The 70351-nt window shown below is 43.5% G+C and overlaps 5 protein-coding genes and 2 non-coding genes across 7 annotated transcripts in view; 4 read left to right on the top strand and 3 right to left on the bottom strand.

Moving 5' to 3' along the window:
- The window catches only part of LOC123487354 (mitotic apparatus protein p62-like), a 6769-nt gene extending 150 nt beyond the window's left edge, over positions 1-6619 (bottom strand). Inside the window, exons 1-4 of the mRNA XM_045218585.1 lie at positions 6586-6619; positions 4175-4368; positions 1128-1910; positions 499-559 (exon numbers count right to left, since the gene is read on the bottom strand). Of these exons, the coding sequence (XP_045074520.1) occupies positions 499-559; positions 1128-1910; positions 4175-4352 (1022 nt within the window). The 5' untranslated portion in view covers positions 4353-4368; positions 6586-6619. The remainder of the gene's footprint in view (positions 1-498; positions 560-1127; positions 1911-4174; positions 4369-6585) is intronic.
- A 14148-nt stretch (positions 6620-20767) lies between these two features.
- trnas-uga lies at positions 20768-20842 on the bottom strand. Its single transcript has one exon. It is a non-coding gene; the product is annotated as a tRNA-Ser (tRNA).
- Positions 20843-22801: 1959 nt separating this feature from the next.
- Positions 22802-40672, top strand: LOC121533168 (RAC-gamma serine/threonine-protein kinase). The gene is made up of 14 exons (XM_041838970.2): positions 22802-23133; positions 25486-25903; positions 29615-29740; positions 30294-30405; positions 30764-30911; positions 31055-31186; positions 31512-31577; positions 31864-31932; positions 32376-32498; positions 32718-32846; positions 36956-37170; positions 37825-37912; positions 38291-38393; positions 38765-40672. The coding sequence occupies exons 2-14, from the start codon at positions 25858-25860 to the stop codon at positions 38848-38850; spliced, it is 1443 nt and encodes a 480-aa protein (XP_041694904.2). The 5' UTR covers positions 22802-23133; positions 25486-25857; the 3' UTR covers positions 38851-40672.
- Positions 40673-41580: 908 nt separating this feature from the next.
- On the bottom strand, positions 41581-53758 carry LOC121532544 (tRNA pseudouridine synthase Pus10). The gene is made up of 18 exons (XM_045218586.1): positions 53442-53758; positions 52785-52917; positions 52228-52494; positions 51569-51655; positions 51070-51104; positions 49886-50000; positions 49406-49482; positions 49128-49173; positions 48857-48921; positions 48655-48740; positions 48210-48335; positions 47488-47544; positions 47316-47392; positions 46610-46665; positions 43168-43285; positions 42822-42964; positions 42537-42636; positions 41581-42235 (listed from the first exon to the last, which is right to left on the bottom strand). The coding sequence occupies exons 2-18, from the start codon at positions 52908-52910 to the stop codon at positions 42197-42199; spliced, it is 1620 nt and encodes a 539-aa protein (XP_045074521.1). The 5' UTR covers positions 52911-52917; positions 53442-53758; the 3' UTR covers positions 41581-42196.
- Positions 53759-53870: 112 nt separating this feature from the next.
- Positions 53871-60170, top strand: LOC123487355 (T-complex protein 1 subunit delta). Its single transcript, XM_045218587.1, has 13 exons — positions 53871-54161; positions 54680-54732; positions 54839-54928; positions 55165-55273; positions 55464-55728; positions 56479-56611; positions 56813-56952; positions 57197-57293; positions 57396-57506; positions 57899-58029; positions 59031-59265; positions 59702-59815; positions 59989-60170. Exons 1-13 carry the CDS (start codon positions 54038-54040, stop codon positions 60001-60003), a joined length of 1617 nt encoding a protein of 538 aa, XP_045074522.1. The 5' UTR covers positions 53871-54037; the 3' UTR covers positions 60004-60170.
- LOC123487356 lies at positions 59385-59513 on the top strand. Its single transcript, XR_006659742.1, has one exon. It is a non-coding gene; the product is annotated as a small nucleolar RNA SNORA3/SNORA45 family (small nucleolar RNA).
- A 4720-nt stretch (positions 60171-64890) lies between the features above and the next one.
- LOC121532545 (protein FAM161A) lies at positions 64891-69597 on the top strand (the record flags this gene model as incomplete). Its single annotated transcript, XM_045218584.1, has 6 exons — positions 64891-65049; positions 66520-66788; positions 66954-68192; positions 68514-68681; positions 69153-69252; positions 69440-69597. Coding segments are annotated over exons 1-6 (2093 nt in total), but the record flags the coding sequence as incomplete, so codon positions are not given.
- Between the last annotated feature and the right edge of the window lie 754 nt (positions 69598-70351).

Below are 70351 nucleotides of genomic sequence, written 5' to 3'. Positions count from 1 at the left end.
TGTATTTTTTGCAGTCAATAATACAACTTGCTCGAAAGTTGTACAACGGCTTAAAATACTATTCCTATACAAAAGTAAGCATTTATATTAGTGCATTTTGAAAGTGAAATTTCTATAGAATTAGATTTTTGGTCTCCCGAGTGGCGCAGCGGTCTAAGGCACTGCATCGCAGTGCTACAGGCGTCACTACAGACCCGGGTTCGATCCCGGGCTGTATCACAACCGATCGGGAGTCCCATAGGGCGGCGCACAATTGGCCCAGGTTAGGGGAGGGTTTGGCCAGGGTAGGCCGTCATTGTAAATAAGAATTTGTTCTTAACTGGCTTGCCTAGTTGGATAAATAAAAAGATTGCAGTAACTAGGGTCCAAACAACACCTCATTTGTGATGTCAGAGGGCTGCTTCACTCTAATTCATATTTTATGGATCAAGATCAGTAAGTGTGGCATCAATGTCATTGTCCTCACTATTCACTGGTGTTGGCAGTAGGTAAACTTACATCCAGGCACGAGAATTCACAAAGCAGGCGATGTCATCACTGATGTCATCATCAACAAAGGCTGGAAGGGCAGAGACAGTCATACAGTCAGTATAGTTCCCGTGAATTACATAAGGCCTTTGTGTGCACTTTGCAGGTACAGTATTTTAGCCCTGCACCTTGAAATGGTTCGCCAATGTAGGACTAAACCAAGTGAGTGTGATTACAGAGAAGTGAGAGGTTGATTATGAAACCCACTAGTTCTATTCTCTTGTCTTGTTCATGACACAAGAACAATCCATCCGTTTGTTTGTTCATTCATTCATTTGTGCAGGACAAGGTTGGTCACAAGGCTGGCGTTTAAGCCAGACTTTAGGTCCAAACTGCAAATAACTGGACCAACCAAGTTACAGTGAGAGCAGGAAAGGAATAGAGAGAGATTATATATTTTTAAAACAACAGTACCTGGGAGGTGTGTTGTTGAACACCAAAGTAAGGCATGATCAACAGCCTGACATTCATTCATTCATTCACTCATTTAGGCCTATTCATTATTTCATACATACATGTACTGTACATACATACATACATGCAGGCATTTGTTGACATTCTGCTAAACAGGTTGAGGATGGAAAGATGTTTGTACTCACAGCTGCACTCTGTCTTACAGAGATTGAGCGAGCGAGTGTTGTTGGAGGAGACGCAGGCGAGGCGATTGCTCAGCTGGAAAAGACCGAAAAAGCTGAAGGACCGGGTCTTGAATGGCCTGAACGGCTTGCGCATCGGCTTACGTGGCGGTGGCTTGCGGCTGTGTCCGGGACTTCTGAACTGCTTTGGGACGTGTCTCTTCCGCCTGCTCCCCTCTCCCTCTTTCGGTTGCTCTCTTTCTTGGTCGTCCAGCTCCGCCTCTAACTCTTCCAGGTCCTCCTCGTCCAGCTCATCCTCGTCAACCTCGTCTTCATCACCCTCTTCCTCATAGCCGCCAAACTCTTCATGCTCAGCCGCTTTGCTCTCGTGCGCCTCAACTTTGTCATATTTTTCCTCATCACCAGCGGACTCCTCTGCCTCACGCTTGTCCCTTCCTCTCACAGGCCTCCCTGGTCTCGGTCTCTTCCCCTCAGGCCTCTCTGATCTTGGGCTCACTCCCTCTGTCTTCCCGGTAGGTTTTGGTTTCAGTCCCCCGGGCTTTCCTGTAGGTCTTCGGCTCATTCCCCCAATCTTCCCTATAGGTCTAGGGTTGCCCTCTTCTCCCTCAGAACTAACTCCATCTTCCTTTGACTCAACATCTCTACCTGGACGTTTGCGCCCGAACAGTCTCACGGGTCTCATGCTGATGGGGCGCCTTTTGGGTTTATGCAGGATAGGTTTGCGCAGGACAAGGTTGGTCACAAGGCTGGTGTTTAAGCCAGACTTTAGGTCCAAACTGCAAATAACTGGACCAACCAAGTCACAGTGAGAGCAGGAAGGGAATAGAGAGAGAGAGGGAGATTATATATTTGGAAGTGTTAAAACAACAGCACCTGGAGGTGTGTTGTTGAATACCAAAGGGTTTGACATGATCCTCAGGGTGCCATCATTAAAGGGAAAATTCAGGATTTTACAACTTGATGTTAGATGGTTCCTCACTCAGAAAGTAGTCTATAAAATAAACTGTAATCCAGGTTTTTCTCTTTAAACAGCCACTACAAACTTCAGCTAACCGTAGGCACTGCTAGCTAGAGGCAACCATGCAATGTTATTTTTTTAATGGCCAAATCACCTTTAATCAAATATTGAGTTTATTTCAATTGATTTGGCCATTCCATTTTGTAAATTGCCCCTATCATTCCTTATGATTTTAGCTGAAGTTCACTGAAGTTTGTAGTGTCTCTTTAAAGAAAATGTATCCAGGCCCATAGACTACTAGGGTGAGGAACCATTTAACATATATTATACATTATACATATAACATATACAGTGAGGGAAAAAAGTATTTGATCCCCTGCTGCTTTTGTACGTTTGCCCACTGACAAAGACATGATCAGTCTATAATTTTAATAGTAGGTTTATTTGAACAGTGAGAGACTGAATAACAACAAAAAAATCCAGAAAAACGTATGTCAAAAATGTTATAAATTGATTTGCATTTTAATGAGGGGAATAACTATTTGACCCCTCTGCAAAACATGACTTAGTACTTGGTGTCAAAACCCTTGTTTGCAATCACAGAGGTCAGACGTTTCTTGTAGTTGGCCACCAGGTTTGCACACATCTCGGGAGGGATTTTGTCCCACTCCTCTTTGCATATCTTCTCCAAGTCATTAAGGTTTCGAGGCTGACGTTTGGCAACTCGAACCTTCAGCTCCCTCCACAGATTTTCTATGGGATTAAGGTCTGGAGACTGGCTAGGCCACTCCAGGATGTTAATGTGCTTCTTCTTGAGCCACTCCTTTGTTGCCTTGGCCGTGTGTTTTGGGTCATTGTCATGCTGTAATACCCATCCATGACCCATTTTCAATGCCCTGGCTGAGGGAAGGAGGTTCTCACCCAAGATTTGACGGTACATGGCGCCGTCCATTGTCCCTTTGATGCAGTGAAGTTGTCCTGTCCCCTTAGCAGAAAAACACCCCCAAAGCATAATGTTTCCACCTCCATGTTTGACGGTGGGGATGGTGTTCTTGGGGTCATAGGCAGCATTCCTCCTCCTCCAAATGCGGCGAGTTGAGTTGATGCCAAAGAGCTCCATTTTGGTCTCATCTGACCACAACACTTTCACCCAGTTCTCCTCTGAATTATTCAGATGTTCATTGGCAAACTTCAGATGGGCCTGTATATGTGCTTTCTTGAGCAGGGGGACCTTGCGGGCGCTGCAGGATTTCAGTCCTTCACGGCGTAGCGTGTTACCAATTGTTTTCTTGGTGACTATGGTCCCAGCTGCCTTGAGATCATTGACAAGATCCTCCTGTTTGGTTCTGGGCCGATTCCTTACCGTTCTCATGATCATTGCAACTCCACAAGGTGAGAACTTGCATGGAGCCCCAGGCCGAGGGAGATTGACAGTTCTTTTGTGTTTCTTCCATTTGCGAATAATCGCACCAACTGTTGTCACCTTCTCACCAAGCTGCTTGGCGATGGTCTTGTAGCCCATTCCAGCCTTGTGTACAATCTTGTCCCTGACATCCTTGGAGAGCTCTTTGGTATTGGCCATGGTGGAGAGTTTGGAATCTGATTGATTGATTGCTTCTGTGGACAGGTCTCTTTTATACAGGTAACAAACTGAGATTAGGAGCATTCCCTTTGAGAGTGTTTTCCTAATCTCAGCTCGTTACCTGTATAAAAGACACCTGGGAGCCAGAAATCGTTCTTATTGAGAGGGGGTCAAATACTTATTTCCCTCATTAACATGCAAATACATTTATAACATTTTTGACATGCGTTTTTCTGGATTTTGTTGTTGTTATTCTGTCTCTCACTGTTCAAATAAACCTACCATTAAAATTATAGACTGATCATTTCTTTGTCAGTGGGCAAACGTACAAAATCAGCAGGGGATCAAATACTTTTTTCCCTCACTGTATATATATATTGAACTTCCCCTTTAACTAAATTTGAGACGTTTTTCAGTGACATTGATGTTCTGTGCTATCTCACACCACCTTCAAGTAATCTCTCGAAACTTGCAAAAATGCAATAGGCCTACATATAATTCACAACCCACTTTTGGCCAAGACTTCGTCCAGTTCGGCACCCTTTGCTGCAATTTTCTCAGTCAGATTGAATTGGTCGGCAGCCTCTGCCAGTTTGGTCTTCAGCTCACATTTGGAGAGCAGCCACCCCTCAGACAGGCTGGGAACCAGGGCTGCTACAGCCAACACCACCAGCAGCTCCAGCTTCATGTTGTCTCTGGGTGATCTGTTGAGAATGGTGTGGAAAGATATAGGATAACAAAATACATGATTATCCTACAAAGAGAAGCTGTGAGGCTGCTCTGCACAAAGGGCACAATTGAAGAGTTTCATTCCAAAACGCTATACACCAATTTTTCACATCTGTGTTTTTTTTCCATCGGAAATGATTGCTTATACAGTGCATTCGGAAAGTATTCAGACCCCTTCACTTTTTCCACATTTTGTTATGTTACAGCCTTATTCTAAAATGGATTAAATACATTTTTCCATCAATCTACACACAATATCTCATAATGACAACGCGAAAACAGGCTTTTAGAAATTATATATAAAAAAGACCCTTTGCTATAAAACTCGAAATTGAGCTCAGGTGCATCCTGTTTCCATTGATCATCCTTGAGATGTTCCTACAACTTGATTGGAGTCCACCTGTGGTAAATTCAATTGATTGGACATGATTAGGAAAGGCACACACCTGTCTATATAAAAAGGTCCCACAGTTGACGGTGCATGTCAGAGCAAAAACCAAGCCATGAGGTCGAAGGAATTGTCCAGAGCTCCGAGACAGGATTGTGTCGAGGCACAGATCTGGGGAAGGGTACCAAAACATTTCTGCAGCATTGAAGGACCCGAAGAACAGTGGCCTCCATCATTCTTAAATAGAAGAAGTTTGGAACCACCAAGACTCTTCCTAGAGCTGGCTGCCCAGCCAAACTGAGCAATCAGGGTAGATGGGCAATGGTCAGGGAGGTGACCAAGAACCCAATGGTCGCTCTGACAGAGCTCCAGAGTTGCTCTGTTGAGATGGGAGAACCTTCCAGAAGGACAACCATCACTGCAGCACTCCACCAATCAGGCCTTTATGGTACAGTGGCCAAACGGAAGACATTCCTCAGTAAAAAGGCACATGACAGCCCGCTTGGAGTTTGCCAAAAGGCACCTAAAGGACTCTCAGACAATGAGAAACAAGATTCTCTGGTCTGATGAAACCAAGATTGAACTCATTGGCCTGAATGCCAAGCGTCACGTCTGGAGGAAACCAGGCACCGCTCATCACCTGGCCAATACCATCCCTACGGTGAAGCATGGTGGTGGCAGCATCATGCTGTGGGGATGTTTTTCAGCAGCAGGGACTAGGAGACTAGGATCGAGGGAAAGATGAACGGAGCAAAGTACAGAGAGATCCTTGATGAAAACCTCAGACTGGGGCGAAGGTTCACCCAACTTATTGTGGGAAGCTTGTGGAAGGATACACGAAACGTTTGACCCGAGTTAAACCATTTTAAAGGCAATGCTACCAAATACTAATTGAGTGTATGTAAACTTCTGACCCACTGGGAATGTGATGAAAGAAATAAAAGCTGAAATAAATCTCTCTACTATTATTCTGACATTTCACATTCTTAAAATAAAGTGGTGATCCTAACTGACCTAAAACAGGGAATTCTTACTAGGATTAAATGTCAGGAATTGTGAAACTGAGTTTAAATGTATTTGGCTAATGTGTATGTAAACCTCCGACTTCAACTGTATATTGTGTTTTGCAACAAAACATGATTTGTCTCTCTGAAATGAAACCATCAAGTGATAGATTTCAAACAAATACAATGTCTGTCATTGAACACCATGCCATGATTAGATGGTTAAAAAAAAACATTTCATAAGTTCTTTAAATAATAAAAGCTAATTTACCAACATTTCAGAAAATGGATATATATAATTTTGGAATGAAACTCTTCAATTCAAGTTCATGAGAGGCTTTACATTATTATTGTAGGCAAATACGATGAAACCTGAGCAGGTAATTTAAAGGATTTTTCAACCAAGACGCATGTATGTCTTAAAATGTATTGTCAAGTGTACCTTATAGACTTATATAGTTAATGTGTATTCCCCATAACCAATGTATTTCAAAGCTATCACCGTGAGGGATGAAAAAACATTAACTTTTTTATTTACACTTGTATTTAAATAGAAAAAATATATACAATTCTAAAATGTATATTTATTTATGTATTTACATTTGTATATTTCTGAGCTAGCAAATCTGGTGATGTTGTGAGACCTCCATGTTCAATTATCAAAACACACATTTTCTCAGTACCTCAAATTTCTCAAAGTACCTCTACGACCATAACATTGACTTTTTCACTGAACATTCAACATACAATAATTAAACACAGGTTAAAACAATGAGTCAGTTAAATAAAAATGTCCTTACCAGTCGTTCAGTTCAGGTAAGAGATGAATAGTGTTCAGTGGAAAATAACACAGATGATCGAGCTGTACCTACTCCTCTGTGTCTGACAGACAACACATCAGGGTTTTTATACGGGAAGGATCGGTAGCCGGACGGTTTGTCAGGTGAGCCAATTCTTCACATTTTGTTCTCAGGCCATTGGGTAATAACCCATCACGTCAGCAAAGTACAGTATGTATACAGACACTGTATACAGACACTGTAGATCTTAATTGCAAAGGTGGGAGTGAAGCTTATGGGTTAAAGGGCAAGTATGAGTTAGTATAATGTAGCATGAGAACAATGACATGAAGATAATGCAAACTCTAACCATCACTTTAAACCAGGATTGGGCAATCTGGTCCCCTGCCAGAGCTGGTGTCGGTGCAGGTTTTTGTTGCAGTAATGGGCTACACCTGACAGGATTCTTGTCTAAAGGACCTCAGTGGCAGTCATAATTGACTCCTCATTTTATCATCACTTCCATCTGTGTTTGTGGTTTAGGCTACTAACACTTTGGTCCATCCAAGACCAACTGTGACCTGTTGAAATGGACTTCACTTTATCCCAAAATCAAACATTCCACACCAAATCAAATCAAATCAAATGTTATTGGCCACATGCGCCGAATACAACAGGTGCAGACATTACAGTGAAATGCTTACTTACAGCCCTTAACCAACAGTGCATTTATTTTTTTACAAAAAAGTAAGTGTTGAGAAAAAAAGAGCAGAAGTAAAATAAAATAACAGTAGGGAGGGTATATATACAGGGGGGTACCGGTGCAGAGTCAATGTGCGGGGGCACCGGCTAGTTGAGGTAGTTGAAGTAATATGTACATGTGAGTAGAGTTAAAGTGACTATGCATAAATAATTAACAGAGTAGCAGCAGCGTAAAAGGATGGGGTGGGGGGGCAGTGCAAATAGTCCGGGTAGCCATGATTAGCTGTTCAGGAGTCTTATGGCTTGGGGGTAGAAGCTGGTGAGAAGTCTTTTGGACCTAGACTTGGCACTCCGGTACCGCTTTCCGTGCGGTAGCAGAGAGAACAGTCTATGACTAGGGTGGCTGGAGTCTTTGACAATTTTGAGGGCCTTCCTCTGACACCGCCTGGTATAGAGGTCCTGGATGGCAGGAAGCTTGGCCCCAGTGATGTACTGGGCCGTACGCACTACCCTCTGTAGTGCCTTGCGGTCGGAGGCCAAGCAGTTGCCATACCAGGCGGTGATGCAACCAGTCAGGATGCTCTCGATGGTGCAGCTGTATAATTTTTTGAGGATCTGAGGACCCATGCCAAATCTTTTCAGTCTCCTGAGGGGAATAGGCTTTGTCGTGCCCTCTTCACGACTGTCTTGGTGTGTTTGGACCATGATAGTTCGTTGGTGATGTGGACACCAAGGAACTTGAAGCTCTCAACCTGTTCCACTACAGCCCCGTCGATGAGAATGGGGGTGTGCTCAGTCCTCTTTTTTTTCCTGTAGTCCACAATCATCTCCTTTGTCTTGGTCACGTTGAGGGAGAGGTTGTTATCCTGGCACCACACGGCCAGGTCTCTGACCTCCTCCCCTATAGGCTGTCTCATCGTTGTCGGTGATCAGGCCTACCACTGTTGTGTCGTCGGCAAACTTAATGATGGTGTTGGAGTCGTGCCTGGCCATGCAGTCATGGGTGAACAGGGAGTACAGGAGGGACTGAGCACGCACCCCTGAGGGGCCCCCGTGTTGAGGATCAGTGTGGCAGATGTGTTGTTACCTACCCTTACCACCTGGGGGCGGCCCGTCAGGAAGTCCAGGAACCAGTTGCAGAGGGAGGTGTTTAGTCCCAGGATCCTTAGCTTAGTGATGAGCTTTGAGGGCACTATGGTGTTGAATGCTGAGCTGTAGTCAATGAATAGCATTCTCACGTAGGTGTTCCTCTTGTCCAGGTGGGAAAGGGCAGTGTGGAGTGCAATCATCTGTGGATCTGTTGGGGCGGTATGCAAATTGGAGTGGGTCTAGGGTTTCTGGGATAATGCTGTTGATGTGAGCCATGACCAGCTTTTCAAAGCACTTCATGGCTACAGACGTCAGTGCTACGGGTCGGTAGTCATTTAGGCAGGTTATCTTAGAGTCCTTGGGCACGGGGACTATGGTGGTCTGCTTGAAACATGTTGGTATTACAGACTCAGTCAGGGACATGTTGAAAATGTCAGTGAAGACACTTGCCAGTTGGTCAGCACATGCTCGGAGTACACGTCCTGGTAATCCGTCTGGCCCTGCGGCCTTGTGAATGTTGACCTGCTTGAAAGTCTTACTCACATCGGCTACGGAGAGCGTGATCACATAGTCATCCGGAACAGCTGGTGCTCTCATGCATGCTTCAGTGTTGCTTGCCTCGAAGCAAGCATAGAAGTGGTTTAGCTCGTCTGGAAGTCTTGTGTCACTGGGCAGCTCGCGGCTGTGCTTCCCTTTGTAGTCTGTAATAGTTTTCAAGCCCTGCCACATCCGACGAGCGTCAGAGCCAGTGCAGTACGATTCAATCTTAGTCCTGTATTGACTCTTTGCCTGTTTGATGGTTCGTCGGAGGGCATAGCGGGATTTCTTATAAGCGTCCGGGTTAGAGTCCCGCTCCTTGAAAGCGGCAGCTCTACCCTTTAGCTCAGTGCGGATGTTTCCTGTAATCCATGGCTTCTGGTTGGGGTATGTACGTACGGTCACTGTGGGGACGACATCATCGATGCACTTATTGATGAAGCCAGTGACTGATGTGGTGTATTCCTCAATGCTATCTGAAGAATCCCGGAACATGTTCCAGTCTGTGCTAGCAAAACAGTCCTGTAGCTTAGCATCTGCGTCATCTGACCACTTTTTTATTAACCGAGTCACTGGTGCTTCCTGCTTTAGTTTTTGCTTATAAGCAGGAATCAGGAGGAGATAGTTATGGTCAGATTTGCCAAATGGAGGGCGAGGGAGAGCTTTGTATGCGTCTCTGTGTGTGGAGTAAAGGTGGTCTAGAGTTTTTTTTCCTCTGGTTGCACATTTAACATGCTGGTAGAAATTAGGTAGAACGGATAATTGATCCCATGATAATGTACCACACTAAGGTTAACCGGTTAGCTGGCATTTATTTTTTATTTTAGGCTAGTCATTGTGATCACCTGATTATGTAAATTACTGTGGGGGTAGAGATGAGAACTCAAGATGAAAGATAACAATGTGAAATATGAGCCCCATCCTGCCTACCATTTAACTCACAATTCCTTGAATGGAAACCATAACGAATCAAGCAAGTACTTCAGATTCTGTCATGTTTTCTTTGGTAATGGGTTCTCTATGTGTGTGTGTGTGTGTGTGTGTGTGTGTGTGTGTGTGTGTGTGTGTGTGTGTGTGTGTGTGTTTTGTGTTGGAAACCATAACGAATCAAGCAAGTACTTCAGATGCTGTCATGTTTTCTTTGTCTTTGTGTTTTCTCAACAAAGCGTTGAGAGATTTGGTTCCGTATTCAATAACCAAACACTATGGCCTCCTACACACTCAGGTTGTACAAATTATGTAACTCACTTGAGACAACAGTTGTGATACAGCTGATATTTTTGTGATACAATGGAGAGTTTATGCGATTTCTCAACAACGGTTGTGTCACAAACGCTGTCTCAGATGTGTTGTACAAACTGTGTGTACAGGGCCTATTTTTCAGACAACCCAGGCTCATATCTTCCTATCAGGTTCACCGGGTTTGCGTAATGTCCTGAGCTGTTCAGAGAATTTGGGGATTGTTGCTTGGTAAAAGCACATATGTCATGTTTGCTTGTTGAACAGGTTGGGTGTCCTTTTAAGTTTAAGTCTTTGTTGTTACATGACATTGCATGACATTGCACTTCCTTGTAGTTTAGATATCTTGTTTCACACCAGAATCATCCTTCAAAATAATGATTGGTGCCCTAAACGAGTACCTGAAGAAACTTTGCAACGACAGGAATGTTTCCTTTCGTGACAACTTTGATTTGCTGTGGGAGCAACCAGCATTTTTTTTAAAGAGGCAGGATTCACCCTAACCGCAGGGGTTCCAGGATTATTTCCAGCAACATCGCAAACTGTTTTAGAGATTGACGGACAGGGTCTGGTAGTCCTCCCTGTCAGAATAAGCAACAGAGGACTTGGAAAGCGTATGAACTCCTGTAAAAATGGCACTATGGTTATTGTGAGTAACCTAATTTATGTTCCTCTAAATCTGCCTTCTAGTGAGTTTATACAAACTGTCATCTCCTACCATTCTGATAGACTGGAGACTGTCAGAAAACGTGGTTGTAACGTTATTCATTTGGTTGTTATGCCATTGGTTACCTCGAGACTGATGCCCCAGGGGCAGAGTGGCCCACACATTGAATATGGCACTTTTAAATGTTAGAGCAATCACTAGAAAACCATTCTCGTGAATGACCTCATTACTGAGTGCAAAGTTGATTGCATGTTTCTCACTGAAACACGTCTGTCTTCAGATTGTAGTGCCGCCCTTATTGAAGCCTCCCCCTGGACTACAGCTTTTCATTCTCTATCAGAAAAGGGAAAAAAGGGTGGTGACAGCCTCTCTTTTTTACTAATGCACTCAGCTGTAAGGACATTTCGTTTGGCGACTTTGAGTCTTTTGAGCATCGTGTTACTGTTTAAAAACTGTAATCTACGTAATCCCCAAAAGTTATTATGTAATAACTAGTAATGCTGCATCTTCAAAGAAAGGTTAAAATCTCAACTTTCTGGTAAATATACAGTGAGGGAAAAAAGTATTTTATCCCCTGCTGATTTTGTACGTTTGCCCACTGACAAAGAAATTATCAGTCTATAATTTTAATGGTAGGTTTATTTGACCAGTGAGAGACAGAATAACAATAAAAAAATCCAGAAAAACGCATGTCAAAAATGTTATACATTTATTTGCATTTTAATGAGGGAAATAAGTATTTGACCCCCTCTCAATCAGAAAGATTTCTGGCTCCCAGGTGTCTTTTATACAGGTAACGAGCTGAGATTAGGAGCACACTCTTAAAGGGAGTGCTCCTAATCTCAGCTTGTTACCTGTATAAAAGACACCTGTCCACAGAAGCAATCAATCAATCAGATTCCAAACTCTCCACCATGGCCAAGACCAAAGAGCTCCCCAAGGATGTCAGGGACAAGATTGTAGACCTACACAAGGCTGGAATGGGCTACAAGACCATCGCCAAGCAGCTTGGTGAGAAGGTGACAACAGTTGGTGCGATTATTCGCAAATGGAAGAAACACAAAAGAGCTGTCAATCTCCCTCGGCCTGGCCAAGATCTCGCGATACATGGCCCCATCCATCCTCCCCTCAATGCGGTGCAGTCGTCCTGTCCTCTTTGCAGAAAAGCATCCCCAAAGAATGATGTTTCCACCTCCATGCTTCACGGTTGGGATGGTGTTCTTGGGGTTGTACTCATCCTTCTTCTTCCTCCAAACACGGCGAGTGGAGTTTAGACCAAAAAGCTCTATTTTTGTCTCACATGACCTTCTCCCATTCCTCCTCTGGATCATCCAGATGGTCATTGGAAAACTTCAGACGGGCCTGGACATGCGCTGGCTTGAGCAGGGGGACCTTGCGTGCGCTGCAGGATTTTAATCCATGACGGCGTAGTGTGTTACTAATGGTTTTCGTTGAGACTGTGGTCCCAGCTCTCTTCAGGTCATTGACCAGGTCCTGCCGTGTAGTTCTGGGCTGATCCCTCACCTTCCTCATGATCATTGATGCCCCACGAGGTGAGATCTTGCATGGAGCCCCGGACCGAGGGTGATTGACTGTCATCTTGAACTTCTTCAATTTTCTAATAATTGCGCCAACAGTTGTTGCCTTCTCACCAAGCTGCTTGCCTATTGTCCTGTAGCCCATCCCAGCCTTGTGCAGGTCTACAATTTTATCCCTGATGTCCTTACACAGCTCTCTGGTCTTGGCCATTGTGGAGAGGTTGGAGTCTGTTTGATTGAGTGTGTGGACAGGTGTCTTTTATACAGGTAACAAGTTCAAACAGGTGCAGTTAATACAGGTAATGAGTGGAGAACAGGAGGGCTTCTTAAAGACAAACTAACAGGTCTGTGAGAGCCGGAATTCTTACTGGTTGGTAGGTGATCAAATACAGTGGGGAAAAAAAGTATTTAATCAGCCACCAATTGTGCAAGTTCTCCCACTTAAAAAGATGAGAGAGGCCTGTAATTTTCATCATAGGTACACGTCAACTATGACAGACAAATTGAGAAAGAAAAATTCCTAAAATCACATTGTAGGATTTTTTATGAATTTATTTGCAAATTATGGTGGAAAATAAGTATTTGGTCACCTACAAACAAGCAAGATTTTTGGCTCTCACAGACCTGTAACTTCTTCTTTAAGAGGCTCCTCTGTCCTCCACTCGTTACCTGTATTAATGGCACCTGTTTGAACTTGTTATCAGTATAAAAGACACCTGTCCACAACCTCAAACAGTCACACTCCAAACTCCACTATGGCCAAGATCAAAGAGCTGTCAAAGGACACCAGAAACAACATTGTAGACCTGCACCAGGCTGGGAAGACTGAATCTGCAATAGGTAAGCAGCTTGGTTTGAAGAAATCAACTGTGGGAGCAATTATTAGGAAATGGAAGACATACAAGACCACTGATAATCTCCCTCGATCTGGGGCTCCACGCAAGATCTCACCCCGTGGGGTCAAAATGATCACAAGAACGGTGAGCAAAAATCCCAGAACCACACGGGGGACCTAGTGAATGACCTGCAGAGAGCTGGGACCAAAGTAACAAAGCCTACCATCAGTAACACACTACGCCGCCAGGGACTCAAATCCTGCAGTGCAAGACGTGTCCCCCTGCTTAAGCCAGTACATGTCCAGGCCCGTCTGAAGTTTGCTAGAGTGCATTTGGATGATCCAGAAGAGGATTGGGAGAATGTCATATGGTCAGATTAAACCAAAATAGAACTTTTTGGTAAAAACTCAACTCGTCGTGTTTGGAGGACAAAGAATGCTGAGTTGCATCCAAAGAACACCATACCTACTGTGAAGCATGGGGGTGGAAACATCATGCTTTGGGGCTGTTTTTCTGCAAAGGGACCAGGACGACTGATCCGTGTAAAGGAAAGAATGAATGGGGCCATGTATCGTGAGATTTTGAGTGAAAACCTCCTTCCATCAGCAAGGGCATTGAAGATGAAACGTGGCTGGGTCTTTCAGCATGACAATGATCCCAAACACACCGCCCGGGCAACGAAGGAGTGGCTTCGTAAGAAGCATTTCAAGGTCCTGGTGTGGCCTAGCCAGTCTCCAGATCTCAACCCCATAGAAAATCTTTGGAGGGAGTTGAAAGTCTGTGTTGCCCAGCGACAGCCCCAAAACATCACTGCTCTAGAGGAGATCTGCATGGAGGAATGGGCCAAAATACCAGCAACAGTGTGTGAAAACCTTGTGAAGACTTACAGAAAGCATTTGACCTGTGTCATTGCCAACAAAGGGTATATAACAAAGCATTGAGAAACTTTAGTTATTGACCAAATACTTATTTTCCACCATCATTTGCAAATAAATTCATAAAAAATCCTACAATGTGATTTTCTGGATTTTTTTTCCTCATTTTGTCTGTCATAGTTGACGTGTACCTATGATGAAAATTACAGGCCTCTCTCATCTTTTTAAGTGGGAGAACTTGCACAATTGGTGGCTGACTAAATACTTTTTTTCCCCACTGTATGTCATGCAATAAAATGCAAATTAATTACTTAAAAATCATACAATGTGATTTTCTGGATTTTTGTTTTAGATTCCGTCTCTCACAGTTGAAGTGTACCTATGATAAAAATTACAGACCTCTACATGCTTTGTAATTAGGAAAACCTGCCAAATCGGCAGTGTATCAAATACTTGTTCTCCCCATTGTATATAATACACATTTTAGCATTACTTGAGATTAAATGCTTCTACAGTCGTATCTGATTGCAATGCAATATTTTACAACCAATCATTCAAACAAACACGCATGCAATGCACCATTTTAATTGGTTACTTTTAATGGATGAGTTCAGTTTGATTGTCATGGTGTTGTGAAATGTTCCTATTCACTCGGTCTCCAACCGCAGCTGCATAGGCCCAGGGTCAGAGTACAGGTTAAACTTGGTGTTATCCGGAGCTGAAATAAAACATATTAAACCCATTATTACACATGTAACAACATACTTCTAATGCTGTTTTGGGCCTTTATAAATTATTAGAGTTTAAAGTTAGTAGATTTACTCCGTTTTTTACTTAGTCTTTTTTTATACATACACGTTAGTAAAGTCTATAATGAGAGGCCAAATCTACCAGGGAATCTAGTGATTCCTCACGAAACTAGGACTCTTAAGAAGAGACCTTGATTTGGGGGATTTCCACAAGATTTCATCCATAAAATGGTATTTTGTAGGAAGGATTGTTGACATACTGTAAGGGTTGGTGTGAGGTGTGACCCAGGTGCGGTGCAGGTTAGACAGTAGGCAGATGGTGAAACAAGGAACTTCACTAATGGTCCCGAAGCCAGGATACAAAATAGCGGACTTTACACGAAAAAGAAAGGCGGAGCAAATAAGACTAAAAAAAACAGGCAGACAGCCAAAAATACGAAATACTAACTATGACTGAAATAATAAATAAACAGGGAGAACACGAGAATTTCTATCTCTAATTAATCTTATGCTCTGAATAATTCCCAGAGGGTGTAAAGTTTAATCATGAATTAAACAAAGGTCCACAACCGGCAAGAATGATCTGTATGTTTAATCATGGAGAGCTCTGCTGCCAAAAAACACATATACAGCTTTTATACCACTTCACACAAAGGCACTTTGCTCCGCCCACCTTTAGGAGACCTTTAACCAGTTTCTCAGTCCCCTTCATCCTGGAATGTTTGTCTCAGCAGTTTCTAACTCACCCCCTCTGTTAGTGGGTTTATAATGATAACCCTAACACAGTTCACACAGTCATCATCAGTATTGGGGTTAACAATTTTTATCATAATTCCTCTATCAGAACACTTCTCACGTACCTGTCCATACGTCCCGCGATCAGACACTGATTAGTACTGCGTGGCATAGTGAAACTAGCAGAGAAAATTAAGCAAGGGAACACAGGGAAGTGAGGGCATAACTACACGGGTGAATCAGATAGCCACAGGTGACACCAATAGGAAGATGATTAGTCCCGACTGTGAGTGAGGAGGTGCCTAAGGTTGTCGGAGGATGGCACCTAGTGGGTCGCTACTGGACTGCGAATCCCTCCTGTAACAACATAAACTGAGTATACCAAACGTTAGGAGCACCTTCCTAATATTGAGTGGCACCCCCCTCCCCCCCTTTGCCATCAGAACAGCCTCAATTCGTCGGGGCATGGACTCTACAAGGTGTCAAAAGTGTTCTACAGGGATGCTGGCCCATGTTGACTCCAAGGCTTCCCACAGTTGTGTCAAGTTGGCTGGATGTCCTTTGTGTGGTGGACCATTCTTGATACACATGGGAAACTTTTGGGTGTGAAAACCCCAGCAGCGTTGCAGTTCTTGACACAAACCGGTGCGCCTGGCACCAACTACCATACCCCGTTCAAAGGCACTTAAACAGTTTGTCTTGCCCATCACCCTCTGAATGGCACACATACACAATCCATGTCTCAATTGTCTCAAGGCTTAGAAATCCTTATTTAACATGTCTCCTGCGCTTCATCTACACTGATTGAAGTGGATTTAACAAGTGACAATAATATTTTGTACACTCAGTGCATATTTGACATTTGTATCTAAAAGCATAATTGAGAAATAATGAATAAAAGTTGTTATCTTTATTACATTTTGGCTTTACTCAGGCGTCCTTTAAGACTCCATAATGTTTGTATGTGCTACAAAGCAAACATTGGTGACATATGAAGCTTTATCGCTTGCTCTGTAATATAAGTAGTATTTTGACTTCAATAACATATTTTTTACATTCATTTATGAATATTGAAAAATATTTGGCAAATTTGAACATAACATGAACATAATATACTCTACGGGAGTATCAAAGTTCCAGAGTGGGATCTCTGCTAGTTTTAAATTATGGCCCATTTTATACAGAGAAATTGGCATAGTAGGCAATGTAACCAATCACAGCCCTCCTTTTACTTGTATCATTGCACATCCTGCAAATGACCAGCAGAGGGCGACCATTTTCACATTCACTCTGTTGGTAATGCTTACAAATTGGATCACAACTCAAAAAGTAGCAGAGATCCTACTCTGGAACTTTGATATGCCCGTAGAGTATATTTTGTTCAACAATATATCGAAAAATGTGTCATATCAAAAATGTTATTCTTTCAATATTCATATTTATATTTGTCAATATTCATAAATTAATGTAAAACATGTTTTATTGAAGTCAAAATACTACTCATAATACAGAGCAAGCGGTAAAGTGTCATATGACACCAATATTTGCTTTGTAGCTCACAGATGAAACATTATGGAGTCTTAAGGAGGCCTGGGTAAGGCCAAAATGTCATAAATATGCCAACTTGTATTAATTATTTCTCAATTATGCTTTTAGATACAAATGTCAAATATATGTCAACAATCCTTCCTCCAAACATTTTGTGAAAATTCCCCAAATCGTGGTCTTTTTCTGTCCTGGTTTCTCTATACCAGGGGTAGGCAACCCTGGTCCTGATTTAACCAACCTGGAAGACAAGGTGTGTTGAATTTATAATAATAACATGCCATTTAGCAGACGCTTTTATCCAAAGCGACTTACAGTCATGCGGGCATACATTTTTGTGTTTGGGCAGTCCCGGAGATCGAACCCACTACCTTGGTGTTACAAGCGCTGTGCTCTACCAGCTGAGCTCTACCAGCTGAGCTACAGAGGACCAGATTTAGGCAATCACTGAACTGATCAATTAGCTCCGTTGGTCCGGTGTGGTGCCTAGTTGGAACAAAATCCTGCAGTACCTGCGGAACTCCAGGGACAGGGATGCCCACCCCTGCTTAACACTCTATTAAAGGAGCAAATCAATAGATGAAAAGCGAGAAAGGTAGTGAAGTAGCTCTAGTCCAGGGCGTTACGTGTGGCTTGCTGATTCTGAGCTATCCTCAAGCATCAGCAAACCGCAAGTAACACTCTGGACCAGAGCTAGTAGTGAAGCAGCACTGACGGTAGAGGTGGGACTGCAGGCCAAATTCCTCTTGGTAAGCCGTCTCAGGGGAACATTGAGAGGCGCTGGTGCTCTGGCGGAGAACGTCCAGGGCATGGAAGGTCTGGAGGTCAAAACTCCTCGGGTAGTCTTCATAGTGGTCACGGTAAGGCCCCAGAGAGTAATCCAAGGATGCACACCTCACTCTGCTGGGTAAAAACAGATGTTACAGAATGTTACAGAATGGAATAGAGTAACAGAGTTCAACCGTGTTTTGAATAAGACACTTCTCAAGTTTCTTTACACAGAACCATATACAGTGCCTTCAGAAAGTTTTCACACCCCTTGACTTTTTCACACCAAAAAATGTGTTACAGCCTGAATTTTAAAATGGATTAAATTGATATTTTGTGTCACTGGCCTACACACAATACCCCATAATGTCAAAGTGGAATTATGTTTTTCTAATTTTTTACAAATTAAATTAAAACAAAATGAAAAGCTGAAAAGTCTTGAGTCAATAAGTATTCAACCCCTTTGTTATGGCAAGCCTAAATAAGTTCAGGAGTAAAACATGGTCTCACTCTGTGTGCTATAATAGTGTTTATTATTTTGTACTTTCTACCCCTTTTTCGTGATATTCAATTGGTAGTTACAGTCTTGTCCCGTACAGACTCGGAAGAGGCAAAGGTCAAGAGCCATGCGTCCGGCCACCACAAGGAGTTGTTAGGGCCCGGCCAGCAAAACCGTCCCCTAACCTGTACGACACTGGGCCAATTATGCACTTCCTCATGGGTCTTCCGGTTATGGCTGACTGCGACACAGCCTGGGATTGAACCCGGGTCTGTAGTAACACCTCTAGCACTGCGATGCAGTGCCTTAGACTGCTGCGCCACTCGGGAGGCCCCTACAATAATGATGTTTAACATGATTTTTGAATGACTTCCTCATCTCTGTACCCCACACATACAATTATCTGTAAGGTCCCTCAGTCGAGCAGTGAATTTCAAACACAGATTCAACCAGAAAGACCAGGGAGGTTTTCCAATGCCTCGCAAAGAATGACACCTATTGGTAGATGGGTAAAAGGAAAAGCAGATATTATATATCCCTTTGAGCATGGTGAAGTTATTTATTACACTTTGGATGCTGTATCAATACACCCAGTCACTACAACTACTCAGTTGCCTGAGAGGAAGGAAACCGCTCAGGGATTTCACCATGAGGCCAATGGTGACTTTAAAACAGTTACAGAGTTTAATGGCTGTGATAGGAGAAAACTGAGGATGGATCAACAACATTGTAGTTACTCCACCATACTAACCTGATTGACAGAGTGAAAAGAATGAAGTCTGTACATAATACAAATATTCAAAAAGATGCATCCTGTTTGCAATAAGGCACTATAAAACTGAAAAATTTTTGGCAAAGAAATTAACTTTTTGTCCTGAATACAAAAAAAAGCGTTATGTTTAGGACAAATCCAACACAGCACATCACTGAGAACCACTCTTTATGTTTTCAAGCATGGTGGTGGCTGCACCATGTTATGGGTATGCTTGTCATCGGCAAGGACTAGGGAGTTTTTTTTGGATAAATAGAAAGGCAATAGAGCTTAGCACAATGAAAATCCTTGAGGAAAACCTGGTACAGTCTGCTTTCCAACAGACACTGGGAAACAAATTCACCTTTCAGCAGGACAATAACCTAAAACATAAGGCCAAATATACACTGGAGTTGCTTACCAAGACGACATTGAATGTTCCTAAGTGGCCAGGTTACAGTTTTGACTTAAATCGTATTGAAAATCTATGGTAAGACTTGAAAATGGCTGTCTAGCAATGATCAACAACCAACTTGACAGAGCTTAAAAATAATAATGTGCAAATATTGTACAATCCAGGTGTGCAACACTCTTAGAGACATACCCAGAAAGACTCACAGCTGAAATCACTGCCAAAGGTGATTCTACTTACTGTATGTAAATGAGATATTTCTGTATTTCATTTTCAATACATTTTCAATAAAATAAAATAAACATGGTTTCACTTTGTCATTAGGTGTAGGTGGGTGAGAAAGAAAATATCTTTAATACATTTTGAATTCATACTGTAACACAACAAAATGTGGAATGAGTCAAGGGGTATGAATACTTTCTGAAGGCACTGTAGATCCTATACATTCTATGGTTAGAAAGTTGCTAGCCACAGTATATACTGTATTTGGTAAGCTACATTACTTAGTGCTACATTACGTCAATGTAATGAAAATACTCATTCTAAAAATAAAAGCAGAAAGGGTTTAAGAAGCCCTGGGTTTGGGGTTCATTCGTTTATTATGTAGCTACACAGCCGAGAACAAATCACGACATATGAACACACAAATGAACACAATAGAACCATTCAGTCCCAAATGACACAGTGTCTTGATTTCAATCAAATATTTAATGGAAATCTTTGCACAGTGTCTTTGTTTATAAACCTAACCCCGCGCCCACACACTTGTTATTCTGAAAAGTGATGAACGCATACCTGCGAGGGTAGTCTACCTGGTAGTAGGCTAGTTGTAGATTTTCATAGAGTACCACTACCCAATAACAGTCTGCGTTAATGGTCGTGTCCCAAATGGCACCCCTTTCCCTTATTGGGGCCTGGTCAAAAGTAGTGCACTATGTAGGGAACAGGGTGCCATTTGGGACACAGCATATGTGACCATGGGTAATGTGACCAAGAGATACTGCGTAAATACTGCAGTGTGATTTTGATTGAATTGGGTCCAGCGTCTTGGTATCTGTGATCCTGAGAGTGAACGACGTGGATTCTACCCAGCTGACCAGGGTACAGACCTCGCACATCCTTCCCCCGACGTGGTACTCTGCAATTATAATGAGAAGAGTTAATTTCAGAGTATGAAAGCATAACTAAGAGCAGAGTTCACATTTTAGCAGACGCACTTATCCAGAGCGACTTACAGTTAGTGAGTGCATACATTTTCATATTGGCCCCCCGTGGGAAACGAACCCACAACCCTGGCGGCTCAAGCACCATGCTCTACCAACTGAGCTACAGGGGATCCTGTCAATGTCCATTTGCATACACGCACAGCAGATGCATAGGCCTACATATTGCATGTAAGGTACCCATATTGCATGCAGGTACCCTTATGAACAGCTTTTTTTTAAAGCCTACTTGTTAGAAGTTGTATTAAATATTTAATGTAAATGAAAATGAATAGAAATAGTTTTCTATACAATTTGTGGTTGTATTATTTCTACAACTCAAAGCAATTCAGCTTGTTGCTGCCAGTTGTACAATGTATTTTGAAAAACAGTAAAACCATTATTTCTCTCTTTCTCTCACCTCAGTGTTGCTCCAGGTTGTCTTTTAAACGAGCCAGAGTCCCGTCTTTCCTGGTACTCCTTGAAGTCATGCAGTCTGATCCGGCCATCCTGGAGGCTTCAGCTGCAGAAAACATGCTACATTGTGTTGCCTGTCTACCACTCTCAACCCTGCTATCCAAGAGATGTTGTTTCAGCATAAGTGGTTGATTGTATTCACTAAAATCAGCTACAAGGCATTTTAGAACTTTGGTTGGAACTCTTGAATCAATACAATTCTACAGCAAACCAGCGGCACTCAGCAAACTGACACTGGGAGAAAGGGTCAACTCATTCAACACTTTAATCAAGCAGTTTCAGGGAAACCTGTATAACTCGTTACCAACAAGTAAATGTAATTGTATGAAAACTAATCTAGGCTGGTCTGTGTCCAAACTGGCATTTCATTAGTCCACTGTTATTACAGACCCAATTTATTTTGCATGTCAGCAGTCAAGTCTTCAAGATATTGAACTTTCAAGAAGTTTCAAGAAGCATTATCATGATGTTGCGTTTTGCATTTTATGATATCATATGAAAAGCACTATATAAAATAAAATAAATATATTATTATATGAGTATATAGGGATTATGGGCTCTGGTCAAAATGTGTGTATCTTATAGGCAATAGGGTGCCTTTTCGGACCGGACACCTGGCAGCTGTGTTGCATCAAGATGCTGTATGGTTGACAATCTGAATGGCCACATTGCACAAATTAATCAAGTTGTTCAGGGTGACCATGACAGCCTGCAGTTATTTAAGCAGGATTGACCATGCCTTCAGAACTTCACACCTTAGGGTAGTGTAGTTCAGAGGAGGCTGGTGGGAGGGGCTATAGGAGGATGGGATCATTGTTTGACTCTGTTCCATTTATTCCATTCCAGCCATTGCAATGAGCCAGTCCTCCTATAGCTCTTCCCATCAGCCTCCACTGGTGTGGTTAGTATAAAGTGCTCAGGGGGTGAGCGGGTTCTCTCGTGTTGGATTCCTTTAGTTTGCCTTTAATACCACTAGAGGGTAGTGTTTCTCTAGAAACATCACCTCTGTCTGCTCGGTACAAGTAGCTGACTCTAAAGTCAATAAATACTGTATCCTTTTTATTTGAGTGGAGGACCACACCCTAAGTGCTGTCAGTCAGGCCACAAAAAAAGTTGATCTTATCTTAAAATGTTAGTAGAATGCAAACACAACCATAGACCAACATCACTGCTGCCCTACACCAGACATGATCAGACAATGGCATATTATTTTCCAAACATGGGATGGAGATGGATATATATATATTTTTGTATGGTTGAAATTGTCACAAAATACAACAACCTATTCGAATGGATTTGTTGCAGGTTCTTGTGGTCTTGCTGTACCAGGGGCTGCATGTGCGTTCCTTGTCATGTCCCATTAAGTAGGCTAGACTGGTATGAGAATCTTTAAACAAAGCCCCCATTCAGATAGTGAAAGATATGACCTGAATAATAGGATTCAAAATTAATTAATTAGAAATAACAAATCCCTAACGTTTTAATTCATCTCACTGAGTTGAACAATGTCGAATGTCTAAATGCCCTCCCATTGTCATGACCAAGTGTAAACCTATACTGCATTGCATCTGTTCATACAAACATACATGACAAGGGGGAGAGGGACCAACAAAAGCCGGGGACCAACAAAAGCGGATGGATGCGGTGAGGAGAGGGAAGTCGTCCGAAATCTGGCTACATGTGACGTCACGAGATTTCCTTAGAACAAGCGGCAGCTGCTGAAGCTAGTGTGGCGGAGCCGGGGTGACTGTCGCCGCAATTTCTGTCTACAAAGTATTATTTTCGAGTATTGTAATTGGCCGCAGCATCAGCAGCAATGGATACATCACGGTCCTTCTTCTATTTTTATCACTGTGACTGACTGTTCTTTCCAAATATTTTGCTGCGTTGGAAGCACACAAGAGCTCGAAGGGGGGTTAAAGGCTTGTAATCATTATTCGACAGCCAGGTAAAATACGTAAATGTAATGAAAATACTCATTATAAAAAGAAAAGCAGAAAGGGTTTAAGAAGCCCTGGGTTTGGGGTTCATTATTTTGGGGCATGTGGAAGTGTATTTTCAACGTAAAATGGGTGGGAACAACCGTTAGCCTGTACTGTAGCGGGCTAGCTAGCATGAATGCACGTCATTTGCAAGTTTGGGATGTGATGCTGCTGGGATGCTGCAACGGGGTGGGCTTGGGCATTCTCAAGCGCGAGCTACAATGATGGGGTGGTGGAAATGTCTGGCTTCGGCCCAGTCTTTGCGCCCTAAACAAATTATGTCTTTATTAAAACATAAAGCGACATGTTTCTATGGCCAATATATTACCCCCCAAAAAACCGCAAACGACCTAGGAATAAATGTAGGAAGTAATAAAAAAGGCAAAACGTCAAGAGGAGACTGTCAGCTAGCTGCTAGCTACGCCGTTAGCCTCGTTCAGTGGCTAGCTAGCTCGGTTTACAAATTCTTCCCCCTATCACTTGACATTTTATCCGTTTGCTGGGCACGTGAACATTGTTTAAAAATCACCCTTACACAGTAATGATTTTGTGCCTCTTGTTTTATTGTATAATTAAGTGTGTATATGGCAGGCGGATGTTATTATGTAAGAGCAAATGACACCACACGCCCTTGAAACAAAAGCTGTTGTTTCAATATTTGCTTATTTGTAGGTGGTGCATGGCCTAGCCATGTCTTGTACATTGATGACAGAGACGATTATTGCGGAAAAGGTTTGCACATGTGACCTGCAATGGCTTCTAAAATGGAAAGCCTGGTCATGTCAGCCATTGTTTTTGTTGTCATTGGATTGATTCCATTTATTTTCCATCCCAGAGACAGGTCTTTCACACCGCTGTTGACAGGCATCCAGTCTCTGACAACAAAACACTGTACTGCATTTAAGACAGTTTTCTCCTAGTACAGTAGTAGTGCTTCACTTTGAAGAAATTAAACTCATGGGTTGCCACACAGGCAATTTGGCATCTATTTTGGCACCCTTGTATCACAGGTTACTAGAGATAAGTAAATGGTAATACATTTTTATCCCGCCACAAATGACATGAATTTAACCACAGAAGCTGTTTCTAAACTTGAATATGACTGTGTACCCAGAATAAAATCATTTTGTAGACTAGGCCTACATAATGCTTTTGACATACTGGCTGCTTTTCCCATTGATCTCCCATTGGGATTTGGAGTGATTGACTGAGGTCCGTGCTAGTTGTCATCATTGTAGCCAATAGCCATTATACTTAGTCACATCTAAATAGATGCAGTGAAAAGTAACTGAAGATCAATGCTTTTAAAGACATCAGACTGGCCAGGTTGGGATTCAAGTTATATATATATTTTATTTAACCAGGTAAGTTGACTGAGAACACATTCTCATTTACAGCAACAACCTGGGGAATAGTTACAGGGGAGAGGAATGACGCCAATTGGAAGATGGGGATGATTAGGTGGCTAGATTGGGAATTTAGACACCAGTGTTAAGACCCCTACAATAAGTGCCATGAGATCTTTAGTGACCACAGAGAGTCAGGACACCCGTTTAACGTCCCATCTGAAAAATGGCACCATACACAGGGCAATGTCCCCAATCACTGCCCTGGGGGATTGGGATATTATTTATTTTTTGACCAGAGGAAAGTGTGCCTCCTACTAGCCCTCCAACACCACATCCAGCAGCATCTGGTGTCCCATCCAGGAACCAACTAGAACCAACCCTGCTTAGCTTCAGAGGTACGCCAGCAGTGGGATGCAGGGTGGTAGGCTGCTGCTAGATCGAGGCTATTTGATTCTTTCATTGCCATAAAAGCGCATATGTCACTCAATCGAACAAAGTTTATGTGGAGTCCTGAAGGCACACATTATCTAACAGTGTAGTAGATCAAAACATCTAAATTCAAAAGCGGCATAGCCTTGTCTGGTCCTTATCCGCGGCTCTGACCTTGCCTCAGTCTCTGACATTGTTTGTGCATATCCTAATAGATGACTTAGAATAATCCATCGGTACCAGAATAGACACAAAGTGGCTGTAAAGGATGTGTACCTTTAAGAAAATCTGGTCAATGGCGCTGCATAAGCAGTTTTAGGCCCGCCAAGGAGCAGAGAGAGAGAGGAAAGGGGACAAATCTGCCGGTGGGCAGGGAGGGGACTGGACGGGAAGCGCGTTCTGGGTCTTAACAATGACTCCGGTTCTCACATAAGTGTTTGTAAAGGAACGAGAGGGGGGAGGGGGCTAGGGGTGTAGTGTGTGTGGAGAGCGATCCATGGACCTTTTTTTGCCCTTTCTCTCTCCCCTGCTTCCTTCCAGGCTGAATCACCGCTGGAGTGCCTTGAGAGAGAGCGAAGGAAGACGTGGAGAAAAAGAGTGAAAGAGAGGCAGAGTGAGAGAGAGAGACAGTTAGGGGAGTAAAGACAGAGAGTGAGAGGAAAACTTGAGTGGAAAGGAGGTAGACCAAGGAGAGTGAGGTAGCGAGAAGAAAGGAGATAAGAAAGAAAGAGCCAAGAGAGTTGGGAGTAAGGGAAAAAGACAGAGAGAGAGAGAACACACAGACAGGCAGAGTGAGGAGAGGAGAGTGGGTGTGTGTCTGTGAGGAAGAGAAAGAGACAGCAAGGTCAGGACTGCTGACCCCCCCACACCCCTGGGTCTGAGTACTGGGCTGACGGTCAAGGCGGAGCCACTATGAGCGACCAAAACGTTGTCAAGGAAGGCTGGGTTCAGAAGAGAGGTGAGTCGATTGATTGATTGATGATCGTGATGTTTACTGTCTTTGAAGAGGATTTTCTTTTTCACAGTTCACATCAAGAAACAAACACCCCCGGTCCCCACACACCTGTATATACAGTGGGGAGAACAAGTATTTGATACACTGCCGATTTTGCAGGTTTTCCTACTTACATAGCATGTAGAGCTCTGTAATTTTTATCATAGGTACACTTCAACTGTGAGAGACGGAATCTAAAACAAAAATCCAGAAAATCACATTGTATGATTTTTAAGTAATTAATTTGCATTTTATTGCATGACATAAGTATTTGATACATCAGAAAAGCAGAACTTAATATTTGGTACAGAAACCTTTGTTTGCAATTACAGAGATCATACGTTTCCTGTAGGTCTTGACCAGGTTTGCACACACTGCAGCAGGGATTTTGGCCCACTCCTCCATACCGACCTTCTCCAGATCCTTCAGGTTTCGGGGCTGTCGCTGGTCAATACGGACTTTCAGCTCCCTCCAAAGATGTTCTATTGGGTTCAGGTCTGAAGACTAGCTAGGCCACTCCAGGACCTTGAGATGCTTCTTACAGAGCCACTCCTTAGTTGCCCTGGCTTTGTGTTTCAGGTCGTTGTCATGCTGGAAGACCCAGCCATGACCCATCTTCAATGCTCTTACTGAGGGAAGGAGGTTGTTGGCCAAGATCTCGCGATACATGGCCCCATCCATCCTCCCCTCAATACGGTGCAGTCATCCTGTCCCCTTTGCAGAAAAGCATCCCCAAAGAATGATGTTTCCACCTCCATGCTACACGGTTGGGATGGTGTTCTTGGTGTTGTACTCATCCTTCTTCTTCCTCCAAACACGGCGAGTGGAGTTTAGACCAAAAAGCTCTATTTTTGTCTCATTAGACCACATGACCTTCTCCCATTCCTCCTCTGGATCATCCAGATGGTCATTGGCAAACTTCAGACAGGCCTGGACATGCGCTGGCTTGAGCAGGGGGACCTTGCGTGCGCTGCAGGATTTTAATCCATGACGGCGTAGTGTGTTACTAATGGTTTTCTTTGAGACTGTGGTCCCAGCTCTCTTCAGGTCATTGACCAGGTCCTGCCGTGTAGTTCTGGGCTGATCCCTCACCTTCCTCATGATCATTGATGCCCCACGAGGTGAGATCTTGCATGGAGCCCCAGACCGAGGGTGATTGACCGTCATCTTGAACTTCTTCCATTTTCTAATAATTGCGCCAACAGTTGTTGCCTTCTCACCAAGCTGCTTGCCTATTGTCCTGTAGCCCATCCCAGCCTTGTGCAGGTCTACAATCTTATCCCTGATGTCCTTACACAGCTCTCTGGTCTTGGCCATTGTGGAGAGGTTGGAGTCTGTTTGATTGAGTGTGTGGACAGGTGTCTTTTATACAGGTAACGAGTTCAAACAGGTGCAGTTAATACAGGTAATGAGTGGAGAACAGGAGGGCTTCTTAGAGAAATACGAACAGGTCTGTGAGAGACGGAATTCTTACTGGTTGGTAGGTGATCAAATACTTATGTCATGCAATAAAATGCAAATTAATTACTTAAAAATCATACAATGTGATTTTCTGGATTTTTGTTTTAGATTCCGTCTCTCACAGTTGAAGTGTACCTATGATAAATATTACAGAGCTCTACATGCTATGTAAGTAGGAAAACCTGCAAAATCGGCAGTGTATCAAATACTTGTTCTCCCCACTGTACATAAACATGGAAACCAACAGCGAAGAGAATCAATTGAATATTGTATTTTTATAACCAGGGGATGGAACCAAAATTATATTCCAATCGTTTCGTTCTGAACAGAACCATAATTTTCTTCGATCGGTTCCACTTTTCCAACCAGCAAAATAAAGTTCAGAACCAATTCGAAACAAAAAAAAGTGCCAGTTTATATTGTTCCTTTCTGTTCCTTTTTAAACCTCTGAAAACATTTTATTTTTTTTACATTTCGCTCAACATTAAATTACTTCACCAATAGAGCAGCTTGCTATGGAGTGGGTAAGCTATTTCATCTTTATAGGAATGTCGTTAAGAGCAAATTGTCTTATTCCATAAACAGCATGGTTTAATCATAATGAAAGACAAACACACACACACTGCACTGTGCTGCCAGTACATATTGTTGTTTTATTCCTTTTCCTTATTTTCTTAATAACTGTAAGATGTAAATATTGTGTTGTTCCTGGAGGCTGTTGCCATAGTGATAACCAAAAGACAGACAAGTGTAGGGTGCGAGATGCGACTGAAATTTTGCAGGCGAGAGCGAGAGAAGATAGAGGAGGAGGCTTGGCTTGAAGCGCTTGGCATCTTGTTATGACATGCATTATCTGAATTAGACCCACAGAATTGTACCTACTGAGCAGCGGATTCTATGGAGGAACTTTGAATGTCTTTGAACTTCTGAGAGTTGGCTTAACGTTGGATCAGAGCTAACGTTAGATAGCTAACTAACAAACTTGTGTGTGCAGAGCTGCACTGGAATTAAAAACACGTCTTAACTTTGTTGTAGTTAGTAAATCCAATGTGAAACATGATAACTATAGTATCCTTAACTAGCATTGAAAAAGTTAATCTAATAAAAAATCTCTCTCCCAAATTTCTGAATCACACTTGTAACGTTGCTTCGGAGGGGGAGGGGCAGGTAGCCTACACTCGCACACACACTGGCAAAGATTTCCAGCTGGCAGGTAGACACTGGAATAAGTTTCAGAGTGACAGAGTAAGGGCTTTGCATAGGTGCTTTGTTGCCATTTTTGAAATAAAAAAAATGCCCGGAACGTAAAATAACGTTATTAACTGGTTCCGATGGTTTTAATATAACGGTTCTGTTCCAGAACAGTATAGATCACTTTCGTTTAATTTTGTTATTTTCCGGTTTTCTGTTCTGTTCCCTGAACCGGTTCCAGCCCCAGATTTATAGCTAGTATGCACAGCATGTGGTATGGAGGATTATAAGGTGTGTTGACTGGTTGAACACATGCAGTGTGTGTGTGCAGTGTGTGTGTGTCTGTATAATTGTTAGCCTCATGCTGTGACACTGCCACAGACAAATTTGTCTCTCCGAAGATGGCTTAAATCCCCAGTTCTTTCCTTTCAGAGCCCAGGAGCCACTGCATTGTTACAGGCACTTTTGTGCTTGTACAAAGTCCAGTTACAGTCTTCTAGACACTGAAGGGTAGCTAGTGGTTTAGAGTTAAACTAGTAGCAAACAATCCGTTTTATACTTGTATTAAACTGTTATTACTAAGTCATTACTACATTTTTGCACACTATGTCACTTGGGGTAAAAAAAGTTCAATGATACCATATAGCCTATTTGCAAAATGGAGCTCTTCTACAACATGGTCCACGTGGAGATCTGGCGAGCAAACACAAGCATGGACCCTCATCATGTATTAATTAATTATGTATTAACCTGCTTGAACCATAATGAATCCTGCCATACTGTTAAATGAAAATACACTTACTTAGAGCCGTACATAGGGATACATCCCAAATGGCATTATATTCCCTTTATAGTACACTGCTTTTGTCCAGGGCCTGTAGCCCTGGAACTTTAAAGGGAAGAGTGCCATTTAGGATGCAGCGGAGGTCTGACCACTGCTACAGCCAGTCAGTCAGTCAGTAACTATGAAAACTGATAGGCTAAGTTTCCAGTATGTACCAATCCCTGCTGGCCTTGTTGCAGGTGAGTACATAAAGAACTGGAGGCCGCGCTACTTCTTGCTGAAGACCGATGGATCCTTCATCGGCTACAAAGACAAACCCCAGGACGCAGACCTGGCCTATCCCCTCAATAACTTCTCTGTAGCAAGTAGGTCCTCCTCGTCTTCGTCAGTCCCCATTTTAAACCATTTGGGGGCGGTTTCTCGGACACAGATTAAGCCTAGTCCTAGACTAAAAAGCAAGCTCAATGGAGAATCTCCATAGAAAATGATTGAGTCCAGGACTAGGTTTAATCTGTCCAGGGAAACCACCCCTTGGTGTGTTGGGTGTATTTTATTACAATATACTACGTTTGACATTTTTCATAATGTAAAATATCAATATAAGTTCCCATGTTAGGCAGTGTGCACACCCAAGACCCAGTGTGTCCTTGTCAAAGTTCAGAGCTAAAGTAGTGCTACTTCAATATAGTACAACACTATGTTGCCACCGTTGCCTCCTGAAACAGTAGTGAGTGACAAATGTTTAGTCTGGTATGAAGGATGCATTCAATCACTCGTTCATCACCCCACTCATTACATTTTTACCTTGTATCTCTCTCCCTCTTTCTTCCCTCTCTCCTTCCCGACACACCCTCTCTTTCTTCCCTCCCTCTTTCGCTCTCTCTCTCTCCTTCCCTTCCTCTTTCTCCCTCTCCTCAGAATGTCAGCTGATGAAGACCGAGCGGCCCAAGCCCAACACATTCATCATCCGCTGTTTGCAGTGGACCACGGTTATTGAGAGGACATTCCACGTGGACACGCCCGATGAGAGGTGGGTCACCCTCTCTCTCACTCCCTCCTCCTCTACTCTCCACTACAGCCTTGCCTCCTCACCTCTCGCCTTTAGGGAAAACACCATTGAAAAATGAAGAGAAATACCTAAACACGGTTTAGATGCTGCTAAAACTTGTTAGTCTAAACATAAAACTTCCACAGCAGCAGTTTCATGTTTTGACGTAACTAGTTTTAGCAACCAGACAGAATGGGAGGTATGTCTCTAGATTTCTCCATGGCATTTGTTTTGTACCCTGCACTTTTCGAAATGTGTGCTTTCCTCAGCACACACACACACACAAATACACACACAGTATAGCAGTGTATTAAAGTGAGCTGCTGTTGGTTGGTTCCAGGGATGAGTGGGCCGAGGCCATCCAGATGGTGGCCGACTCCCTGGCCAAGCAGGAGGAGGAGGGGATCCTGTGCAGCCCCACGTCGCAGATCGAGAACGAGGTCAACGAGGAAGAGATGGACACCTCCACCAGCCAACACAAACGGAAGGTGAGCCGCCCTGGGGACTGAGCGCAGGTCATACATTGGTAGATAGGCACATAAACACCAACCAAGATTGTCTCTCTCATCTCAGTGAAGGCATTTGCTCAACTTTAGCTTCTCCTCCTCTACTTTTCTCTTCTCTCCGACAGACAATGAATGACTTTGACTATCTGAAACTACTGGGCAAAGGCACTTTTGGGAAAGTCATTCTGGTGAAGGAGAAGGCGAGCGGAACATATTACGCCATGAAGATCCTGAAGAAAGAAGTCATCATCGCCAAGGTACTGGCTGGTTCAAAGCAGTTTCTCTCAACCTTTTTTATACTAGGGATCAGCGAACTACTGTATAACTACGTTTTTTCCAGCTTGGAAGTACATTTAAACTAGCACTACAGAACTGACTAAATGAGTGTCTGGGACTATCCCACAGACCGGAGGTTGAGAAACACTGGTTGAAAGAATTGAGCCTTGTTGGAATGGATGCAGATATCGCCATTTGGCGCCTTGTACCTTCTACATCCTAACATTCTCTCTTTCTCTCCCGCTCTCTTTCCCTCTTTCTCTACCCCCCTTTTTCTCGATTTTCCTCTCTTTGCTTGTAACGCAGGACGAAGTTGCTCACACTCTCACAGAAAGCAGAGTGTTAAAAAACACCAGGCATCCATTCCTAACCGTGAGTATTGTTTAGCAAAGACTTGAAGGCAAACTATACTGTATGCCTCCAAGTGAATAGTACAGGCTTTGTCCCAAATGGCACCCATATGGCCCTGGTCAAAAGTAGTGCACTATATAAGAAATAGAGTGCCACTTGGGATGCATCCACAGACTCAGTCAAAAGCAAAGTCTGATTGTTGCACATGTCATTAGATATGAATTGACGGGATAATTGAATGTCTGTCTGTGTGGATGTAAAGAAAGAAAACAACAACGATGGTGCAACTCTTGTTATTTTTCTCCAGTCTCTGAAGTACTCCTTTCAGACGAAGGATCGTTTGTGCTTCGTCATGGAGTATGTGAACGGAGGAGAGGTAAGAGATACCTGTGCTACCTGAGATACCTGGGGAAAGATAAGCATTTTTTTTACCCCGTTTCACAGACACTGTTGGTGTGTTGACGGCGATTCCCTGAGACAGGTACACTTTCCTCTTCCACCATACAGAATTCTTTCCAGGAGCTGAAATAATTATTTCAGATTAGGAACGCTGATCTAGGATCAAGTCCCCCTCCTATTCATTCTGATTTAAAAGGCTAAACTGATCTTGGATCAGCACTCCTACTCTGAGACGATTTGTGAATACGGGCCAGGACATCTGTTGTAGAGAGCTATTAATGAATGGAAATATACCTTTATGTGTAGATGTGTAAATATATCTGAATTTAACATAACTTTAAATAATTTGACATTTTGTTATATGTTTTCCGGTTTGATACCATTTATTCCTATCTTTACCTTTCCCGTTTTTCCCCGCAGCTATTTTTCCATTTGTCAAGAGAGCGAGTGTTCTCCGAGGACCGCACACGCTTCTACGGAGCTGAGATCGTCTCCGCTTTAGACTACCTTCACTCTGCCAAGATAGTGTACCGCGATCTGAAGGTACATTTATTCAGATTAGCCTAGCTGTTGGACAGTCATATCTACATCTAGAGTGTAGACCTCTTAGAGACGAATCCTTACTTCCAATCCTAACTAAGTCCAATGGGAGACTAAGTGAAGATTTGTCTTAAAACATATAAAAAGACAATGCTGTTGAGGATGGATATATTATTGGGCCATATATGCAACATATAACGTGGTATTTATTCTCATTGGCAGCTGGAGAACTTGATGCTGGATAAAGATGGGCATGTCAAGATCACGGACTTCGGCCTCTGCAAAGAGGGCATCACCGATGCGGCCACCATGAAGACCTTCTGTGGCACGCCGGAGTACCTGGCTCCAGAGGTCAGAGCTCACACACTACATCCTGATGTACACTACACTACTCAGAATGCCATGTTGTGGGATATATCCAGGTTTTCTTATGGGACTAAATATTCCAGGTGTCTAATATATACTAACTACAGACTAATACTGAGTAAAGCGGGGATCTCCTGGCAAGAGACAAAAGCCCTTGCACGGAAAAGAGTGAGGTGGAGAGAAGAACGGTATGGACGCCATATGCTCCCAAGGGGGCTGCAGGGGTGGACGGCCATTGCTCCCAAGGGGGCCCCAATGGTGGACACCCTATGCTCCCAAGGGAGCCAAGAGGATAAAGTCAAGTCAGTCAAGTCACATACTAATAAAATCAAATCAAATGTTATTGGTCACGTATACATATTTTGCAGATGTTATCGCAGGTGCAGTGAAATGCTTATGTACCTAGCTCCAACGGTGCAGTAATACCTAACAATACACAGAAATACCCAAAATAAAAAGAGGAAATATCAGAACGAGCAATGTCAGTCCGAAATATATATGTACAGTGCATTCGGAAAGTATTCAGACCCGTTGACTTTTTCCACATTTTGTTACTTTCCAGCCTTATTCTAAAATTGATTAAATTGTTTTTTTCCCCCTCATATCTACACACCAAACCCCATAATGACAAAGCAAAGACAGGTGTTTAGACATTTTTGCTAAAAATAGAATAAGAAAACTGAAATATCACATTTACATAAGTATTCAGACCCTTTACTCAGTTCTTTGTTAAAGCGCCTTTGGCAGCGATTACAGCCTCGAGCCTTCTTGGGTATGACGCTACAAGCTTGGCACACCTGTATTTGGGGAGTTTCTCCCATTCTTCTCTGCAGATCCTCTCAAGCTCTGTCAAGTTGGATGCGGAGCGTCACTGCACAGCTATTTTCAGGTCTCTCCAGAGATGTTTGATCGGGTTCAAGTCCGGGCTCTGGCTAGGCCACTCAAGGACATTCAGAGACTTGTCCCGAAGCCACTCCTGCGTTGTCTTGGCTGTGTGCTTAGGGTCGTTGTCCTGTTGGAAGGTGAACCTTCGCCCCCAGTCTGAGGTCCTGAGCACAGGTTTTCATCAAGGATCTCGCTGTACTTTGCGCCGTTCATCTTTCCCTCGATCCTGACTAGTCTCCCAGTCCCTGCCGCTAAAAAAAATCCCCACAGCATGATGCTGCCGCCACCACCGTGCTTCACCGTAGGGATGGTGCCAGGTTTCCTCCAGACTTGACGCTTGGCATTCAGGCCAACGAGTTCAATCTTGGTTTTATCAGACTAGAGAATGTTGTTTCTCATGGTCTGAGAGTCTTTAGGTGCCTTTTGGCAAACTCCAAGTGGGCTGTCATGTGCCTTTTACTGAGGAGTGGCCTCCGTCTGGCCACTCTACCATAAAGGCCTGTTTGGTGGAGTGCTGTAGAGATGGTTGTCCTTCTAGAAGGTTCTCCCATCTCCACAGAGGAACTCTGGAGCTCTGTCAGAGTGACCATCCGGTTCTTGGTCACCTCCCTGACCAAGGCCCTTCTCCCCCGATTGCTCACTTTGGCCGGGCAGCCAGCTCTAGGAAGAGTCTTGGTGGTCCCAAACTTCTTCCATTTAAGAATGATGGAGGCCACTGTGTTCTTGGAGACCTTCAATGCTGCAGACATTTTTTGGGTACCCTTCCCTAGATCTGTGCCTCGACACAATCCTGTCTCGAAGCTCTACGGACAATTCCTTCAACCTCATGGCTTGGTTTTTGCTCTGACATGCACTGTCAACTGTGGGACCTTATATAGACAGGTGTGTGCCTTTCCAAATCATGTCCAATCCATTGAATTTACCACAGGTGGACTCCAATCAAGTTGTGGAAACATCTCAAGGATGATCAATGGAAACAGGATGCACCTGAGCTCAATTTCGAGTCCCATTGCAAAGGGTCTGAATACTTATGTAAATAAGTTTTTTTTTTTTTTTATTATACAGTGGGGGAAAAAAGTATTTAGTCAGCCACCAATTGTGCAAGTTCTCCCACTTAAAAAGATGAGAGGCCTGTAAACAGGCCTGTAAACTATGACAGACAAAATGAGGGGAAAAAATCCAGAAAATCACATTGTAGGATTTTTTATGAATTTATTTGCAAATGATGGTGGAAAATAAGTATTTGGTCACCTACAAACAAGCAAGATTTCTGGCTCTCACAGACCTGTAACTTCTTCTTTAAGAGGCTCCTCTGTCCTCCACTCGTTACCTGTATTAATGGCACCTGTTTGAACTGGTTATCAGTATAAAAGACACCTGTCCACAACCTCAAACAGTCACACTCCAAACTCCACTATGGCCAAGACCAAAGAGCTGTCAAAGGACACCAGAAACAAAATTGTAGACCTGCACCAGGCTGGGAAGACTGAATCTGCAATAGGTAAGCAGCTTGGTTTGAAGAAATCAACTGTGGGAGCAATTATTAGGAAATGGAAGACATACAAGACCACTGATAATCTCCCTCGATCTGGGGCTCCACGCAAGATCTCATCCCGTGGGGTCAAAATGATCACAAGAACGGTGAGCAAAAATCCCAGAACCACACGGGGGGACCTAGTGAATGACCTGCTGGGACCAAAGTAACAAAGCCTACCATCAGTAACACACTACGCCGCCAGGGACTCAAATCCTGCAGTGCCAGACGTGTCCCCCCTGCTTAAGCCAGTACATGTCCAGGCCCGTCTGAAGTTTGCTAGAGTGCATTTGGATGATCCAGAAGAGGATTGGGAGAATGTCATATGGTCAGATGAAACCAAAATAGAACTTTTTGGTAAAAACTCAACTCGTCGTGTTTGGAGGACAAAGAATGCTGAGTTGCATCCAAAGAACACCATACCTACTGTGAAGCATGGGGGTGGAAACATCATGCTTTGGGGCTGTTTTTCTGCAAAGGGACCAGGACGACTGATCCGTGTAAAGGAAAGAATGAATGGGGCCATGTATCGTGAGATTTTGAGTGAAAACCTCCTTCCATCAGCAAGGGCATTGAAGATGAAACGTGGCTGGGTCTTTCAGCATGACAATGATCCCAAACAGGTAACAAGCTGAGATTAGGAGCACTCCTTTTAAGAGTGTGCTCCTAATCTCAGCTCGTTACCTGTATAAAAGACACCTGGGAGCCTGAAATCTTTCTGATTGAGGGGGGGTCAAATACTTATTTCCCTCATTCAAATGCAAATCAATTTATAACATTTTTGACATGCGTTTTTCTGGATTTTTTTGTTGTTATTCTGCCTCTCACTGTTCAAATAAACCTACCATTAAAATGATGGACTGATCATTTCTTTGTCAGTGGGCAAATGTACAAAATCAGCAGGGGATCAAATACTTTTTTCCCTCACTGTATACATACACATATATATATATATACACACACACACACACACACACACATATGTGTGTGTGTGTGTGTATATATGTATGTATGTATGTATATATGTGTGTGTATATATATATATATATATATATATATATATATATATATATATATATATATATATCACACACACATTGTGGCAGATCAGGGGGTTGGGTCAAGACGTTTACACAGATCAGACACGGACAGAGTATGATTAGCTCAGTTTCAAGGGTGTTTATTAATAAAAATAATCAAAAGAAAAGGGTAGGTCTCCCCCATGAGACCCTCTCCAGGATACTGTCTCCAACTACACGGAAGTTACCTTACTTCCCCCAGTCCTCTCTCATGTGCTGCCCTTCTGGCAGCTTTATGGGCCTTGCACAGCTGGTGAGCAATCCGCCCTTAATTACTCACCAGCTCCCAATCAGCCCCAATTAGTCCTGTCCAGGGAGCCCGTCGAGACCTGACACGTCCAGCAGATGGAGCCACCACCTCGTGATGTATGCTCCATCTGTTACCAGGCCTCGACAAGTCTCCCCCTGGTGGCTGACCTGCTGTACGCCACAACATATATATGTATATATATATGTATATGTGTGTATATGTATGTGTATATATATATATATGTGTAAGTATATGTGTATATATATATGTGTGTGTGTATATATATATGTGCCTGTGTATGTGTGGGTAAAACATACGGTATTATGTCATGATGTCACTATGCTAGGTGCTGGAGGACAATGACTACGGCCGGGCGGTGGACTGGTGGGGTCTGGGCGTGGTCATGTACGAGATGATGTGCGGCCGGCTGCCCTTCTACAACCAGGACCACGAGAAGCTGTTTGAGCTGATCCTCATGGAGGAGATCAAGTTCCCGCGCACGCTCTCCTCTGACTCCAAGTCCCTGCTCTCTGGCCTGCTCATCAAGGACCCCAACAAACGGTACAGAGAGAGAGACAGATAGAAACAGACGCACGGGCACACACACACACACACACACCCACAGACAGACAGTGTGTCACATGCATGCACTGAAGCAAGAGAGAGGTACACACAGACAGACTGACAGATGCATACACAGAGGCAAAGGTACACAGACAGACGAACACACACACACACACACACACACACACACCAAGGCTCCAGTGGGGGATTATACGAAGCTGGGTCAGTGAATCAGCCAACAAACTCCTCCAAATACTTTTGACACAACACATTTTCTAACAGATCAACTTGAAATGGATTATTGACTCATGACTCATGCTAATCAGCTAACCAGCCCTCAACTGGAACTTCCCATAATTTAGTATTTTTTGTACAGGATTTACTGTCTCGCTCACTAATCCTGATTTATGAAATATTACCTCATACTACCTCATTGCAATTTGTTGTCATTTGTTTATCGCTCTGCTACAAAGCCGTTTGTCACTAAAAGCTTGAGTGGCAGTTAGGTTAGTGGTAAACCCCAGGGAGAACATTCGCTCATTCACCCCTTGATGTTATTCCAGGATTTGCACCTAGCTCATGTTCTTGTCTTGTTTCACGATAGGCTTTCTAGAAAGTGTTCACATTTGTACGTTTCTTTATTTCCGACAGACTCGGCGGCGGTCCAGACGACGCGAAGGAGATCATGCGCCACAGTTTCTTTGTGGCGGTAGACTGGCAAGACGTCTACGACAAAAAGGTGAGTCTGCTGTTCTTCTCTTCTACACTTGATCACGTACGTGTACGATTTCAATAAACCTGTTCTATGCCCTCCCACCGACTTTTGAACAAATTTGGAATATTCCGTGCAGGTCAAAATGACTAGCGTTTTTCCAGTCAAATATGCAAATATTTACATGTCACACACAAGCCACGGACATCAGTGTGTCACATGTCACTGTGGTCCTGTGTGGCTCAGTTGTTAAAGCATGATGTCAAGATCTTGGTTTGATTCCTGGTAAGGCCACCGATACGAAAATGTATGCACACACTACTGTAAGTGGCTTTGGATAAAAGCGTCTGCTAAATGGCATATAAATTACATGTGACAACTGTGTCCCCTCCCTCTCCCCTACAGTTGGTCCCGCCCTTCATGCCCCAGGTCTCCTCAGAGACGGATACCCGGTATTTCGATGAGGAGTTCACGGCACAGACGATCACCATCACTCCCCCGGAAAAATGTAAGTGTCCATCGGATCCCTCAGCACGGGTCGGCCCACTTTTTTGGAATAGGGGTTTCCTGCCATAGACTCCACCGTAAACGGACAGGTCCATTCGTAGTGTATTACCCTAAGATACACAACAATTACTATTTGAAAGGATGATTAGTCTGTTGAATTGTTGGGGGTGTTGTGCTGTGGTACTGGCCTTTATTTAGTGATTATTCTAAGGTAACACTGTTACGCAAGTGCCCCTAAGTAACGACCCGTAACTCATTCAGTTTATAACACTCTCATAACTTCAGTACGTTTGTTATTGAGCCCAGACTTACCTGTCCTTCTCCTTCTCCCCCTCCCATTTCTCCCTCCCCTCTTTCTCTCTCTCTCTGCAGACGATGAAGACGGGATGGGCGAGGGTGACAGCGAACGGAGGCCTCATTTCCCACAATTCTCGTATTCGGCCAGCGGACGGGAGTGAAGGTCATTGCCAGCCAGCCAGTATCGCCCCCCGCCGCGCGGCCGTTTCGAGGAAAACACGTAGCCATTTTAGGAAGTCTCCCCTCTTTTCTCCTTCTCTGTATTCGAGTGCAGACTGGGAGAAGTCGTCTTTTTAGGGACTATAAAAGGAGTTTTGCACAGTGGGATAGACTCAAGCTGGTCTCCCCACACAAAAAAAGTATCTTACATTTTCAACGCTATATACTGCAGAAGGCAATGTTTTTGTTATTTATTTTTATCCGTCAGTATTAGGTTGTCGACCTGTTACGTTCTTTGTCATTTAATTTTTTTTGGGTGAACTTTTTTGCACTTGGTTTGGAAGAGCCGTTCTAGGGAACAAAACCAAAAATGTTGCCTTACGTGTGCAGATGTTTCGTATCATACAGACAGGGTTTGGGTCGGGGGGCTCGTGGTTCATTCAAACAATTATTATTTTTCGCATGTACAATGCATATACAATGCCATGGCGGCGCACATTCCCCAATCCCATGGCAACGAGAATCACTGTCTACTAAAAACAACAAAAAAGACAGAACTGACGGAGTTTCTTTCATTCCAATTTCATTTCTTTATCCTTTTTTACCTTTTCATTTTCAGCCAGAGATTTCTACTATTGTTTGACAGAAACACTAAACTGCCAGATACTGCACGGTTCACTCAGGCAACACAGAGCACAACCGCATTCAACTCAGCTACCAGTTTAGCTTTACACACCCATCAGGGAAAAGCTACTATGAATATACAAGCCTTTTTTGCATCTTTTTCCACAGTCATTTGATTATTAACTTATTTTCATAGCTATAGAAAAAATAGTGGTATGGATGTTTACACAAGGAATGTGGCTTATACAGGTCCACCTTATGCTGTCATAACACACACACACACATGCTCACACACACACTCTCTAACATCAGAGCCAGCTCTGCGGTCTGCTGATATGGGTTGTGACAGACTATGAAATCTGTATCTGTAAAAAATAAATAAATAAAAATCTCCCCATCAATCACAAAGCGACAAGGTGGGCGGAAGGCATCAATAATCACTAACCATGTTGGGTCACAGATCACCTGAAACTGAGCCATGAATATACTATGATGATAGGATGAGGACTGTGAGAGAAAAGAAGGAAAGCAGTTCCCCCACCCTTTGTGATGTAAATATGCAATGCCTTTTTTTGTTATTAGTGGCATCTTGGCCAGACATGAACTTTTGTGTGTGACTGTACTTCAAGGTTGCTGAAGAGAACCAAGACCAGAGGAAAAGAAAGACTGAGAACTACGTTTTGGGTTAAAACAACGTAAACTACAATGTTAAAGACTGACTGGACGCTCCCATTTTGTGGCTGATGTCATCGTCGTCTCGACCTGTCTGTCCAGAAAATATTTCCATGGAGACGAGACCCTTTTTCGCTGTTGGTCGAATGGATTGACACCCACTGTAATGTTTTCTTTTTCCCTTTCAAGTGGGACCATGGTCAATTCTGCAGTGATATATGGTTACATCAGGTTGTTACCGTTCCCCTCCTTTATTTTGTACCATAGTACTAGTTTTATTTATATGTTTGTGTCTTTCTAGGCAGTGTTACCCAGTCTTGTTCAGAGTAAAAAAGGCACCTCTCTTTAAGTCGCTGAAGGATGATATTGTTGGATGCATTACAGAAGTCTGTTTTTTATCCAATAGTTTTTTTGATTGTTTGCTTGTTTGTTTTCTTACCAAAACATTAGGGCAAGAACCCAATAGTGGACTTGCATTGCCGTGGTAGTATTTATTTTGAATTAAATTAAAGAATACATTTCAGGGTTTTTCATGGCGTAAATCTTTAATTTTATCCCCCTTCTGATATTTCAATGAGTGTGTACCCTTTGGAAAGCAATGCCCTAAACAATGTTCAGCAAGGGTCTCATGCAGGGTCATGTTCATTAGGAACCAAACAAAATAAAACTGAAACAGGGAGGAAGAAACTACTGCCGCATTTCCACTGACAGATTTACCCCAGTGTTTTACCCAAAAGGTTCAGACTTTTCTTTTTCCATCTACGCGGGCCGGCACCTGTGTCTCACTGGGCCATGGCTCCGACGGACCTGCTCTGACTTGGAGGCCCTGGGTACTTTTTTAGCTTGCATTTACATAACAATGTTTAACTCTGAACTCAGAAAACAACAGTCTTGAATGATGCAGATGTTTGTGATTCTGCTCGCTACAAGTCTTTAGTGTCACACTCCTGGTGGAAACAACACTAGAGCTTACATTAAAGGGATACTTGGGGATTTTGGCAATGAGGCCCTTTATCTACTTTCCCAGAGTCACATGAACTCATGGATAACATTTTCTCTGTGTCCAGTATGAAGGAAGCTAGAGGTAGTTTCGCGAGCCAATGCTAACTAGCGTTAGCGCAATGACTGGAAGTCTATGAGTATCTGCTACCCATAGACTTCCAGTGATTGCACTAACACTAGTTAGCAATTGCGGAAGCGATAGTTAGCAACTTCCTTCAAACTGCACGCAGAGACATAAAAATGGTATCCACAAGTTCCTGTGACTCCGGGCAAGTAGATTGCCAAAATCCTGAAGTTTCCCTTTAACATAAAACACTGGCGACACACTGGTGTGGGGGTAAGTCTAGATGGAAAAGCACAATACCTGGACTTATCCAATATGAAACAACATTTTTGGTTTTCCGTTCCAAAAAGTTTTCCATTGTGTGCACAACTGAACATGACCCAGGCCTTTATTTGGGAACATTATGCTGAAAGGAGACGTCACATTCAAATCTTTTCATTCATACAAAAAAAAGTATAGCATTGCTCTCCTTTTGCTTATGGGACAATCCATGGGTAAACAATTGATTTTAAGGCTGAAAAAAATCTCTGTAAATCAACTGAAGAAAATACACACAAAAGACTGACCATATACTACCGCTATGCTCTATAACAGGGCTGTTCAATGTCCGTCCTGGAAGGCCGAAACTTCTTGTTTTCATCCTTTCCTTCTAATATGGGACTAATTCAGTCTTGGGACACCAGGTGAGTGCAATTAACTTGGATTGTAGTTATTTCCATCAGCGGTGCCATTCACACCCAGTCCCTGCTACGGCTCTCAAAGCCATGTATATCTAAGATCAGTTCAAGGCCTCAGCTCAGTCATTTCAACATAATCTGTATTGACCTCAAGTAAAACACAAATATATTGACACTATCCATATCATATAGAGATCAGTGGAACTGAGCTAAACAGAGTTGGTGGTGGTGGGGCCCAATAGGTGAAGGTATGGCCCATCAGAACTAGGGCTCCTTTTGGCATCTCCAACAGCATCAGTGAGAAGAGGCTCACTCCGGGATGGAGGGTGGCCAGTCCACATCTACAGACTGAGGAACATACACAGAGAGAAAGACAAAACTCATCAGAATCATTTTGAAACACCTGCATGTTTTATCACGTTTAATCATAGTTCAGCAATTTTCGATATTGGTTTTCTTAGCTTGAATGGACATACTGCTTTCAAGGTAAGGAAACAAATATTGAAATATGTAAAAACGCTTAACTACCCCTTTAAATTATGAATGAACTTTTCAACAGTGTCTCGCTATTTTTAATACAATAATCAGTCTTATTTTAATATCCCACAAAAATGTAGATACATTATTGTCAACTTTTTTAAATACCCACCTCAACGTCCAGCTCTAGGATATCCGTCTCAGTCTTCAGCAGATCACACAGATTTGGCTTGGTGCGACCAAAGTCTCCGTGGACAAACTCCTTGATGTAACTGGGAACAGCTATTAAGGTACTAACATTGGGTGAGTCGTTCATTATCATTTTTTTATGTGTTATTGTGTGGTACGCATATCAATGTGAATGTGTCTCAATCTTAATACCTCCCTTCTTGTGTGGGTTTGTGTGTATGAGTATTCATGTATCACACTGTTTTGATTCTCTCGCTGTAAAGGATACGTCCCTGCCTGCGTGCGCAGCTTCAGGTGGAAGTGATGCGCGTCCAGGAAGCGTGTACTCATGGTGTGGATGACCCGCTCTCTGACGGCCAGCGGCCTGCGATGCAACACTCTTAGTGGCGTTTTCTGAGCTAGCTTCAACTCCTGTATGACCAAGCAAAAGATTATCAACACATACCGTAGGTAGGCAGCACTTTATTTTAAGGTACTGTTTACACTGAATGAGCAAACCAAAGATTATAAAACACATACCATAAAATAAACTACAACCAAGATGTTTAACCACATTTGCTGTGTGACTTTATATGCAAATATAATGTCATTTAAAGATAGCGTTTAACACTCACTTTGGTTTCCTCTAAGAATGTGATGTTGTCTTTGTCGATGGCTTTCTGGGTCCATATGAGGGCGGCGTACGACTTGGTCTTGTCCTCCTCACCCTCCTTCATGTGGCCCATAGCATCTCTGCACACGCACACACCCCCACACACAGAATGACCCGTCAGCATTTTTTTTTTTTTTTATGGGGTAGATCAGCTTTAATATTGCAGATAGATTGTAACTTCCATCAATGTAATTGTCTGCATCACTTCCAATCGCCCATTTGTTTTTTTCTCGCAAATATATATTTGCGGCAGGTAGCTGGTTAAGAGCGTTGTGCCAATAACCGAAAGGTCGCTGGTTCTAATCCCCGAGCCGACTAGGTGAAAAATCTGTCGATGTGCCCTTGAGCAAGGCACTTAACCCTAATTGCTCCTGTAAGTCGCTCTGGATAAGAGCGTCTGCTAAATGACTAAAAATTAAAAATAAATATATATTATATATATATATATATATATACACACACACATACATATAAATACATATACATATCCTTTTTTAAAATATATTTCCCTTTATTACTTTACAACCCCACCACCCCATCCCTAATTGGAGTAAACTAGTGAACAACAATGCTTAGGCCTCTACTTCCAGCTTATACATACTATATACATTTCATGGACACAGTCAATTTTATACAATAATTATATTTTGTTTGTTTTTACTCCTGAACTTCCTCTACCCTCAACCTCTCCAATCATTTTCATGATGTCCATCCGGTTTGCTTCTATATGCCATATCTTTCTAACTGTGCTCTTTCACAAAAGCTCTCAACCTATAACCTATATACTTATTATGGACACAGTATGCTTTACATTAGTTATCTTGTTGTTATTAGTTGTTGTTATTAGTCCCATCCTTCAACTTCATTCAACACCACCCATCTATCTCTTAACACCATCCATATTGGATTTCTATTTGCCATTTATTTTTCAACTGTACTCTGATGTTTTGAACCTTTCTATTCTCATTGTTTCTACAGATTGTAAATTGAAAATAAACATTTTTGCTAAAAGTATTATTATATTATTGATCGATTGACTATGACTTTTCAGATCACCCAGTAGTGCTATCTGCAGGGTTAGCTCCAGGTAAATATCGCAATCCTTCAGCCATTCCTGGACCTGTGTCCAAAAACAAGCTACAAATAGACAGTACCAAAACAAATGATCTAATGATTCTGTCTCATCACAGCAAAATCTGCAGAGCTGGGAAGATTGTATCCCCCATATAAATAACATTGTATTGGTAGCAAGAATTTTATATAATAATTTAAATTTAAATATTCCAAGTTTTGAATCCGGTGTCGTTTTGCGTATCAGTTCATAAACACTATGCCAAAATCTCTTCCCAACTATTTTGCAATCTATATGGGACGGCTGTCAATCCTTTGGTCCTTAAATGAAACTGGTATACTTTTTTATTTATCACAATTTTCTTTAACCAATTATGTTCTTTAATGCAGGGCCGACAGACAAGTTCCTTACTTTTCCCCCCTTCCACTTTCCTCTTCCATTTTTGCGGTAATGCTGCAATTATTTGGTTGTAATTTTGGGTAGAGCAGACATTTCCATATGTTTTTGTTAGCTGCATAACTCCACCAGTCCTACCTATGATATCATTTACAAAGATTATACCTTTTTTAAACATTTTGTCAAAAAATACATGTTTTATTATCCATTAGTATATTTGAGTTTAACCACAATATTTGTTGCATTATTTGTTCTGTCGTTTCTGGAGGATTAAATTGAAATCACAACCAACTTTCTATGGCTTGTTTTAGAAATAGTGATATTTGGGAGATTATTTCCTTTTCAAATAACTGAAAGTGAGAGGTTGTAATCTGAATAAAGGGAAAAAGGCCATTCTTGAACATTGGGTGATACAATCTTACTAATTTGCTAGAGAACCAGTTCGGATTTAAGTATAACTTTTGTATGACTGAAGCTTTTAGTGATAGGTCTAATGCTTTAATATTTAATCATTTCTGTCCTCCGAATTCATATTCATTATATAAATAGGCCCGTTTAATTTTGTCTGGCTTGCCGTTCCAAATAAAATATAATATATTTTTCTCATATAATTTAAAAAACTGTTCGCTAGGCGTAGGCAAGACCATAAGCAAATAGGTAAACTGGGATAATACTAAAGAGTTAATCAGGGTGATTTTTCCACAAATTGACAGGTATTTACCTTTCCATGGTAGCAAGATCTTATCTATTTTTGCTAACTTTCTATTAAAATGTATTGAAGTGAGATCATTTATTTAATTTGGGATATGTATTCCGGGTATAACCACATCACCATCAGACCATTTTATTGGTAAACTACATGGTAATGTAAAAATTGTATTTTTTAGTGATCCAATACGTAATATAGTACATTTATCATAATTTGGTTGTAATCCAGAGAGGCTAGAAAATTTATCTAGATCCTCTATGAGGCTGTGGAGGGATTCAAGTTGTGGATTTAAAAGAAAACATGAATCATCAGTGTACAATGACACCTTTGTTTTTAAACCCTGGATTTCTAATCCCTCATCTCGATGGCCATAATAAATAGATATGCCGATAGTGGACAACCTTGTTTCACTCCTCTTGACAGTTTAAAACTTTTGGAGAAATATCCATTATTTACTATTTTACACCTAGGGTTACTATACATGATTTTAACCCAATTGATAAGAGATTCTCCAAAATTGAAATGCTCCAGGCATTTATATATAAACCCCAGTCATACTTTATCAAATGCCTTTTCGAAGTCTGCTATGAATAGCAGGCCTGGTTTCCCAGATTTTTCATAGTGTTCTATTGTTTCCAGTACTTGCCTTATATTATCTCCAATGTATCGTCCATGTAAAAATCCTGTCTGATTAGGATGAATAATGTCCGACAATACCTTTTTAATTCTATGCGCTATACATTTTGCTAGAATTTTTGCATCACAACACTGAAGTGTAAGGGGCCTCCAATTGTTTTAATGGACTGGATCTTTATATTTTCCACTTGTATCCTGTTTCAGTAATAATGAAATCAGACCTTCTTCTTGAGTGTCTGATAATCTACCATTTACATAGGAGTGGTTATAACATGCTAATAACGGTCCTCTGAGTTTATCAAAAAAGGTTTGGTATACCTCGACTGGTATGCCATCCAACACTGGAGTTTTCCCGGACTTAAAGTCTTTAATTGCATCCAGAAGTTCCTCCTCTGTAATTTCACCTTCACATGAGTCTTTCTGTATGGCTGTTAATTTTACATTATCAATAGAAAAAAAATCTCTACAATTAGCTTCAGTTGTAGAGATTTTTTTTCTATTGATAATGTAAAATTAACACCCATACAGCAGCATCATCATTCTTAGGTCCCTGGACAGAAGTGAGACCCATTTTTCTACTGCGTTGCTCACCTGCTAACGATCTGTAGATCTCGTACTCTGATTTTGTCTGAGGACTGGTTGATGGTCTGTGAGAAGAAAAGATAGGGCTGTGGTCAATTCCTGTGTGTGTGTGTGTGACCCTGCAGAGACGCTGTGTGTGTGTGTGTGTGACCCTGCAGAGACGCTGTGTGTGTGTGTGTGTGTGTGTGTGTGTGTGTGACCCTGCAGAGACGCTGTGTGTGTGTGTGTGTGTGTGTGTGTGACCCTGCAGAGACGCTGTGTGTGTGTGTGTGTGTGTGTGTGACCCTGCAGAGACGCTGTGTGTGTGTGTGTGACCCTGCAGAGACGCTGTGTGTGTGTGTGTGTGACCCTGCAGAGACGCTGTGTGTGTGTGTGTGACCCTGCAGAGACGCTGTGTGTGTGTGTGTGTGTGTGTTTGTTGTGTGTGTGTGTGTGTGTGTGTGTGTGTGTGTGTGACCCTGCAGAGACGCTGTGTGTGTGTGTGTGTGTGTGTGTGTGTGTGTGTGAACCTGCAGAGACGCTGTGTGTGTGTGTGTGACCCTGCAGAGACGCTGTGTGTGTGTGTGTGTGTGTGTGTGTGTGTGTGTGTGTGTGTGTGTGTGTGTACCCTGCAGAGACGCTGTGTGTGTGTGTGTGTGTGACCCTGCAGAGACGCTGTGTGTGTGTGTGTGTGTGTGTGTGTGTGACCCTGCAGAGACGCTGTGTGTGTGTGTACCTCCTGCAGCTGTCGGACTTCTGCCTTATTGAACCTGGCTCTGTGAGGATTTAGCAGCTCCAGTGCAAACGGACGACCTGCAAAGGCAGATACAGACACCTCCGTTACACCTCACATTGACGGAAACAAGGCCTGGGGATGTGTAAACATACATGTATGTTGTGTGTCTGACCATTTCCAAGCGTCCGCACATCCACGTCCTCCCTTCCTGAGGAGGAGAAATTAAACCCTGCAAAGACCAGAGGGAAAAGAGGAGAAAGATATTACTTGAGATCCCAGATTAATTCACCAGTGTATCCATTTGGATCTGTCTTTCTCATTGATTTATATAGACATTGCATCCTTGCATCTGTGCCATTTTGGCATCTGTGAGAGCATGGGAAGCGCCATTGAGGCCATCTCCATTTTGAAGTAGTCCATTTTCTTCTTCTACTTCTATGAATTGGTAAAAGAACTGAAAGGGTGCATACTGCTACCTGTAGTGTGTTGTTTGAACAGGTATAAAGCAAAGGTTGGCAATTTACTGCCACCTGCAGTTATGGAATGTTTGCTCACGAGTATAATCCATTGGCTGATTCGTCCTGATGACCTGGATGGAATCATGTGATTCTTCCTTAACCCATAGGAAGTTCCACCCAGTTGACTACTTCAAAATGGTGAAAGTCCTCAATGGCGCTGCCTATGCTAAAACAGCCCTCTATCTCTATGGCCTATCTATCCCTAGGTAATAATTTGTAGAGCCTATCAGGTTCAGTAGGGAGAAAACTTTTTGAAACAGAGCGAAACGAGGAGGTTCTACCTGAACTCATCCAATAAGAACACAGATTTTTGTTTCCCGTTGCAAAACGTTTTGCTACAGTGCGCCCTTCTGAACACCACCCAGTATACGCTCACCCTCCGCCCGGAAAGAGGAGAGGAGGGGTGCAGCGATTAGCTCCTCCACCGAAGACTCCATCCTCCTCTCTCCGTCAATCACCCAGGGGGTCTGGGGCAGGCTGCGGGAGAACTTGTTGTACCTCCCTAAAAAAACAGGGACAAACATAAAAAAAGAGTCAAGTCAAACCCTTAAAAACAACTATTCATTATTGGATTGTAAATAACCGACAAATCCCAAGGCATGAAGGGTGAATCCTAACGTTTCCTTAAGTCCAACTTTTACTTAGCCATGCATTGATGTCAATGGGGGACTAAGTGAAAATTCAACTTACCTAAGTGGATGTTAGGATTCGCCCCCAACTGAATACATTCCCTAAATTGAAAGGGAACTGACCCCACTCTTGATAATCTCAAAGCACTCCTTTGGTTCAAATCATCCAAAAGGGATGTCAAACAACTTTACCCGCCACAAATACAGAAACGTGAAGACAATGGACGTCTTGAGCGATGCATTTGCTCGCTGGCCGTGTAGGGGGACAGGGGAACTTTCTAGAGAGAGAAAGTAAATATCATTAAGCAATACATGCAGTTAGATTGTGAGTGTTCTCGAAAGAGTTAAGATAGAGAAACAGTCCAAAAATTGCATGAATAACGTGACCACTTACTTTAGAAACTTCTCATCGGAAACCTTCTCGAGGGCTTTGACCACGGCCATTCTAGTGAAGATATTCTGTTGTGAGACAATAAACTAGAGATCAGAGAAAAGACAAGTAACACAGAGAGATATAGAAAGACAAAGAATGAGCAGCATGTCACCATTGTTAACAAAAAAGCAATTGGACTAAAACATTTACGGAAATGATCAAAACCATTGTACCAACAACACATGTTGCTCAAATGTTAAGTGACATGGCTCCAATTCACTTTTTCACTCACCTGTTTGTTCTTAGTTGGTCTGAAGCAGTCTGAACAGATGCCAGCCCTGAATGCAAGAATAAAGTAGGGAAGTAGTATGTAGTTTCATAAAAATGCTACATTACATTCAATATGACATGTATTTTGCTGGTACTCCATGCCATAGCACCTATCAAATCTATCTATCTATCAATCTGTAAGTCAATCAGTCCTTCCTACCGTCCGTCCATCCATCTGGCTGTCTATCAATCTATTAATCGTATCTATTCCCTGAGGAGGAGTGTGATTGGAGGACTTACAGGAAGTGGCAGTCTGAGTCTGTCTCTGGGTGTGTGAACCCCACGCCCACCTCAAACTGTTCAGTTTGTCGACTGATCTGTGAGATAAAGAGGAAAATAAAATAGGAATGAACTTCAGCAAAGAAAATGAAGAATAAAATACTTTTTCAGGAATTAATATAATTTTGTCACTTACATTTGATCTATTTGCCTTTATTTTACCAGGGTAAGTTTACTAAGAGAACACTTATCACATTACTAGCCTGAGTGCAATTCTGTTTGTGCCGCCATGTCAACTCCGGTCATGTTTTTATTGTCAATGATAGCAATTGACTTGACAAGGCAACAAACAGATCTGGGACCAGGCTAGCTTATTACAGGTTATTGCTATAGGTAGTGCATTATACAGTAACTGTATGACAAGTATTTTTCAACAGTGGTGTCTGACCCATCAGCAAGTGAGGCTACTGTATGGCTACTTCCGGGTCATGGGTCACTGACCTTGTTCACCACAGGTACTCCCCCCAGCTCTTTGGACACCAGACCCTGCATTGTCCACTTGAAGGCCTCCTTCACCTGGATGACATCATCCTTATCGAGGCACATAGACTTCTCCCTGTTTGGTAACAAATTCAACGTAATTAATTAAAGTATTAAAAAACCCTAAGGTCGATGTCCGTGCCCAGCGGAAATCAAATTAGCATAATACAAACATCCCCATAAAAATCTGTCAGTTCATGCTAGAGATTCTGTTTTTTTTTGCATTGGATGCGTCTCGATCAACAACATCCGCCTATGTCGCACTTCCGCATCTACGGTGAAAGGTGACATAACTAGAGCGGTGTTTGTCAGACCATGAGACTTCGGTCTTCTCACAAAATCGTCTGTAGCGTCCGAACGGTTTATTACTCTATGGAAAGATGAGACTCTCACAAACACCATCCCCCCCACAAGCGTCTTGGGACTCGTCTGAAGTCGGTACAGCAGATCTGCCAACTTCTGTCTGTAGTTTGGGCTACACTAATATGGGCGAGACTCTCACGAACACACATATGTCTGTTGTTTTGCTCTTGGACGTCCACAGGCCTCACAAGACTTGTCTGAAGGTCCCTGTACAAGTTGAGAAAATTAGTGGCAGTATATATGGAGACTAATTAGTGCCAAAAATAACAAAACAAATACATGTTTTCTGATCTTTCTTATATCTCTCAGATATTGAACAGACACTTCAGAACAAACTTCCTTTCGATTGTTTTTTTGGGGGGACTATCTGTTATTCCATGTAGTGAATCTGTTATTCAATGCGTTTGTATGGGCTAATAGCAGTAAGGCCAAATAAAAATGTTCATAAAAGAATGTGTTTTATATATTTTGGGGATACTTCAAGGGGTCTTAAAATTCCAAATCAAATAGCTAAATGATCCTTGGTATGACCTTCTTAAAACAATTCCATATAGCTTAGTAGAACCCCACCCTCCCCTCCCCCGCCTTAGACTCTTATGGGTTAAGACATGACATGACGTTATAAAAGGTAACGTGAAAGATGTGTGGGCATAATATAGTATTGAACACTAATATTTCAATGTGTTGTAGTGATGTCATGATACTTTGGGATTAGAATGATTTATTTAATGGAAATAAATTAGGATAGATAGATGGATGCCACTCTGGTGTAGTGAACTTACCTCACTTCCTTCTTTACATGCAGCCAACAAGAGTGCTGTAGGAGTGTGGCAGAGAGAGAGAGGAGGGCACATGTTCAGAAACATCCTGAGTAACCGCTGGTCTGTTTACAAGCATCCATCATGCACACCCTAATGGGAGTGCCACATCTGTAGAAACAATGGCTCTTGCAATTGCACTTTAGTCTACTCTAGTCTAGACAGAAGCAGTACCACTAACTATGAGGTACTACGCCCTCTAATGGCCAACCCAGGTACATGATACTGCATTATTGACTGTATAGTAGTCTCGCACTGCCACACATCACACTGTGTAGAACGACTGGTGTCCAGGCTATACTGACTGTGTGGCTATGACAGAATCTACTGAGGTTGAAATAATCATACTTTTCAATTAAATGGAAGTTGTTTTGAGACAAACCATTTGAATATACTGTAAGCTGATAGGTAGACAATTGCATGACATCAGTTATCAGCCAAGGCCTACAATGTAACCACTGACCTCTCTGACAGACAGCTGGGCCGGTAGGGAGACGGACAGTACCATCGTGTCAAACTGGTAGTTTTCGGCCTTCACCACCTCCGATATCTACACACACACACACACACACACACACACAAAAACAGCGTCATGAATCCCCCAAAAATTCCAGTGTTGGTTCTGTCCTCCTAGGCCTCAAACTGTGGTATTTGAGGCAGATTCTGGTAGACTGGAGCATTGATTAATGATGGGGTATTTGATCACTAGGCAGGTACTAAGGTCTTTCATTTCATTTTAATCTTCAAGGTTGTGTCCTAAATGGTATCCTATTCTCTATATCAGGGTTCTTCAATTCCGGTCCTGGAGGGCCGAAACACTTCTGTTTTTTATTTCTACCTGGTAGTTAATTGCACTCACCTGGTGTCCCAGGTCTGAATTAGCCCCTGATTAGAAGGAGAGGATGAAAAACAGAGGTGTTTCGGCCCTCCAGGACTGGAATTGAAGAACCCTGCTCTATATAGTGCACTACTTTTGACCAGGGCCCGCTCTGGTCAAAAGTACAGCACTATATAGAGAATAGGGTGTAATTTGGGACGCACATAAAGACATACTTAGTCATAGGTATCATGTAAAACAAAAGTGTCTCCTAATGCAATAGGATTAATAGTGACCAAACACACCTTTATGGCATAGGCTTTATCACATAACTCCTGTAGAACTCCCAGGCACGCCACACACACGTCCGAGTCCGCTGGCTTGGCATCGCCTTCCTCCATCACCGTGGGAACCACGGCAGAGTCGCCTTCTGACTGGACATACGTCTCCGCGGCATCCATCTTCCTTTTTTTACTAGGGGGGTCTTCTGTGTGCTGCTCCAGCACGGCTGCATCTTGGGATTCATTATTCTCTGAATCACTGATGAAAGCACAAAGCGCCTTTGCTGTATCCTGAGCATGAGAAACAGAAACACATTATTCAGCAACAAAAAATATATTAAAATATCTGCCAGCAGTTCAGTTCACCCAATATATGACAGCAAGTTAGATCATGGTCACAATTCTTCTAAAGGAGAATACATAGGTTGCCTACAAAGTAGCATCTTTCACGTGAAGCCTGAGGCCGAGGCTACCTACAAAGAAGAATGTTGGAGCTACTTAATTGTCTTTGCACTTGTATCTCTGAAATGTCTGTCCCTGCTTTAAGTGGAAAGACAATCTAACGTAGCAAGAGCGCTGACCTCATAAGATTGGCGGTAGGCCGACTGCACCCCCAAGCAGCAGAACCTCAGGACACAGCGGGCGCAGCATCCAGCTTCCAGCAGCTTCTTCACTATTGGTCCATCTTTCTCCTTCAGGGGCAACATAATACAGCTGTAAAATGGACAGAGATCATAGATGAATGAGATCAGTAAGAGAGTTGAAAGTACACTTACGTCTGGCAAACCCACTACAACAAGTTAGCTGACAGAGTTCAGTAGAATCAGTACTACTGTAAGTTATCTAAGAGTAATATAATATGCACATCACCATGCTCATAACATATCACACACTGTAGGGTGAGGTTACAATCATTGGTAGCTGAAGCTAAGCTTGCAAGCACACTTTGCACTACAAAGAGTTATTGGCGCTATAATCTTTGTTAACCCAGAAGTAAAATCTCATGTATACTACTGTACAATACTGGAAAAAGCTGCTTGCTCTGAGACCTGTGTACCCATTGCTAGCACTAGGTCACACTCGCAGTCCTGTGTGGATGTTGATGCATTTGATGTTATGATGTGCAGCTAGCCTATGCAGCTAGCTCGCTACTGTAGTTCATAAAATAGCTATAGCTTTATCTGAGAATACAAATAAGCACAAGCTTGCGAGCCAAAAACAACAAGTCATAAACCTACCTTGAATGGCAAATGAATTACAGTATTTGTAAGACAATCAAATGTTTATGTAGAGCGAGAACACAATTCAGTCAAAGATAGTTTAGAAACTCTGTGGTTCAGTCATTTGGTTTCTAAGCATGCAGCTAACGTCACAGGAACAATACTTAATCAGAAGTAGACACAACTAGTCGAATTGGATAGATTAATCTGTTGATGAGGGTGGATTTGATCAATTTGATCAACACCACAGGTCCCTTTAATTTTATACAATATCACTACCAGTACATTTACATGACTGTATATACATATTTATTCGTTAAAATGTACAATTAAACGCTAGTTCGATGCGCACAGTGCTCTACTAGCCCAAATATAACCCCGCATGGCAAATCGTCAGGCAGCTAAAGACGTCATATCAAGGCGCCGTCGAAATTGACAGGAGGGTCCTTTTTCTACAAGAGTCGTAACCGGTGGCTCTGGAAGGTTCTGGATGAAGCAGGAGATAAATCAGAATCTGAACCCATCTGAAGCCAAGCAGCCCCTTCCGTGTCTTGGGGTACATCTGTCCCCATCAAAAGTATTTTAGTAACATATTCCGACGGAAATAAGTAAGGATGCCTGAAGCAATGGCTGCACCGAAGATGCTGAGTGGTGGGATGAAAAACAAAGGACGTGGGGCATATGTGGACCGTGACAAGCCAGCACAGATTCGGTTCAGTAACATCTCCGCAGGAAAGGGTAAACTACAAATACAGAATTCGTATTTCATTGTTGGACGAATAAATAACTACCCCTAACGGTTGTGTTTGCCCCAGACAGTTGTCATACCATCAGCTGCTGCGACGACACTCCCTTTGCTAATGAATGAATGAATGCTACTGCTGGTTCAGTCTGGGCAGGGCAACCGTTAGCCACAAGTTGGTACCTAGTTAGTTAGAATCTGTTATAGAGCAAATCATTGTTCTTTACACCCTTCGTGCAGCCCCAAACACTGTGACTGGCATTAGTGCGCTATCTAGCAATCAGTGGCCAGATGATCGTCATTATTGTACCCTAGCGTTGTGAGGACCAACAATTGACAAAATGAACTGTACTGATGTCATGAGCATCCATTTATGTACTCTTTAACCAATATAATATTTTGGGGTCTTGTCCCCCTCAGTAGTCAAGCAGTAAACATTGTCCATAAAAGGTACCCTAATGTTAGAGGGGCGGGTCTTCTTTGTGGAAGTAACATATTTTTTTTTGTTTGACAGCTGTTGCTGAATGCATCAGAACCAGCCTTGGCCCTAAGGGCATGGACAAAATGGTAATTAAGTGTAACCATTTACATCAACATCTGTCTTGACTTCTCTTCACCATCTCTCAAGGTTTGGTCATTTGTCTGTAACTAAAAGAGGAATTGATTCTTACAGATTCAGGATGGGAAGGGTGATGTGACCATCACCAACGACGGGGCCACCATCCTGAAACAGATGCAGGTGCTGCACCCTGCAGCCAAGATGGTAAGGTTCAAGAGAAAGGAGCTGGGGATATGTTCCCAAGTTTCTGCACTGTCATCTACAATTGTTGTGGCCCTTTGTTGAAATTTTGAATTACTGCTCTAACATCTGGCAAGGCACTGTCATTTGAGCTATAATTCAAAGCATCTTTGGTAACTTTCCTCTCTAGCTTCTATGTCCCTTTGAGAGATCACCAATATCAGGAGTTTGACGCTATGTTTTGCCTGTTTGTCTTTCAGATGGTGGAGCTGTCCAAAGCCCAGGATATTGAGGCTGGTGACGGCACAACCTCGGTGGTGGTGATTGCTGGTGCCCTGCTTGATGCATGCGGCAAGTTGCTTCAGAAGGGTAAGTGACGTGGAACCAATTGCATAGTTATCAAAAGGGCAAACCCGGCACCGTTGACACTCTCCAGGACCAGGCTTGCTGACCACTGGTTTACACTATAAACTCCTAGACCAGAATCTGTTCTAATCTAACAGAGTCCCTGCATCCTAAAGCTTTAATACTAACTGCCTGTCCTCTTCTTCTCCACCAGGTATCCACCCCACCACTATCTCGGAGTCGTTCCAGAAGGCGGTGGACAAGGGCGTGGAGGTGCTGACGGCCATGAGCCAGCCGGTGCTGCTGAGCGACCGTGAGACACTGCTGAACAGCGCCACCACCTCGCTGTGCTCCAAGGTAGTGTCGCAGTACTCCAGCCTGCTAGCACCGATGAGCGTGGACGCCGTGATGCGCGTCATCGACCCAGCCACCGCCACCGGCGTGGACCTGCACGATATCCACATTGTCAAGAAGCTGGGGTGAGGAGGGAGGGGAAGGGTGGTGGGTCCAGATTATGTGTTCACTACTGTAAATTGTTCTGGATAAGAGCGTCTGCTAAATGACTAAAATGTAAGTGTTAAATTAGGATTACAAACAGGGTTGTTTGCAGGATTGACTTCTGGGTCATGTTCATTAGGGCACGCAACAGGAAATGTTAAAACGTTTTACTACGGAACATTTTCTTATTGGAAAAGTCCAGGTAGTCCCTCCCTTTAGCAGTTCCTTTTCTGCCAGTTGGTGCCTAATGAACATGATCCAGCAGTATACCATAGGCTACTAATGTAGGATCAGTGTGATACCATACCTTTCCTAAAGCTTCTGACAGCTGCCAACAGTTGAAAGTCAGTTTGGATAGGCACATTTTCACTCCCCAGTTCTCTCTCTGTGGGGACGTGGACATGTCTGATGTGCCAGATCAATCTCAGGCGGTCAATTAGCAGAATGGCTCCACTTTGCTTTCCCTGCCAGTCACCTTCTGACAATGTATCACAACAAAAACATAATTGTGTAACCAGCAACAAATCAAAACTAATGTCCTACTTGAGTGTTTATCAATGGCTTGCGCATGGCTAGACAAATGAAACTGATCTCAATCGACAATGCAAATGATTGCACTTTTTCGTTAATGATTTTGCCTTGGTCCAAGAGCCTTTGTTTGGAATCAGCCAGGTAGACACTGCTGCCCCTGATTTTCCGCCCATAATAATGATCTGTGTGTTTCTCTGCAGTGGGACCATTGATGACTGTGAGCTGGTGGACGGCCTGGTGCTGACCCAGAAGGTGGTCAACTCCAGCGTGTCCCGTGTGGAGAAGGCCAAGATCGCCCTCATCCAGTTCTGCTTGTCCCCGCCCAAAACCGACGTAAGACCATCAGAATCGCTAACTGTTTATGTCTCGGTGAAATTGACTTCCATGTACGTCAGTCAGTGTTCTTGATGTTATGGTGGACTACTGTAGCATTTTATGTTACCCTCAATCATTTAATTTTCTTACAATTGTTTTGTTGTTATTTTGTCTCTCCATATGTGTTTATTTGTGGTCCCTCTCGCGTGTTGTATCCAGATGGACAACCAGATAGTGGTGTCGGACTATGCCCAGATGGACCGCGTGCTGCGCGAGGAGCGCGCCTACATCCTTAACCTGGTCAAACAGATCAAGAAGGCGGGCTGCAATGTCCTGCTCATCCAGAAGTCCATCCTCAGGTAACACCCAATGCATTACTGTCACATCACCGTAACGTAATCAGTTCACTTTGGCCAATCGCCCACACAATATCTAGAAATGTATTTGTGAGAGTAATCAATAGAAGGGCAAGTATTGGCACTGTTACCATGTGTTCATCTGTATATTAGACTCTTCCCATAGGTGGACCTCTGTCTGCATCTCTATTTATGGATGACGTGAAGAGGTAGACATGGTTAAATGATAGTCCCACACTTCTTTCAGAGATGCTCTGAGCGATCTGGCCCTCCACTTCCTGAACAAGATGAAGATCATGGTGGTCAAGGAGATCGAGAGGGAGGACATTGAATTCATCTGCAAGGTAAAATAACATTCTATTGGTCTTGACTTTGTAGATCATGTTCTGCAACAGCCAAATGCTGACTGTTGAAGCTGAACTAACCTTGCCCCCCCCCCCCTACAGACCATTGGCACCAAGCCCATCGCCCACATTGATCAGTTCCTTCCAGAGATGATGGGCACCGCCGAGCTGGCAGAGGAAGTCAGCCTGGATGGCTCTGGCAAGCTGGTCAAGGTATGCTAATTCACTTCAACTAATCTCAGCCTGGCTCAATTAATCTCTCCAAGGCTTGGCTACGGGACTGCTTTCTTGCTTCCATCACAACTATGCGTGTGGCGAAAAGACTCGTCAAAATACCCATGTTTTATCCTAATGATAATACCCTTGTGTTATTTGTTAAATGGTAATTGAAAACAGTGACGATTTTAGGGATTGCATGTAGCCTATGTGTATTCCAACCTCCATAAATGAAATTGTGAAAGTTCTTTGCTGTAAATGTTTGTTGTAATATCAATTTGAATGTTTTAGAAAAGCTTATTCTAAGATAACATTGGCATGTGTCTGATCTCCATTTCCCATTGAAAGTGAATTCATGCTGTTTCTCTCTGGCCTGTTCCTCTCCATAGATCACAGGCTGCACCAGCCCCGGTAAGACGGTGAGCATCGTGGTGCGCGGCTCCAACAAGCTGGTGATCGAGGAGGCGGAGCGCTCCATCCACGACGCTCTGTGTGTCATCCGCTGCCTGGTGAAGAAGAGGTACGGTACTGCAGCCATTCTGGTCAGCTGTCTGACCAACACTAGCCTCTGTAGACGCATGCAGTGATAGATGTGTAATAATTACATAGAAAAGTAAGCACCAATCCCTCTAAGCTTTGCCCACTCGTGGCTGTCCGTGTCACAAGTGGCCATTTCTGGGGGACAGAGCAACCCTCTCTTCAACCTGGGTCAGGGGCTTCACCGCTGGCTCTGGACCTGTTGAGAGGAACACACTCCTCTGAAGGACTACAACTACACCTAAAATGGCTGTGAAGGATGTGCACTTTGTCCTTTTAATGTGCTTAACAGATCTTGTGATCAATCCCAATTGACCTTGACACCAACCATTTGATATTTCCGTTTTGATATCATCCAGTTTTGTCAGATCTAAAACGCCCTCTTTTATAACAGAAGAAAGAGGGAAAAGAAGTGGGTACCAAAGTATCTAAGTAAATACCAGCTAACCAGTCATTTGCTATAAACCATTTTCTATGCATTCAATAAATTCCTTGTTTGGTTAACTTATCTATATCAGTGGGGTGCGTCTCAATCCCCGTATCCTTCACTCAATCTGCACTGATCTGAAAATGTAGAACTAGAGCTAGGACGATAAACCGAAAATTATCTATACCGACCACTTATCGTGGGCATTTTGTGGATATCGTTTATTATAAGTAGCCTATACTAGAGAAATGTGAAGTTTGACATAAAAAAAAGTTTGCTAATATGGGTGACTGTAAATAGGACAATTGATAGCTACATTTAAACTATTCGTTTTTAAAGGGGTAATACAAACTGTGGTTCACATTCATGTTGTAAATTTATTGTTCGCATATTAATAAAATCAATTTATTGCAATATGGATTTATGTTCCTATTGATCAGCTCTACCACATCCTATTTGATATTTGCTTTCATCAGTTTGTTTAACATCAGAATGGCGCAAAAGCCCATTTTGTTTAATCTCTTCACCTTGACTGATGCCTTTTCTCTTCCTCCCAGGGCTCTGATCGCCGGTGGCGGTGCCCCTGAGATCGAGCTGGCCCTGCGTCTGGCTGAGTACTCCCGCACGCTGCCAGGCATGGAGGCGTACTGCGTGAGGGCCTACGCAGACGCCCTGGAGGTGGTGCCGTCCACACTGGCCGAGAACGCCGGCCTCAACCCCATCTCCACTGTCACAGAGCTCCGCAATAGGCACGCCCAAGGCGAGAAGACTGCCGGGATCAACGTCCGCAAGGTACAGCCCTGCCACGCTCTCCTGAATTCTGTTTGATTTTATGCTTATTTTCACCCTGCCGTAGTTGGTTCTCAGGATGCAACGTTGAACATTCAGATTTAGAACAAATGTGATTGTCTCGTGAGGCTAGAGTCTCGCCTTGACGACACCTCATTGTCCTGGTGTACTAGAGTGCTCACAGTAAACGTATTTGCCTAGTCATTGACTAGTCCCTTGTGGGCCAGCCAATCACCAGCTCGGATACAGAACCTCCATTTTGACAGTTTTTGTCATTTAAGATTTACATTACTACAGTTGCGTACTAGATATGTGATTGTCTATCATGTAGAATAGGGAATTGACTCGTCTCCACTCAATACATCTATCTGCAACATTGTAAATGTTTCACCCCTGGTTAAACACCCTGGAGGTAACCATCTCCCCATTCCTCTCTCAGGGCGGTATCTCCAACATTCTGGAGGAGCTGGTGGTGCAGCCTCTGCTGGTGTCTGTCAGTGCTCTGACCCTCGCCACCGAGACGGTCCGCAGCATCCTCAAGATTGACGATGTGGTAAGAGACCAGACCACCCTATGGTGTCACTAGTGGAGTTCTGCCATCTCATTCACCTGCATTATGTCTTGTATGCCCATTTTAGTATGGCACAACACTATATAAATTGAAAGCTCCCGCTTCACTTCAACTGTGTCCTTGTAAGGTAATACGTATTTCCCCTTGTCTTGCAGGTGAACACCCGATAAGGAGATTTGTCAATGTAGCAAGAACCCAACCTGTGTTACTGCACCTGCTTGTGCCACAAGGAGTCATAGGACTGGCTGCTTGCTAAGACCCGTATGTCCAGAAGTCCTCTGTAGTTGATGCGTTCTGTAATTTAATAAATGTTACTTCTTTTTTTTTTGACACTCCATGTCTTGTCTTTGTGCCTTTTGTTTACTTCTTCCTTGGGCTCCCTCAGTGACTGACCCCACTGACAAGCAGTTAATCTTTAAATCTCAGGCTAGTGTCATGACACTAACGGCATGGTGTTAACGACAGGTGGTATTGGCAGTCAACTGTCAACCCTGGTTTGGGTAGATAAGATATCACCGTGAACCATTTACATCATTTAGCAGACGCTCTTATCCAGAGCGACTTACAAATTGGTGCATTCAACTTATGATAGCCAGTGGGACAAGCACTTTATTTTTTTTATTATTTTTTTTATTGTGGGGGAAGAAGGTTTACTTTATACTATTCCAGGTATTCCTTAAAGAGGTAGGGTTTCAAGTGTCTCCGGAAGGTGGTCAGTGACTCTGCTGTCGTGGGGGAGCTTGTTCCACCATTGGGGTGCCAGAGCAGCGAATAGCTTTGACTGGGCTGAGCGGGAACTGTGCTTCCGTAGGGGAGCTAGCAGGCCAGAGGTAGTGCACTTGTTTGGGTGTAGGGTCTGATCAGAGCCTGAAGGTAAGGAGGTGCCGTTCCCCTCACAGCTCCGTAGGCAAGCACCATGGTCTTGTAGTAGATGCGAGCCTCAACTGGAAGCCAGTGGCGTGTGCGGAGGAGCGGGGTGACATGAGAGAACTTGGGTAGGTTGAACACCAGACGGGCTGCAGCGTTCTGGATAAATTGTAGGGATTTAATGGCACAGGCAGGGAGCCCAGCCAACAGCGAGTTGCAGTAATCCAGACGGGAGATGACAAGTGCCTGGATTAGGACCTGTGCCGCTTCCTGTGTAAGGTAGGGTCGTACTCTGCGAATGTTGTAGAGCATGAACCTACAGGATCGGGTCACTGCTTTGATGTTAGCGGAGAACGACAGGGTGTTGTCCAGGGTCACGCCAAGGTTCTTTGCACTCTGGGAGGAGGATACAATGGAATTGTCAACCGTGATGGCGTGATCATAGAGTGGGCAGTCCTTCCCCGGGAGGAAGAGCAGCTCCATCTTGCCAAGGTTCAGCTTGAGGTGGTGATCTGACATCCACACTGATATGTCTGCCAGACATGCAGAGATGCGATTCGCCACCTGGTTATCAGAAGAGGGAAAGGAGAAAATGAATTGTCGTCTGCGTAGCAATGATAGGAGAGACCATGTGAGGATATGACCGAGCCAAGTGACTTGGTGTATAGAGAGAATAGGAGAGGGCCTAGAACTGAGCCCTGGGGGACATCAGTGGTGAGAGCACGTGGTGCGGATACAGATTCTCGCCACGCCACCTGGTAGGAGCGACCTGTTAGGACGCAATCCAAGAGTGAGCAGCGCCGGAGATGCCCAACTCGGAGAGGAGGATCTGATGGTTCACAGTATCAAAGGCAGCGGATAGGTCTAGAAGGATAAGAGCAGAGGAGAGCCTCCGTGACACAGAGAAGAGCAGTCTCAGTTGAATGACCAGTCTTGAAACCTGACTGGTTTGGATCAAGAAGGTCATTCTGAGAGAGATAGCAGGAGAGTTGGCTAGAGACGGCACGCTCAAGAGTTTTGGAGAGAAAAGAAAGAAGGGATACTGGTCTGTAGCTGTTGACATCGGAGGGATCGAGTGTAGGATTTTTGAGGAGGGGTGCAACTCTCGCTCTCTTGAAGACGGAAGGGACATGGCCAGCGGTCAAGGATGAGTTGATGAGCGAGGTGAGGTAAGGGAGAAGGTTTCCGGAAATGGTCTGGAGAAGAGGGGAGGGGATAGGGTCAAGCGGGCAGGTTGTTGGGTGGCCGGCCGTCACAAGTCGCAAGATTTCATCTGGAAAGAGAGGGGAGAAAAGTCAAAGCGTAGGGTAGGGCAGTGTGAGCAGGGTGTCATTTGACTTAATAAATGAGGATCGGATGTCGTCAACCTTTTCAAAATGGTTGACGAAGTCATCCACATAGAGGGAGGAGGAGGAGGATTCAGCAGGGAGGAGAAGGTGGCAAAGAGCTTCCTAGGGTTAGAGGCAGAGGCTTGAAATTTAGAGTGGTAGAAAGTGGCTTTAGCAGCGGAAACAGAGGAAGAGAATGTAGAGAGGAGGGAGTCTAGTTTTCCTCCATTTACGCTCGGCTGCCCGGAGCCCTCTTCTGTGAGCTCGCAATGAGTCGTCAAGCCACAGAGCAGGAGGGGAGGACCGAGCCGGCCGGGAGGATAGGGGACATAGAAAGTTAAAAGATGCAGAAAGGGAGGAGAGGAGGGTTGAGGAGGCAGAATCAGGAGATCGGAGGGAGAAGGATTTAGCAGAGGGAAGAGATGATAGAGGAGAGAGTAGCAGGAGAGAGAGGGCGAAGGTTGCGACGGCACATTGCCATCAGAGTAGGGGCAGAGTGAGTAGTGTTGGAGGAGAGCGAGAGAGAAAAGGATACAAAGTAGTGGTCGGAGACTTGGAGGGGAGTTGCAGTGAGATTAGTAGAAGAACAGCATCTAGTAAAGATGAGGTCAAGCTTATTGCCTGCCTTGTGAGTAGGGGAGGACAGTGAGAGGGTGAGATCAAAAGAGGAAAGGAGTGGAACGAAGGAGGCAGAGAGAAATGAGTCGAAGGCAGACGTAGGGAGGTTAAAGTCACCCAGAACTGTGTGGGGTGAGCCATCCTCAGGAAAGGAACTTATCAAGGCGTCAAGCTCATTGATGAACTCTCTAAGGGAACAGGGATAGACAGACACATAGTTGACAGGCTACAGAAAAAGGCTACAATAATGCAAAGGAGATCGGAATGAAATGAACTAAACATCTGGGAAAGCGAGAGAGCGGGGCCTCCCTCACTTACGTTTCACTGAAACACTCAAATATAACTTTCCCAACTTCCACTTTAGAAATTATAATTGTTGTAAACTACAGCGGTTCAATGTTTTCTAGGAATAGACTCTAACTTAGTTTATTCAGCTAGCTAACGTGGGACAGTATTCCTCAGTGAAAACCGTCCAGGGCACCGAATCCTATGACGCCATAGCAACTAGCATGCCAGCCTCCAATAACACGGTTTAGCACCAATACTCGGTTACAACAAACCACCAGTGTGTTAACACGCCAAACAGATCATTTGTGTCCGTGTCTAACATTGTGTAAAGTTTTGGGTTAGTTTTGACAGTTTGAGTGAGTACTTCGTCAACTTATTCAGCCAGTTAGTTAGCTAGAATAGTTAGCATACTAGCTAGCCATTGCTCTCTGCCAACGAACCAACCCCTCCTCCCACGGCACGAAACACAGGGAGAGCCAAGCTAACGTTAACTAGTCACCCATGTCCCGAATTCCCTTGAACGACTCTGGTTACCAGTTTGTAAAAACAAAACAAAAATAAATGTAGGTTATAATTTACCCTTAGTAGCTACTGTTAGCCAGTTAAGTACATAAATCAATCTGTGGGTCATGCGCTCAACCTTAGTTTATTTTATGCCTATAAAAACCTTAGACTGAAAGTTATCAATTTAGAAATTGAATAAAGTGTTAGGATTAAGAAATGCCATGTTTTTGGCATGAATAATCTGGTGGGGAAATTACGGGAGCATTTTAAAGCTACTGCTAAAACTTGAATGTTGCATGTATACTGAACAAAAGTATAAATGCAACAATTTCAAAAGATTTGAGTGAGTTAGTTCATATAAGGAAATCAGTCAATTGAAATAAATTAACTAGCTAATTATGGAATGTTGTCCCACACCTCTTCAATGGCTGTGCGAAGTTGATGGATATTGGCGGGAACTGGAATACGCTGTCGATCCAGAGCATCCCAAACATGCTCAATGGGTGACATGTCTGGTGAGTATGCAGGCCATGGAAGAACTGGAACATTTTCCGCTTCCAAAAATTGTGTACAGATCCTTTTGACATGGGGCTGTGCATTAACATGCTCAAATATGAGGTGATGGTGGCGGATGAAAGGCACGACAATGGGCCTCTAGGATCTCTTCACGGTATCTGTGCATTCAAATTGCCATCTGTAAAATGTAATTGTGTTCATTGTCCATAGCTTATGCCTGCCCATACCATAACCCCACCGGCACTCTGTTCACAACGTTGACGTCAGCAAACTGCTCGCCCACATGACGCCATACTCGTAGTCTGTGTTTGGACATACTGCTAAATTCTCTGTTGGAGGCGGTTTATGGCATAGAAATGAACAATACTTTCTCTGGCAACAGCTCTGGTGGACATGCAGTCAGCATGCCAGTTGCACGCTCCCTCAAAACTTGAGACATCTATGTCATTGTGTTGTGATAAAACGGCACATTTTAGAGTGGTCTTTTATTGTCCCCAACGCAAGTTGCACCTTTGTAATGATCATGCTGTTTAATCAGTTTCTTGATATGCCACACCAGTGAGGTGGATCCATTTCTTCGCAAAGGAGAAATGGTCACTAACAGGGATGTAAACAAATTTGTGCACAAAATTTGAGCGAAATAAGCTCTTTGTGCATATGGAAAATTTCTGGGAACTTTTATTTCAGCTCATTAAACATGGGACCAACACTTAATATGTTGCGTTGATATTTTTCTTCAGTGTAGTTTGAGGCAACTGGCTGGCCATGTTGGTCCGTTAACTCTTCACTTCCTGAAACAGCTAGTCACTTCCTTCACAACCACGCGACGCTGTTGCTCGGGAGAGCGCCTTCTGTGCTTTTGATAGCGTTTGCCAAGTAGTTGTAGAGTCTCTACTAAATTAAACTTTGACAAATAAAGCAGAAACAGGGGAAACAATGGCGAATGCACATCGCGCTAACGTCCTGGTTACCTCCTGTTTGAAAACGCCGGTAGACCCACACACCAAGGCTCCGTTGGCGTTGTACGAAAGGCAGCGAGCCCTTCCATATTCGTCAGCAGCTGGTCATATTCACAATAGAGACTACGAAAAAGAGGTAAAATATCGGCAGATTAGTTTTGTATTTGAAAGCTGAGCAAAACAATCAAGAAATAATCTGAAATTATTGGATGAAATACATCATACTGGTGGACAGAGGACTGGAGCACCATCCAACACTTGCCAAGATGTCATTCATCCCACTAACCAATAGATCAATGTTATACCCTCATTCATTATGTTGATCTGGAGAGGAATGGAACACCAGTTGCACATAGAAACCCTACATGTTTTTTTTCTTTTACATTCATGGTTCTAAATTCCATAATAGGCTAATTCTTTGGTCCTCCCTCATTGATCTGCTAGATGGCCTATTCATAAAACATATTGATCATACATTGCTACCGAACATCTAAGTTGATGTAAGTAGGCCTAACTTATAGCCTATACAATCCTATGACACTGGATAGTGATGTAAATTAAGTGGAGATTCCATGAATTAATATTATCTTTAATGTCAGACTTATGGTAAAGATTGGGAGAATTCAGGTCAAGCATTTACTTATGTCGGTGGATTCTCATAAAATGTATGTTGTTCTCAAATGTTACTACTGAGATTTGACTGTTTTCAGGTCAACCTGCCTCTGTGGGAGGGGATTTGACCTGCATAATTTATTACTGGCCTATTTTTGGCTTGCCTCCTTTACTAGATTACACTGATGTCACAGTGCCAGTAATCCTAAATGCTTAATTTCCTTTGGACAACATTATTTCAAATCCCATTTTGTTTTCCTCACTGGACAAGGATCTGCCCTACATCTGGGCATCTCCAAATTGTTTTTTATTTATAAAGTACATTCATTTTGATCTGGCTTGTACTGTAATCAGTAGGATGCTCGTTAGAATTGCTTGTCCAAGCTTTAGACTTATTTTCTTAATATTTGTAAATGTATGATTTGATCTCATCCATTCATCACCTGAACAAAAAATATGGAGATGGTTGGAGGCAGAGCAGCTAGTGTAACAGTTGAACACCCACTCCTTCCATTATCGCCCACCTTCTGTGCGTGACCATATGGATAGGTCATCCAAACCCACAGAGCTGGGGATAATGAGCTTAGGCCTCAAGTAGACATCTCATATTATGCTCTACTCTACACACTTCATATTAGGCCTATGCCTTAACCATCTACAATATGTCCAGTCATCAGTACTACTCTTAGATTTGTTGATGTTCTAATCTGATGTATGATGATACACTTCCATACATTTGGCATATTAACACATTGGGCCACCCCTTCAAGAAATATCTGAAAGTCATAGAAATACAGGTGAAAGGCTCTTTCTTCCTTGCAGACACAATCCTATACCCTTTGCTTCCAATAGCTTACTGACCAATAGTGTCCTTTGTAGGCTACATTTATTATTTGTATGGAATGGATTCCACAGACACATGCTCCACAATCCGTGCACAACATAAATGTTTTTTGTTGCTTCATTTTCCTCATGACTTTCTTTAACTTTTCAGCTGCAGTATGACGACTCGGGGTCTGAGTACGGTGATGGGGATGCCCCCGGGAAGGGTAGCCCCCTGATGATCAAAGACTACCGAGTGACGGGGGACCACATCGACCTGCGTGAGTTCTACTTCTCCAACGAGGAGTATTACCGCAAGCTGGAGGAGCTGAAGAGGGCCCACCTCCGCACCATGGCCGAGCTAGAGGGCATGTACCGCAAGAAGCTGGAGCTCAAAGGCGCACCACCCTCAGAAAACGTGAAGGGGGCACAGGCACACAGGTGTGTTGTTGCTCTTGCTTGGAATTTGTTGTTTTTCTTAATTAACCACCAAGATAGATAGGGTAGATTATTTCTGCTGCTGGAGGGTGTACTGTACTCAGAGTCTGCCATTTTTAACATGTCAATGAATATTCTAATGGTGCAAAGTCTTTGTTCGTTCACCAGATCGTACTTGAAGATCAGCCCCATGCCCGTGAGGCATCTGAGGAAGGCCCACTCAGCTCTGGAACTGAGGAGGGGCTCTGGGCTGTCAGACACATCTGACGAGGAAGGTGCTGTCGACAACAATGTGGAGAAGTGTCTGCAGTCTTCCCCCAAAGAGCACATCAAGAACATGTGGCAGGACTTCAAGCTGTCGCCTCGCCAGCGCCACCCGTCCACATCCTCCCTCCAGAGTCTCATTGGGGGCCACAAGAAAGGCATCAAGGGTAAGGACCGGAAGCAAGGGCGCAAAGATGTCAAACACGAGCCTTGGAAACCCAGAGTGACCGTCCCCAAGCCATTCCACATGACGCTGCGGGAGAACCAGAAGCGCCAAAAAGGTGTCAAGACACGGTCAGAGATCGAGCTGGAGAACGCAGCCCTGCGGAAGCAGCTGGAGGAGCTGACCGAGTGCCAGCACAAATTCCGCGCCAGCTCCGTGCCCGCCCACGTGCGCCTGCCCCTCTACGAGGAGCTCCACGAACGCGACGAGGCGCGGCGGGCCATGCGCGAGCGCGAGCAGCAGCGTCTGTGCTCCACCCAGCGGCCCTTCAGTTTCCTGGAACGCGAACGTCTCAAGAGGGAGCAGAGAGAGGAGCAGCTCCGCAACCTCCAGCCAATCAGCCAGGAGAGAGTCCGACCATTCAGGGCCAAGCCCGTGCCCAAGGCGGTGTACGAGGCGGCGTCGGGCGAGCAACTGAAGGAGGAGCAGCTGTACCGTGCCATCAAGATGCAGATGAGGGCCCAGGAGCTGCTCCACAGCGCCTCAATGCCCCCCAGCATGCTGGCACGCCACCTCAGCGAAAGGAAGCGGGCCAAGGATGAAGCCAGGGGGGACACCGCTGGATCCGAGGATGACAACAGCGCCCCTTACAGGCCCAAGATAAACCCGGAGGTGCCCGACTTCGACGCCAGCTACAGGAGGTTCAAGAAGCAGCTGGAGAGCCGGCGCGACGTGAAGCCTTTGACGACGTGCAAGCCGTTTCAGCTCCGGACGTCACAGATCCCCTCGCACCGCGAACGCATCCTGGCCGACATCGAGAAGGAGCAGATGAGTCCCCGGGCCAAGCGCTGGCCTTATGTCAGCACAGCTGGGCCTGTCCGCTCACACAACTCTAGCCTCTGCTCCTCCCTCTCAGGCAGTCTGGAACAGCTGCCTGCCAAAGTCACCGATGCCAGCAAAAAACGCCAAGAGGCCGTGAGGTACTACCCACATAGAATAGCAATTGGCGTCTCCTTTTTAGACCAGCTAGTCAGAGCTTCAGAAGACCTTTAGTTGCTCTTTTTGGGAATAGTTATGTTCTAAAAGTTGAAACCCTTGTCTGTTGAATCCTGTGGACTTCCTATACCCTATGGACATCCTATACACTCCCAGCTCCAAAACAAGCAAATGCCCAACCTCTTGACATTATTACCCCCCTAGTCCTACTTCTAGTGCCCTTGGCATTTATTTTCCCTTTTGACAAAGTCCTTCCTCCACCCATGCCTCCCTGTCATCGATGACTGCCTTGCCTCCTTGAATAGAAAGGTGCTTGAGCAGAGAAAGAAGGCAGAGGAAGAGGAGGAGAGATGGAGTGAGAGACAGAAGCAGAGAGTGAAGAAGCTCGCAAAGGTGGTCTCGAAGTGCGCCCAAGCCAACGACGCTCACGTGCCCCTCTCCCAGACCAACCAGTCCAAGCTCAAGCAGTTCAGGTACCCATAACATTACAATTATACTTGTAGCAACCAAGAAACTCACCCCACCTGAGACCAGTACGAGCACCCACTCCACAGCCCCCCCCCCCAACAATTGATCTATCTGATGTCTGGGTCTTTTCATATGAAAATAATGAGTGGAATTGCAAACCTAAAGACTGAACGGAACATTGCCTCAATAGTCTCAATTGTGACTCTTTTTCTAGGATATTATTTTGAATAATATGGATGGATCTCTTCATTGTTTTATAAAATACATAAAAAACATACTAGTGTGTGGATACCCTTTTGTTCCTTATCCCAATTTTAGTTTCACGTAATTGTTTAGGAATGATTTGCATATCAGTAACAGTAAGCTGCCGTTGTAAAAGTGATGTTTTTGTTGAATAGGTTAGGGTTGAGGGTTATTGTAGGACTGAGGGTTGTAGGATCACTGGGGTGAAAGGTTGCCTGTGTGTTTTCAAACAGGAAGCAGGACTTTCAGCGGAGGAAGGAGTACAAGGAAGAGATGAGGGAGATCCAGGAGAGAGTGAAGGGGAGGCCTCTGCTGTTGGAGCAGGTCGCACAGGTGAGCCTGAAACGGCCCACACACACGTGTGAGTTGTGGAGTGACATGACATGGGTTGCATTTCAGTAGTTATAAGTGGCTTCCTTTCCTCATCTCCTCACACCACTCATTCACACAATAAATATATAAACTATTTTCCCATCACTGGTCATGGTGTATGCTATTTTTCACTTCTGTCTGTTGACAGATGAATGCCAAACACGCTGCAGAGAAGCGCTACACAGACACCCTGCGAGGGTGTGGACTGAGTGAGGACTTTGTCAGTGGCAAGGTGCCCAAGTCCCAGTGGCCAGGTGGCCAAGAATCTGCATGCAGGACCTCTTTCTCCAGTGACTCCAAACAAAGGTAGACTTCTGGCTCAATGACAGTGAATGATACATTAATACTTCATTAGTCAAAATCTCTACAAAGACAATATAGTATCACATTGCAAACATGTTTTAGGCCTACTTCACCACCTGTGCTGTGGTCTTAGATCTTGTTTTCAGTATTATAGTCTTCGATGGTGATAAATAGTGAATAGACATATAATACATAACATATTTAACACAGTCGGAAAGTTCCTCATAATGTTAAGTTGCGTAATTCGAATCTGGTATCAGAACAGAATTTAACACTAAGTCACTGAATATATTCTCAGCTTTTTTATTAATATAATTAGTCAAGCGAATAAATATGGTAAATGCAATTTTCGTATATACGGGTTCACTGTAACACCTCTTTTAATACTCTGACAGAGATAGTTCCCGTTCAAATGGGGCCTGTCAGAGTAGAGGCTGAGCGTGGTTTAAACTTACTCAGCCTATCGTTGGCGCACAGGCTGGTCCCAGGCCCTTGGCGCTTCACTGTTGCCGGGCATTAGTTGTTTTTTGCAACTTGTCTCGAGAGTCAGCAACCCTCAGACATAGTTTCCTCTTCTTCATTGTTGCAATACACATGTCCTTGAGCGGTTTAACAAAGAGGCAGTGTGTGTGTGTGTGTGTCACAAGTATATCTCAGCCTCCCCCCTAACTGTTCCTCACATTAGTCACAGCTTGTTATGTTAAACAATCTATATCAGTACAGCACAAACCTATTATGTTTAATCATTAATGTATTC

Source organism: Coregonus clupeaformis, unplaced genomic scaffold (assembly GCF_020615455.1).
Source record: "Coregonus clupeaformis isolate EN_2021a unplaced genomic scaffold, ASM2061545v1 scaf1676, whole genome shotgun sequence".
Lineage (NCBI taxonomy): Eukaryota > Metazoa > Chordata > Actinopteri > Salmoniformes > Salmonidae > Coregonus > Coregonus clupeaformis.
Note: the sequence above shows the minus strand (reverse complement) of the source record. Positions and strands in the feature narration are given on the sequence as shown.

What these genes read in the sequence shown, in the direction of transcription:
- LOC121532544 (XM_045218586.1), bottom strand. Translation starts at nt 52,910, where the DNA reads ATGTTGCCCCTGAAGGAGAAAGATGGACCAATAGTGAAGAAGCTGCTG. An exon ending in CCCAGCTGTCTGTCAGAGAG is followed by an intron (nt 51,105 to 51,568) that starts GTCAGTGGTTAC and finishes ACACTCCTACAG; the next exon opens with CACTCTTGTTGGCTGCATGT. An exon ending in AAGTCCGACAGCTGCAGGAG is followed by an intron (nt 46,666 to 47,315) that starts GTACACACACAC and finishes TTCTTCTCACAG; the next exon opens with ACCATCAACCAGTCCTCAGA.
- LOC121533168 (XM_041838970.2), top strand. Translation starts at nt 25,858, where the DNA reads ATGAGCGACCAAAACGTTGTCAAGGAAGGCTGGGTTCAGAAGAGAG. An exon ending in AGTATGTGAACGGAGGAGAG is followed by an intron (nt 31,933 to 32,375) that starts GTAAGAGATACC and finishes TTTTCCCCGCAG; the next exon opens with CTATTTTTCCATTTGTCAAG. An exon ending in TAGTGTACCGCGATCTGAAG is followed by an intron (nt 32,499 to 32,717) that starts GTACATTTATTC and finishes TCTCATTGGCAG; the next exon opens with CTGGAGAACTTGATGCTGGA.
- LOC123487355 (XM_045218587.1), top strand. Translation starts at nt 54,038, where the DNA reads ATGCCTGAAGCAATGGCTGCACCGAAGATGCTGAGTGGTGGGATGAAA. An exon ending in CGGCAAGTTGCTTCAGAAGG is followed by an intron (nt 55,274 to 55,463) that starts GTAAGTGACGTG and finishes CTTCTCCACCAG; the next exon opens with GTATCCACCCCACCACTATC. An exon ending in CGCTGCCTGGTGAAGAAGAG is followed by an intron (nt 58,030 to 59,030) that starts GTACGGTACTGC and finishes TCTTCCTCCCAG; the next exon opens with GGCTCTGATCGCCGGTGGCG.